The 72,089-nt window shown below is 41.0% G+C and overlaps 1 protein-coding gene and 3 pseudogenes across 3 annotated transcripts; 1 reads left to right on the top strand and 3 right to left on the bottom strand.

Moving 5' to 3' along the window:
- Positions 1-34,509: 34,509 nt before the first annotated feature.
- Positions 34,510-40,695, bottom strand: LOC147435616 (uncharacterized; annotated as a pseudogene).
- Positions 40,696-44,439: 3,744 nt separating this feature from the next.
- On the top strand, positions 44,440-45,515 carry LOC147435615 (uncharacterized; annotated as a pseudogene).
- A 1,556-nt stretch (positions 45,516-47,071) lies between these two features.
- Positions 47,072-49,538, bottom strand: LOC147435614 (protein trichome birefringence-like 26). 3 transcript variants are annotated; one of them, XM_086488007.1, is made up of 4 exons: positions 49,058-49,538; positions 48,640-48,717; positions 48,180-48,460; positions 47,072-48,086 (listed from the first exon to the last, which is right to left on the bottom strand). In XM_086488007.1, the coding sequence occupies exons 1-4, from the start codon at positions 49,284-49,286 to the stop codon at positions 47,331-47,333; spliced, it is 1,344 nt and encodes a 447-aa protein (XP_086344133.1). In that variant the 5' UTR covers positions 49,287-49,538; the 3' UTR covers positions 47,072-47,330. The 3 variants fall into 3 exon arrangements, with proteins under 3 accessions (XP_086344133.1, XP_086344136.1, XP_086344134.1); XM_086488010.1 differs by having other exon boundaries at positions 48,640-48,723; positions 49,058-49,193; XM_086488008.1 differs by lacking the exon at positions 48,640-48,717 and having other exon boundaries at positions 49,058-49,535.
- Positions 49,539-70,459: 20,921 nt separating this feature from the next.
- Positions 70,460-72,089, bottom strand: part of LOC147435613 (uncharacterized) — a 2,261-nt pseudogene continuing 631 nt past the window's right edge.

Here is a 72,089-nt window from a genome sequence, read left to right as displayed (position 1 = left end):
GTTTAGAGTGGTATAGTTGCCAAAAATTGAAAAAAAGCCAAAAACAGGACCCGTTTTTTCACACAGTTTAGGTTCAAAAATGTTGTGCAAGAGTAAGGTTAATGGTGGGATCGATACTCCAAAAAAAATGCTAAGTTTTTTTCAGCTCATAAGGAAACTTTGTGGATATATAACACCTAGAAAATCATTTTCATACTCTTCAAATAATTCAAGCAAAATGGTCACTTAACAGGACACAAAAGTGTCCAAGGACATAAAAGTGTCGTGTTACCATTCTAGTGTTAGCCAAGGTTTTTGGTGGTCAAAACTAATAATGTGGGAGCTCTAACTAAAGATAGGTAATGACAGGTTGATGCAATCTGGAAGCTTGTAGCCCCGGCTCATCAATTACAAGGTTTATCCGAAAAATAGGAGTTACAATATTCTCAATTTTTAAAAAATAATAAGTTTTTTTATAATAAGAGCTCCGTAAAATTGTATCCGTGTTAGCTTGCTACTAACAGGGGAGAGAGAGAGAGAGAGAGAGAGAGAGAGAGAGAGAGAGTGAGACCATGCGAGCTTTTTTCCAAGAATTTTGAAGGCTTGCTATTGTGCAGCCTATAAATTTCCTTTTCTAAGTTTGAAAATGTTTAATTAATGTCTTCATAAAATGAATTATCTCGATTGTGTTGATAGTGGTAATGTTGATTTGGATGCACTAGTTTGAGGGTGCATTTTGTAGATGGGGACGGAGATAGGTCCTTGTTCCCATTTTCTTATTCTCTATTGCAAGGTTGAGGACTCAATTGCCCACATGGCCTTAATGGCTCCATCACCCGCATGAGCTTAATGCCTTTAACGTGCATGATTCTAATGGCTGACACTGGTTTGAGGGTACATTTTGGAGCTCCCTAGAGACCCCTATGCCGGTGCATGGGGATAAATGGAGTCTTCTTTGGACCTCACACTCTAGTTTTTATTGAGAAAACCCTATTTTCGAGCGACTATTTTTGAACGAAGAAAAATGCGAGCGAGTTAAGAAAAAAATAAAGTAAAGAAAACACGATTCATTCTCATAGTAGTACACTCCTCTATAAAATTCCATGTTCACTTTACAACACCTCATAATACATAGAAGGATCCATTGGTTTCTTAAAGGGACTACACATTAAACACCAAACAAAATTCTCATGAACAAATTGGAAAAAAGGATAGTACCAATAGATGCAATAGCTATTTTTGAGAGTCTCACTAGTGCATTGGGATACTACAACTACTTTGTAAATTGGAAAAAAGGATAGTACCAATAGATGCAATAGCTATTTTTGAGAGTCTCACTAGTGCATTGGGATACTACAACTACTTTGTAAATTTTCCAAGGTCACATGATGACTAGAAGCAACATAAAACACACTACAATGGTGGGGACAAAAATCTATTCGATTGTAAATAAGGGGATTAAGACTAGGAGAAATATAAGGAGGCTCAGACTAGGAAAAATTCAATTGTAAATAAGGGGGCTGAGACTAGGAGAAATATAAGAAGGTGAACAAAAAGCTCTATTGCAAAAAGGATTGTTGGAAACTTGTCATTGGTGGCATGTGCAATTATGCAACTACAACGTGTCTCACACCACCGAGAGCCTGAAATAACTCCACTTTTGTCAGAGTTGCTTGGTGTATGAATTCATGTGCATGGATGTCTAGACCCAAAACTTGCAAGAAGATGAAATACATATGTTTGCATGGAGTATAAGCAAGCCGTTTTGCCTCTCTTTTTTGAAAGTCCTCACATGTGCATCTTGGAAAATCTGAAATAGTCACACAATATGTCACGCCTTTCACTTTAAACCCTTTAGTACTAACATTAAAAACATGCATCTCATTACACACCACAACCATTTCTTTAACCAACTGTGCAACCATGTCTCTACCCAATTCTATTTGTTTTGGAAATCTTTTGTCAATGTGCTTCTCCACTTCACAACCTTACCATCTCTATATCTTGGACGGAATGTGCTTGGAGCCTTGAGTGCACTAGAAGGTATATTTTTGCCACCTGGAGCACTTGATTTATATATTAAAAAAATCCATTATCTTGTAGCTTCCTTGATTCATGATCTAGCAAGCCTGTGCCCTCACCCACAACCCATATCCTGAGTGATGGACCTGGTGGAGAAACAATCATGTCATGGATTCTCCATGTGTGCATTATGGTTGAGTTACAAGACCATACAAAACCTTCTGTGTGCCCTCCAGGGTTATTTTTACTTGGAGGGTATTTTCGACGACCCCAGAATCAAGGAGATGGGACCCCAATATGTGACTTGAATGCACCTTCATTGATGTACCTACCACACCTTTGTCCTTCATTTCCAACAAGGCCAAAGCATGTCACTTTTTGGTCTAGACTAGTCCTTCGTATTGCCCACGTAGTTTTTGGAACACTAGACTCTTGCCAAACACTCCCACCCCGTAGAGTTGAAGACAAAGGTGATGCATTTCCAACCGTGGGTGGTGTGACAATTACAAATTCTGGTATTTGGCTATCATCATCGAGCATCGCATCCCCATCAAAAAATATTGGATGCCTTTCTTGTACGCTTTTCTCTCGTACACTAGATGTACAACAGTTGAACGCTTGTTGAGAAATCTCTCTGCTAGGTTCCTTAATCCTGGGCCATGTGAAGTATGTAGACCTTTTAAGTAGGCATTGTATCTCACACTTTGTAGAATTTCCATGGTCATATCTGCACCAACTGCCTCAAACAGACTAATAGGACCTTTATAATTGATAGATGCTCGCATGCTAGCATGCTTAATTTCTGATAGATTTGTGGTTGGAACAAACTTTGAAGCTCATCTTGTGTCACAAACCTTCCTCCCCAATGTGAAACTCGTACATCCCACCATGCCAACCAATTTTCCAAACACATAACCTCTCCTTGTAAAGCATGACCAGCTGTCCAAAAGCGATGAAGCTCTCCTACAAATATTTGCAGCATTCTCTGTTGGTGCATCTCTCCACTTTTGGCATAGGATTTTATGTTCTTCTTGAGATGATGGACGAATACAGTTAGCTGTGTGGCGGACCATTGATTGCTCCCAATGAAAGCCACAAGATCTCTCTTTTTCTGGCATGACCTTCTTAGCTCCCCCAAAGTAAACCGTTTGAACAGCAAGCCAATTGGCATTTGCCTCATTTGCCATGAATCTCTTGAATTTAGGCCTATCAAAACCCATGCCCTCCACCACATCATTCAATAGTTTCCAATATTCAATCTGAGCATGTTTATTATTCACAGTGAACTCACCTATGGCTATTGTCACGAGCTCTCAAAGAAATGGATCATGAACATGAGTGGACATTGTAGGCCATCCCTGCACTCTATGCACATGATCAAAGTAAACCCACATATTCTCTAAGTTCCCACCTGGATGCATTCTATTCACCAAGTCAACCCCACTACCCGGACCCATGGTTGACATTTTGAAGACGTGTGGCTATTGTTACCTTTCAGTTGACCTGGAAACAATATGCTATGAACAAAAGGATACCTTGATTTATTTTTAAGCTCCAATACTGCCTCAAGACCCTTTGATGATATACTCTTTGATTTCTTAGCTTTCTCCAAGCTCCCTTAATCCTTCGTTTGTTGGACAAAGGAGTGATTGATTCTAGAAAATCTGCAAATTCTTTGTCATTTCAATATTGCTTGTTATATTCATAGATCCATCTCTCATTAGATCTTTCATAATAAAAGCTTGGGTTGTAATGTGCTCAAGCTGCTTTGATGTAGTGAATGGATCCCAAGATGCTCTATTTTGCAAAATTGAATCAACTCTTTGCTCTGCATGTCTATTCTTTCCTTGACCGCATGGATGCTTATGCTCATCAAGGTGGATTGCACACCTGGTGTACCTATACTTCTCCCTAGGCAAGTCATAGTAGATAGTAGCTAGACAAGTTGCCAAGCAAAGAGGCATCTTGGAGCAGTGCACACAAGACAGTGTTCCATAATCGGGTCCAATCAATCCTTTGGCATAGCACTTTGAGAAGACCATTCCATTGAGTCTCATTACGAGTTTTAGTTCTCGATGAAAAAAAGAGCAATCAACATTGATGCATTGAAGCTGGCCTGAACATTTATACCCGACAGCACTTGAAAACAATCACTACTACTTGTGACATATTCTATCCACATATGACTGCCATGTCTCTGCTCCATGCCGGTCATTCCACCTGAATGATTTGAAGGTGGCAGTTCAAATGCAACATAACCATCATAGTGCATTGGAATTTCTTCCAGGCAAAGAATCTTAGTTGCTTGCTGAAGAGCAACAAATTGCTTTGTATAGGATAATTTTAATCATGTCAATTACACTAAGTTGTTTCTCTTCTATATTATCGAGAAGCATTGGATCAACTTTGTTTCCTGACTTGTTTAGGGAACAGTCACCTGTGCACTCACGCACCTTGTAAAATTGAAAGATTTCATGATTTAGAGAATAAAAGTCCTCTCCATCTACACCCGGGACAACTTCCATCATAATCCCCTCTGCTGACAGAGAGAGAGGACAAAGAGTGATTGTTGAGAAAGATATATTAAAGTGTGATTTGAGAGTGGAGACTTTTACTGAATGGTCCTGCTCTCAAACATCAAAACGAGTTTGTGGCCCACCCTTGGTCCATAAATAGTGATATGTCTCCCCATAAGAACTCTTGCTTATATGGCAGATATGGTGGAATAATTAGAATAGCAACGATAACGTGTAATAGCAAGAACTCAACATTTTGAGAGATGGAAGCACATTTTTGGGCCAAAAGACCACTCTGAGGGAATGATTAAAACAAGTATAGTCCCAAATATGATGTAGATTACAATGACCGGTGAAAGGGCGGTGGTAATGCGTGTGCTAGTCTCCACCCAACCGTGCTACCTTATAGCGTACACATTGTCCGACCGTGCCGATGGCCTTGCCCGTAGGACCCATGTCCTTACATGACCCCCCCTTAGAGAATTGTTTTCATCCTTGAAAATGAACGTAGAAAAACTTTTCGTAAGTGCGGAGACATTCTCCCATGTAGAACCTTCTTCAGGTCTATCTAGCCATTTTACCAACACCTGTCGTCTGACATGATGTCTGGTGAAAAGCTCATGAGAATCCAAAATCTTTTTGGGCTCATGAGGGATGCTTGGCGGTTTGATAAGGTCAACTAACACACTTGTGTCAATGACATTATCATTCTGTCCTAGCTGTTTTTGTAAATGGTTAACATGAAAAACAAGATGAACTCGTGAGTGCTCTGGAAGAGCTAACATATAGGCCACTTGACCTATACGTTTGAGAATGGTAAATGGTCCACAATAGCGTGGTGAAAATTTAGCAACTTTCCCGGTCTTCAGACTTTTTGAATGCTCCAAAACCTTGAGGAAAACCTTGTCTCCTTCTTCAAAAGTAGCAAGATGATGATGCTCATATGCGTACTTCTTATATCAATATTGAGCTTGCTTAACATTCTGTCTAGCAACTCAAAGCATGTCAAAATGGTATGGGAGAAAATACTTCGCTTGTTGTATCTTCTCCTTAGCCAACCCCACCGTAACGGGTGATCTAGGTTAAAATCCATATAAAAGCATAAATGGACCAAACCCTGTAGTCACATGCTTTGAACTGTTATAAGAAAATTCCAATATAGGTAATTAGTCTTCCCAATTGGTTTCCTTCTTGCTAATGTACACTCGTAGCATATCCTCTAACACTTGATTAACTCTTTCGGTTTGACCATATATTTTTGGATGATGAGCCGTACTTAGATTAATTTTAGTTTCCAACTTTTGAAACACAACTCTCCAGAAGTGATTATCGAACTTTCGATTCTGTCACTAATGATACTAGCTGGAAGACCGTAGAGTCTATATATATGCTCTACAAATAGACGTGCTAATTCTCGTATCTTAACCGTAGTCTTAGTGGGAATGAATAGTCTACAATTACCCATATGGCATCATGGCCACAATTTGTAGTAGGTAGTCCTACTACAAAATCCATAGAGATACTCTCCCACTTACCTTGTGGAATCTCTAAAGGATGTAAAAGGACACCTACCTTGAGGTGCCTTGCCTTATTAACTTGGCACTGTTGGCAGTTTAGTACGTACTCTTGAACATCATGATGTAAGCCTGACCAATAAAATTTCCAATTGAACTAAGGCATACGTCTTATGAATACCCGGATGATGAGCACTTGGACTATTGTGACACTCAAATAAGATTTTGCGCCGAGTGTATGAGTTCTTTGGCACACAAACTCTACCCTTGTGGAGTAAGTAGCCATCATCAATGGAAAATTCTTCCATGGATTAAGCTCTTCTTGAGTAGGGGTGGAGCTCTGTGTGTTGGAGATTTTAGCTGCGCGTGCAGAGACATGTTGATCTGGCTATACAGAGACATATGAGTGTGAGGGATCCCTTTTTAAAATTGCACTCCACACTTTAGCATATGATTGATCTTGTGCACACTTGCCACGTAATGACTCCAAAAATCCACTCTTTATTTTCATGAAAGCAAGTGAATTAATATGAGGCATCTGACTTAGCCCATCCGCTACTACATTATATCATCCCTTGCGATATCGTAGCTTACAATCATAATCTTGAAGGATTTGTGTCCATCTAGCTTTACGGCCCTTCAAGTCTGTTTGATTAGTAAACCATTTGATACTCTCATGGTCAAAAACTACTTCAAAGTTGGCACCATATACATAGTGTTGCCACTTTCGTAAAGCGTGAATTATAGCATAGAGATCTCTCTAATTCCGTTGAGCTCTATTTAACTTTTTAATTTCAAAGTCTATAGGTATGAAGAGTACCGCACCAATTGCTTTATCACTAGCATGAGTCTCTACCACAAACGGCTTAAGTGGGTCGATGATTCCTAGGATGGGAGCAATGGCTATAGCTACCTTGAGCTGTTCAAAACTGCGTTTTTGGGCTTCTTCCTAAGAAAAGGTCTTACCTTTTGCTTTAAGTTGATCTGTCATAGGAACAATTTTTTTTTCATAATCACGGATATACTATCGATAAAATCCAGCCATGCCTAAGAATATTTGAAGCTCCTCAACCGTATTGGGATGTGGCCATTGAAGAATGACAGTGACCTTGTCACTGTCCATCTTGATGCCAGAATAAGAGATGACATGATCAAGGTAAAGTATCTCTGTTTCAAAGAAATCGCACTTGCTTTGCTTAGCATACAGACTGTGAGCTCGTAGTTGTTCGAACACTAATCGTAAGTGTTCTATGTGTTCATCTTCAGTCTTACTGTAAATGAGAATGTCATCAAGGAAAGCCACAACAAATTTTCCAAGATAGGGACATAAGACACTATCCATGAGTTTCATATATGTAGTTGGAGCATTGGTTAAACCAAAAGGCATAATCAAAAATTCAGAATGCTCGAACCGTGCTCTAAAGGCAGTTTTGGAGATATCTTGCAAAAGAATACGTACATAGCGGTATCGTGAATGAAGATCTATCTTTGTATAGTATCTTGCCCCATGGAGTTGATCAAACAACTCATCTACTCGAGGTACAAGATACTTGTTCTTGATGGTTATGGTGTTTAATTCACGATAATCTATGCACATGCACATAGTTCCATCTTTCTTTTTTACCAATAGAATTGGTGATGCCCAAGGCGAAGTGCTAGGTCTAATGAAACCTTGAGAGAGGTAGTCAATCAACTGACTCTCAACCTCCTTGGTTTCTTTAGCACTCAAACAATAAGGTGGTTTACTCACCGGTTTAGTGCCTGGCAAGACATCTATGCCATGTTGCACATCATGTGTAGGGGGTAAACCCGACGGCAAATCACTTGAGAATACATCACTATACTCCATGAGTAAGTGAGTCAGCTTTTGCCGTGCAAAAGAAGAAAGTAAGCTAGAGTTATGCTGGGATGGAGAATTTTGTAATTCTTGTAATGTTTGTTTTACAACAGCTGCACGTTGCTCAATAGAATTAAACTTAAGAGCACTTTGCTCGTTAGATTTGTTAACACTGTGCTTATCATTAGAATTCATTGCACTTTGCATACCATTACTAGAGTTCACGGCACTTTGGTCTTGAGAATTCACAAGACTTGAGAACAAGCAGTAACACAAAAAGACTCCATCTATTAAATCTACTTTCTGTAAAATAGAAAGCTCGACTGCACATATAAGAGGTACAGATGGTATATTTTTCTCACCAAGAAAAAGCACATGTTTACCATTGACCATAAAGGATAAGGAGTCATGTTCATTACTAGTGTGCAATGTGTTTCCTAAACCATGCAGCCACTCCCGTCCTAAAACTACATCAGCACGGTCCATGTTCATAACTTGAAAGTCAAGGGTCTTGAACAATAAGATCAACCCCTTGAACTACCATGTCCCATACTTCTCTATCATTTCCAGACATCTATTCGACCACATACTTGTGAGAGCAGGGAGTCTGTGTAAGCTTCAATTTCTTGACTATCTTATAGTTCAAGAAGTTACGAGTTGCACCATCATCCACTAAAATACAAACATGTTGTTCGTTAATAGTGCCATGCATGCAAATCAACTCATGGGGGCCAAAGGTGGGCTTCCACATAGAAGCAGGCATACAACACTTGTGCTTTTCTTCCATATGAAGAACCTCTACAACAAAATATTTAGGAGATGAATCTAATGTGAGGTGTTGCAACGTGTGCATGGCCTTTTCTTTGCCTTGCAAAAGAGGACAATCCTTCTTGTTATGTTGGTCCGAAAGACATCTCAAACACAAATTGTGTTTCTTTGCACGCTCAAAATCAGTAGTGCTGAGAGACCCACGTGGAGTATCTCGTGATTGCTTAGGCTTCTTAGCCACTTGTGGGCATGGAGAGGTAGATTGTCTCTTATTCCTCTTGGAATGCATGGGAGATCTACCTCGCCATTGTCTCTTAGCCACATTGCTCTTAGCAAAATTATTCTTAGAGTAGGGAACATTTCCCTTCCTCTCTTGGTCATCATCATATCTTTGGGCATGATTGATGGCTTCTTCCAAAGTTTTTGGATGTTGGGTCTTGACATGAAGATGATAGTCTTTGTCAAGACCCCTGTTAAAACCCCGTATCTTTTGGAATTCATCTAGGCATTCTAGTTTTAATATGATTTCCCGGTACTTTGAAAGGTACTGTGTGAGAGAAAGGCCAAACATGCGGCATGCATCCCATGCTAACCAATTCTTATCTTCTCCATTGGAGTCCAAAAAATCTTTGGAGAAAGAAGCTTGAAGCACAGTCCAAGGTGGAGGACGAGTATCTATTGGAAATGTCATCCACCACTTATAGGCCTTGACTTTAAGAGATAAACTTGTTTCCACAACCGTCTTTATATCTTTTCAATAAGATGCAATGTTTGAAGTTTCAAAAGGATGGTTCAATTAGGACTACATGTAGGTTGGAGCTTGTGCATAGTGATGTTTGTGGGCCCATGCAGACTCCGTCCTTGGGAAATTACCTTTATTTCATGATTGTCATTGATGATTACTCCAGGCATGCATTGGTGTATCCTCTTAAGGAAAAGTCCAAAGTGTTTATGTGCTTCAAGACATTTCTAGCTATGGCTGAAAATGTCTCTAAATGTACTATGGACACCCTCCGTTCCGATCAAGGGGGGGAGTATATGTATCATGACTTTAATACTTCTTTGGCTAGTCATGGGTTAAAACACCAATGTACATTGCCATATACACCTCATAAAAATGGTGTTGCTGAAAGGAAGAAAATGTCACTTATGGAGATGGCAAGATGTATGGTCAAGAGTCTAGCTTTGCCACATTCATTTTGTCTTGAGGCCATCATATGTGCCACTTATGTACTCAACATGTGTCCTACAAAAGCTTTGCAGTCTATGACTCTATATGAAGCATGGCATGATAGAAAGCCATCTATTAATCACATGCACATTTTTGGGTGGTTGGCTTATGCTTTGGTGCCACAAATACAACATAGAAAATTGGATGATAAGGCTGTCAAGTGCATCTTTGTTGGTTATAGTGTTGAAATCAAAGGTTACAGGTTGTACTATCCGCAAAAAAAGCGTATCTTGGTTTCACGGGATGTGTTTGTAAAAGATTCTATTCAGCCCTTGCTGTCATGTACTAGAGACAATAATGTAAGCTCACTAGAAATTTATGACAATTTATTACCTCTTTTCGATGATGGAAGAGAGAATATAAATTCCAATGAGGCAAATTTACAGCCTATGGGGGTTTCTAAAAATGTTACAGATCAGCCAATTTTGATGCAGATGTACATAATGTACTTGATGAGGAAAGGGTTGAAAATGAGCAGGCTAGAGGTATGCCAAAATGGCTGGTGCATACTTTGTGTGATTGTAAATTAGATGCACCTTTGTCTAGTCGTACTCATTCAGGTTCTCGCCATGCATATTGTGCATCAGATTGCTATGCTTTGGATGTTTCCAGTTTATGTGATGATGAGGAACCTTTGTCTTTTGATAAAGCACAAAATTTTGAAAATTGGATGGTTGACATGCAATCAAAATATGATGCACTTATGGAAAATGACACATGGACTTTATTTGATTTGCCTCCTGGAAAAAAGGCCATTGGTACGAAGTGGGTTTACAAGTTGCAAAAGACTATGCACAATAAAAAGAGATAGATTATGAAGAGACTTTTTCTCCCACTTGTCGTATGACTACTGTGCATTTTCTATGTCCATTGGCAGCTGATTTTGGTTGGGATGTACATCAATTTGACATTGTTACTGCTTTCCGAATGGTGACATATTTGAGGAAGTTTATGTAACGAAGCATCACAATTTTGTCAAGAAAGGACAAGAGGATAAAGTGTGCAAATGTCAAAAAGCTTTATATGGGTTGAAGCAATTTCCTTGTGCTTGGTGTGAGAAAGCTGACATTCATTTGGTCAAACGAGGCTTTCATAACAATCCAGTAGAGAGCACTTTGTATGTAAAGCTTGAGGGTGATGTACTTCTCATCATTGTTCTATATGTGGATGATTTGCTAATCACTAGTCCAAATGAGGCACATATTTGTTGAATTTAAGGCTGATTGAAATTCTACTTTCAAGATGAAATATTTGGGGTTGCTGCATCATTACTTGGGCATACATTTTAAGCAGTGTGATGGTGGTATTGCCTTGCATTAGACAAGTTACATAGAGACATTGCTATGTAAGTTTAGACTTGAGGATTGCAAACCTATTGCCATTGTTCCCATGGAAATAGGCTTGAAATTGAGTCTTCATGATGCTGTCGATGTCAGTCTTTATGAAACTGCTATTGGATGCCTTATTTATGTATGCAACACAAGGCTAGATATTCATTTTGTAGTCTCACAAGTCATCAGTTTTATGCATAGCCCATGGTCTAAGCATTGGCAGGATGTCAAGTGGATCTTTTGCTACTAGACTAGCACTTTACATTTTGGGTTGTTTTATCCCAAGGGGGGATCATTGCCGCTAGATTTACATGCTTTTTTGGACTCAGATTGGGTTGGTTGTTATGACACGCGTGTGTCCACAAGTGGTTTTTGTTTCATGCTTGACAGCTCATCCATATCATGGGTGAGCAAGAAGCAACCTATTATGGCCACTTCCATTTTTCAGCCTGAGTACATGGCAGTGTTCACAACTAGGGTGAGTGTGTATGGCTCATACCCCTTATGGTTGATTTGGGTGTTTGGAAAGTAATATCTGCTTAGTGGTTGGAACCACATCAAAGCTCATAATTTTGATTTGAGCTTATTTCGGCTCCATTTCCACTACAAGCAGTACTTTGCAAGCAATTTCATCCTTTTGTGCATAATTTCTATCAGTGCAATTTTTTGTAGGAACACATCTCTTACAGTCCTCTTTGGGTTGTGCTACATAGCACGTGCTAGTCGTATTTCATTTTTCCTCTTAGAGTAGTTTTCACATCGAATACAATCACTCACCATGGCTGACAACAACATAGATGTTTTCAAGATGTTTGCTTTTGAGGACAAATTGGTGATAACTACCCAATGTGGTCTTACAAGATGATACATGTTCTTGTATCAAAGGGTTTCTGGAATGTTTTGCATGATATTGATGTACATCTACCTTCTATGGATACAGGCTCTATTGAGGATGTTGCGGGTTCTAGTAGAATTGCTGCTGGAGTTGGTTTGCCTATGGCTGATCAATCTCATTGAGATTTAAGAGATACATAGGCTCATGCATTGATTGCATTATCTGTGAAGTGCACTCTTTCTTCTCACATTCTCTCAATAAAATCATCAGAAAAGGCTTGGGATACTTTAGCTGGTCTTCAAGCAAGTCGCAATGAGGCTAAAATTGTATTTCTACATAAAGAACTAGAGAAAGATTATGCAAGAGGAAGATGACATGGACACTTATCAAGGATATTAATGAGAAATTCATTTTTAAGCAATGTCCTAAATTGAAGGCAAAAGAATCCAAGAAGAAAGAGGTCTACCAGTGCGCCATTGTAGAATCTTTTGGAAAAGGAGATTGTGATGTTGATATAGTGGGAATCCAGTGCAAAAAGTACTTATGGACCTTTTGTCCATGATGCATGTATGCCAATTTCTTCTTTCCATGATGCATGCATGTCAATTAGTGCAGAGTTATATATTTGGTACTTTAAGAGTGGAAGTAGATTACTATGCATCACGATTTGTGTGATAGCCTCTATTGAGCCTATCCCTCGTGGAAATATGGACACTTGTGCCATCAATGCCTCTTATCCAATCAAGGGAGTTGGAAAGATTGTGCTACTTGATGCGAATGGTAGTTCTTTCACACTTGTTGATGCACTTTATGTATCAAGGATTAAGAAGAACCTTTTTTTTATGTATATGCACTTGCAAGACTTGGTATTTTTGTCAAATTTTTGTACAGTCCATTAGCTTAGTTTTGGTGATGAAATTGTTTCATTTAGAGTTTTTTGCTATGGCTTGTATAAGATCACTTTATATGACAAGTGTGGGAAAAAATTTGCAACTGTAATTGTGGATTTTCAAAAGCTATTTTAGCTGCCAAACTTTGGCATGCATGTTATGGTCATCTAAATTTTTCTAGTTTGCTGCATTTGCAAAAAGTTGATATGGTTGCTTTTTTGTCGGATCTTTAAGCACCTTCTAAGCATGTTTGTGAAGGATGTATTTTGGGTAGGGTGTAGGTTGGATGAAAGCATGCATTGGTGGTGCAAAAAAAGGACCTTATTTGTTCCTACCTAGTTGGTACTTCTACATATTTCCAGGTTGTTTTGGAGGGAACCTTTTTTGTCCTCTAAATTTAAGTATTGTAGGAGGCAATGTTCTTTTTTTTGAGAGAGTAGGAATTTGAAAGTACAAATGTATTTAAATTGAAACATCACTCCTTTCAAAGCAAACGTGGGTGAAATTATGGATGGGAGTTGCACATTTGCATTCATGTGACGTGACCGTTTCCACTCTCTGTCCCGCATTAGTCACTACACCTTGCACCTTGCAACAGCTTTGCACCTCTCAGTGGCTCTACACCTCTCTCACAAACCACCTTTGTCAAGCCTTTTCGAGCAAAGGCTTTGCACCTCTCTCACAGACAGCATGATCTTCAATCTGCTGTTGTGCAGCTAACAAGGTCTCCGGTTGTGCACCATCGTGACTATGGGGACGCCTGTAAGGAAATCTACTGCCAAGTCTTCACTAGACAAGGGGAAGAAGCCTAGGACCATGGATGCAAGGTCCCCCCTCACAAGTACAAAATCTCCTCAGAGCATCAATGCCCCAAACACGAGAGCAAGCAAGCGGGACTTCTCTGTGGAGAAATCAACTAATTCTAGAGCGCTTTTTGGCAAGGATGAGACTCGATCATCTACAAAGTCCAGAGGTTGGTGTTCCTCCTTTGCATGTGTATAGTGTTGTTTTGTGTCATTGGTTTTGTTTTTATTTCATGAAAGGTAGCTATTGTCATTTGAAGATTTTGAGGTTTTGAGCCCAATTATTTTTCTTGTTAAATTGCATGCATGCAAGTGTGTGTATGGTATCTTGAGAGCTCTGCAATTTCTTTTGCATTGCATGCATGCAAGTATATGTGCTATGATCCAAACACAAATTTATAGCTCTGTAGGGCAGTGAAGGTTAACATATAAACTGAGGCACTTTACAGTACCAAATTTGGTACTTTACAGTACCAAATTTGGTACTTTACAGTTTTGGTACTGCACAATTTTAACATTGCATTGGTAAGGTCATCCATGTGCTAAAGAGTAGTTCATAAACTCTGTGTTGAGTTTTGCATTACTGAAACGTGTTTCCACATTGCAAGCAAGAACAAAATGGAGGAATACGCTCTTCTAACCAAGTTTTGCTATACATCGGAAGAGCTGCATAAGGAGTATGGTTTGAGCATGGAGGGTGTGATTCTAAAGGATCTTACTAAAGAAGGCCTCCCTGATGATCAATGGATGATTGTTTTCAAGCAACACTACCGAAAGAATGCAAAGATTTACTTGAATCATGTGCATCCAAGACTGGTTGAAGATTGCAAGTTCATGTTCCATAGGCATACCAAGCCCCTACATCTTGTGGGGAGATCACTGCAAAGTTTGCACGCTACTTTGCTTTTGAGAATTTCCATGCGGCAACGGTTGCATGGGTGAGGTTTGGAGAGAGTGTACTCAGTATGTGTGCCAGCTAGCCGCCCGAGAGGGTTGGAGTAGAAGGTCGAAACTTGGCGAAGGGAAACGGTGCCTCCCACGGAGGCCACCCGTCATCTATTAATAAGCCTCGTCTTATGCAAAGTATTAGTAATCTCTGTACAGAGGTAGACCCCCCACAACATCACGTAGAGACACCTGACTATGTTACAAACCTAGAAAGTATTGTTGAGAGAGTGCATCAGATACATGCAGCTGCATCTCATAAGTTCAAAGAGTTGAAATCATCTCTACAACCGAACAAGGAAACTTTGTTGAGAGCGGTTGGAACCTCTCTACAGCAGAACAAGGAAACTTTGTTGAGAGCGGAGGGTTCCAATGCTGTTGCAAAGTGGATAAAAGATGACATAGGGTACTATGAACTACAACTTGCAAAACTAATTGAGGAAAACCCTTGCAATGATGAGGACATCAAAGAGGTGGAGGCTGATTTGGGAGCCAGTCGATGCATGCTTCACGGAATTGGAAACAAGGAGGATATGAAGAAGCCTGAGAAGGAAGTTGATCTGCAACAAGTAATTCTTGACATCCATGCCTTGAGAAAGTGGTTTTGGTATTTTTGGCAGCTTTCTGATAACTTATGTTTGCTTCTGCCTTGGTAGTTCCAATACATTTGGTGGTTTATGACAGTTTCTGGTACTTCAGTTAATTTTTTAGTATTGGTATATTCTGGCAAGTCTGGCAGTTTTGAAATCCTTTGGTAGTTTGTCGTATTCATCATGAAAGCTTTTGGTATTTTTTGGTATGTGTAAATCTTGCTTTGGTAGTTTTGTCATTGTCTGGTCATCTTGCTTCTATATGGTAGTTGCATATTTTAGGTAGATTGGTAGCTTTAGGTAGATTTTTTGAATTTTGTCTATGCTATTTTGGTAGTTTCTGTTCATACTGGTATCTTTTGGGTCTTTCTGGCTCTACTTTCTTGTTTTGGTATCTTCTATCATGTTGTTATTCGATGTTTGGTAGTTTTAAATGTGTTGCTAGTACCACTAAACTTACTGTCTGCTTTTAGTAGTTTTTGGTTATGCTTTGGTAGTTTATGGCGTGGATCTAACAAGGTTCTTTCGGTAGTTTTGGTTATGTTTGAATAGTTTTTTTTTGTCTTGGGTGTATTTATAATGCTTTTGGTACTAATTGGTAGCTCATGGTTTTGAATTGGTTCAATTTTTAGTAGCTCATGGTTGTCTTCTATCATTGATAACTTGGTAGTTTTTGGTACTATTTGGTAGATGCCTTGAGGATTGCCTACTAGCTTTTGGTACTAACTGGAAGATTTTGGTAGTATTACTTTTCCCCCTTTGGTGGTTTATGGTTGCTTTCTATCAATGGTGTTTTGGTGGTATTGGTAGTTTTAGGTAGTTATGGTAGCTTTTGACAACGTTGTTTTGGTGTCTTTTAGGGTTTTGTTTTCCCTGCTTATGTTTCAACTACTAATTGGTAACTCATGGTTCTGATTTGGTTCTACTTTTGGTAGTTCATGGCTATCTTCTATCATTGATGACTTGGTAGTTTTGATATTACTTGTTAGTATGATGCCTTGGGGACTACCTGTTAGCTTTTGGTACTAATTGGTAGCTTTTGGTACTAATCTTGTTCCCCCTTTGGTGCCGTTTGGCAAAAGGTTGAGTATGATATGCTGGAGGCAACATGGAAGGAAGCACAAAGCCACACCCTCTTTGTGAAGCAAATGATTGCTGATGTTAGGCTTGGGAAGAGATTCATGTTATACCCTAGGTCCCAAGTTGTTGATTCGGTGGGTATGATCCACGTGTTTGGCACGTGTGTTGCATGTGGTGAGCTGTTGGAATCCGTAGGGGTTGTTGGAACCTTTATGCTTGAGTGCCGACATGAGTATCACCCCCTTTGCTTCAATCAAAGTAGGGATCATTGTGCCCTGGTTGTACTATGGTGATCCTTGAGGTGGCAAAGTCCTGGGTCACTGGGCATCATGTTGTGAAGAGTAAGTATGTGTGTGTTTTGCAAATCATATGCTTACCTACACTGAATGTGAGGTTGTTTGTAAGTACATGCTGTCTTTTATTGTTTTTGCAGAGGAGGAGGATGCTGCACGGCTGGGCCCAGTGGAAGAAATGGAGAGGTGGTCAAGGATGGAAAGAGTGCCACAAAGTCTGCTGCAAGTCGTATATGGGAGCGGGATGAGGTTACTAAAGATAGGGGATGTTATCCATGATTCTACAACCTTGAACTTGCAGTAGCTATATTCCTTTAATGGATACCTAGGACACTAGCAATTTTAAATTGGTTTATTGAGGTCTTACCTGTACTATTGTTCAAGATCATTGTCAAAGAGGTTCTCTTCACAAAAAGCTCACTTGATGAGTGCGGGACCTTAATTTGAGTCAAAGTGTTGTGCACACCCGATAGAACGGTGTCTTCGACATTGCTAAAATTGTTTTTTGCGCTCAAAAAATATATGGTGGTCCAAGGGTTACTGGAATATTTCCTTCTGTTCGTTCCTTGATAGACCTAGTGTTTGCTTGTGCCAACATCATGCCACCAATGTGCAAATGTTCTTCCTTGTACAGGCTTTTGGTAATCCAAGAGAATAAGAAGGATGTCTTTCTTTGCTTCTCTGCTCATGTTTCTTGCAGCCCAACAATTACAAATAAAATCTTGATTAGTCAAAATGGATTTGCTTTGTGTCTATTCGTCCGTGCTCGGACCACCTTCTAGCTCGTCAAAAAAGAGAAACTGTGGATCACCCAATCAATAATCTCCTATAGTACTGTCCATTGTCAAGGAGCAAGTGCGAGAGAGAGAGAGGGGGGGGGGGGCGGGCGGGGGGGGCGGGAGGGAACAATCCGTGAAACCGGGATTCACTGTGTAGATAGAGGGAAAAGAGAGAGAGAGAGAGAGAGAGAGAGAGAGAGAGAGAGAGAGAGAGAGAGAGAGAGAGAGAGAGAGAGAGAGAGAGAGAGAGAGAGAGAGAGAGAGAGAGAGCAACTTTGATGGCTATGGAGTATGCAAGGTGTAAGCTGCCAAACTCTGTGTGTGTGTGTGTGTGTGTGTGTGTGTGTGTGTGTGTGTGTGAGAGAGAGAGAGAGAGAGAGAGAGAGAGAGAGAGAGAGAGAGAGAGAGAGAGAGAGAGAGAGAGAGAGAGAGAGAGAGCGTCAAAGCACCGAACCCCCCCCCCCCCCCCCCCCCCCCCCCCCCCCCCCCCCGCCGCGTGTCTCACCCTCAACCCCCACCTCTTCTCAAGAGTGTCCATTTTCAGAAGTTAAAAATGTCTTCAAAAACAAAGAAAAAGAAATATATGGCCCCTCCCCAATGCCAATTAGAAGGTCCTCTCTTTTTACGCACATGGACCACCAAACCTATGTTGTGTTAATCTTTGTACCGCCAAACCATGCTTTTAACCGGGTTCAAAGTTTCCAAAGGATGGTTCAACAAGGGCTATATGCAAGTTACAGCTTGTGCATAGTGATTTTTATGTGCAAACTCCATCCTTGGGTAATTACCTATACTTTGTGACCTTCATTGATGATTACTCTAGGCATGCATGGGTGTATTTGCTTAATCTAAGTCCAAAGTGTTCATATGTTTCAAGCAATTTCTAGTTATGATTGAAAATGTCTTTAAATATACTATGGACACCTTCCATTTAGATCAAGGGGGAGAGTATATGTCTCATGAATTTAATGCATTTTTGGCTAGTCGTAGGATAAAACACCAATGCATAATGCCATATACACGTCAACAAAATGGTGTTGTTGAAAGAAAAAACAGGTCGCTTGTAAAGATGGCACAATGTATGGTCAAAAGTCAAGCTTTGCCACATTTGTATTGGCTTGAGGCTACCAAGTGTGCTACTTATGTACTTAACATGATCCTACCAAAGCCTTGCAGTCTATGACTCCTTATGAAGCATAGCATGATAAGAAGACATCTATTGATCACATGCACGTTTTTGGTCGTTTAGCTTATGCTTTGATGCCACAAATGCACTGTAGAAAATTGGATGATAAGGCCGCTAGATGCATTTTTGTTTTTTATAGTCCTGAAAACAAAGGCTATAGGTTATACCATCCACAAACAAAGCGTATCTCTTAGGGTTCATACCAACTGGCCTAACACCCATCATGCTGACCGTACTATCCTTACCTTTTCTTTTGATCATATAGAACAATAAGGAGTAGCGAGAAAATTTCAAATCCTCACACTGAGAGCTCCACCCACATCATGCTCATGTTCTCTCTCTCTCTCTCTCTCTCTCTCTCTCTCTCTCTCCGCACATGCACCACATTTGTGCATTCTTCAAGTGGTATCAGAGCACAATGGCGATCGTGAAAAGCATGGAAGTATCAAGAGATTCAAAATAATAGCTTGCTCGCTCTCGGCAAGATCAAGAAAGCTTGGAAGCTTTGTGAGAACAAAATGGGAGCTTGTGAGCTTAGTTGAGATGTATGCTCTTGTGGAAGCTCATAAAAGAATGTGAAAGATGATGTGTCGATGAAGGTGCTACCCTAGAACTATGTGCACAACAACACTATCTTCAAATTCAATTTTCTCCTTGTAGAAAGCAAGTCTGAAAATTCTATCCGCCCATTTCCTCCATTTTGACGTTGGAGAGGGGGAATGGGGGAACACGCCCGGCACAAACACAAGGGCCTCTCTATAGCTCAAGGTATTCACAACATCCCTATCCTCTCGGAAAACACCTTCAAAAATACACTTTACACTAGCAGACCACCGCCTACTCAATTTCCAATGTTCTCACACTCCACAAACCCACACACCTACTTTACACTAGCAGACCACCGCCTGCTCAATTTCCAAAGTTCTCACACTCCACAAACCCACCACACAACGCACACCTATTGCCACGGTCTATCTCCACCCTTACACACACTCACAGTCACTCAATCTCACTCTCTCACACAAAACACCGTCGGTCCGGGGGGGTACACACATCCACGCTACCGGCACCGAGGGGAAACATGAGAGCAAGAGAAAGAGAAGGGAGGAAGAGAAAACAACACCAATAGGGGCCAATGGTGGCTTGATTGCACTTCAAAAGGCATGTAGATTGGTTTACACTGCCATCACCATGGCCATTTTCAAAAAAAAGTTACAAAGGGGTTAGCTCTTCAGAGAACTCCACTTTGTAGGCATCAAACGGCACCAAAAAAGCCCCTAATTTGACTAAAATTTGATCTTTATAGGGGGGGCCTTTAATTTTGGAATTTACATTTCAATTGGTCCACTTGGCACCTTGATTTGGTATCTTTGGGAAGGGGGCACCGCTTTTCTTCATCGGCTTTCTCCTTCTCTCTCTTTTGCACTTGGGGGGGGGGGGGGGGGGGGGGGGGGGGGGGGGGTGCAATAGTGAGGTCGTTATTGCCCCCAGGCTTTTTTATTAGTATTATTATTATTATTTTTACCCCTTTGGGTCTACCCCTTGCACTGCTCTTTTGTCCTAGCTTTGACCCTTGACTACCCTTCACCAGGCTCTTCCCTCTCTATTTCTCTCTCCCCTCCTTCTTCTTAGTCCGACCTCCACTTTTGCCTTTTGTCCTAGGTTGCCCGGCCTTGAAATGGCCCTTTGCTTTGCACTTGTATTCCTAGCAGGTTTGCCCCCCCCCCCCCCCCCCCCTCTATGGGTATTGCCTCCTTGACACTTGACCTCCCGGCTGGCTTCGGGACTTCTCTCTGGCTTACTCCAATGTTGCGGGAACTCCTCTCTTTTGCACTTGCCCCCGGTTTGGACCCGGCTACTCCGGCCTTTCCTTGATTCCTGCGTGACTACTCCCTATCTCAAGGGAGGGGGGGCATTAGCAAGGTCGCTAATGCCTCCCACCTAATGCTTTCCAAAATGGGGCCCATTAGGCTGCGGGAACGACCCCCTCATTGGGCATCCTGCCATGTCATCATTGTGCGTTGACTGTCGACCAGCAAGAACCAACGGCCACTCTCCCCAGTGGGTGTGTACACCACTTGCACCACCCCGGGCTCAAAAAAACCGCTGACTGCGCCACCTGTCTGCGCCGACGCAGCGCCTCGCGCTCTCCGCCATAGCCAACGGGGTGAGGGGGCTCCCCTCTCTGTCCCCCTCTGTGTTTTAATGGGGGCTCACAGCCCGGCTTATAAAGCGCACCCCATCGAGGCCTTGCTATGCATGTGGCTCTATGAAACCCGCCACGTGGCATCCCTACATGGCTCCCCCTTTTGAACTCCTTTGAATCCCCCTTCAAGCTTTGGAAAACCTCCCCCCTTTTTTTTACCACTTTCAAGAAAGTGTAACTTGCTGCTCCCAGGCTTGATATCTGAGCCGTAAGACCCGGCTAAAAGCTCGTAATGTTGGCTTGGATCTACCTAATTCTCGTTGTCTCTTGACTTTCCTAGGCCCGCTCAGCAAGGCCGCCAAAAAACGAGAAAATCATTTGTAAACCTTTCACTGCCCAAGGCTCCCAACTTCATCTTGTTGTATCTAGCCGACCGAGCATCCAATTGACGTGCCGTTGATTTGCGCTAGTCCCACATGATGCACACTATCTTTGAAAACCTTGGCGAGACCAAAAAGATGCCAGATGGCACATCCCCCGATGCGGGCAAGTGGGCTCATAACCGGCCCCCAGAAAAATTTCAATTGACCCTAACTTGCTAACTTGAGCTCCGATTTGCAATCCAAGAAGACAGGCATGCCCCATAACTTGAGCTCTACACATACGTCCATTGACACCTGCCTGGGTCACCTGTCCCCAACTGCCCTGCCCGTCGGGGATCTGCTACACACTCTACCTTTAAACTTCAATATCTTGCACACCGAGGCTCCGTTTGATGAGCCGTCTAGACCGACTTCTAGAGCACATCAGATACTACATTCTAGGACATTGATAGAGCACTTCAGAAATATTCATCTGCTACCCCAACTGAGCCCTCTTTGAGCCTCCTTGGCCTAAAAAGCCGCATTGAGCATACTTTTTCGCTACCTCTTGGTTGTCCAGGACCTTGGCACCTGCTCTAGCCTTCTGCAAAGCACTTGCCTGCTACCTCTACCTGGCATAGACCATTTCCTAGCTCGGACCAACTTTGGCTGCATCAACGTGATCTACAACTTTGTAGAATAATTTTTTTGCAAATTCCTCATTGTTTTGCTGATATTCAGCTTAGACAAACTGTATATAGAAAATTTTAAAGTTTCTATTTTTGTGTAGTGTGTGAGTTTGATGCACTTTTGAAAGTACGATTGGTGCTCAAAGTTGAGTACATTAATCCTGAGATGAAGATGCAATTTTAGCTTGTGTTGAGGTTTTCTGGTAGATTTGAGCAAAGAAGAAGCGCGTAGATTTGGCCGACGGATACACATTTCTGACCGAGGCAAAGTTGTTGATTTATCCTCATTAGCACTAAGGTGGAGCTTCTTTTATAGGTTTTTATAGGACATTTTGGCAGTGACGGTCATTACATTTACATTGGGAGTTTTGAATGCATATGGTTTATGCACTATTGAGAGCGTTTCACTTGTCGTAATGAGCTGGTTTTGTGCTTTTTCTTTTTCTTGCATACCTAATGGCGCCTACTTGAGCGTGTGTCCTATGGTTTTGCAGTGATAGTTTCATGTTCTAGATGTACATTGTGTTGCGGATACTGCCATTGTGTATCATTGTGGAGCCGATTTTGGCTTATTTTGGTAGTCTCGATTGTTTTTGAGACTCGGTCCGGAAGAGTCCATTCTGAGATTGTGGCTAGTCGTGTATGCATAGCCTTTTGTGAGGGTCGTTGCATGAGGTTTTTTGAAGCCGAGCACTGGGGGCTGTGTTACCCAAAGTGACGTGGATTAGGTTGCTGGAGATTCCCATTTGTGGCCTCACCATAGGATATGTATAGGTGGGTATAGGTGCTTTGACGCAAAGTTGGCAGTCACTCGATAATTTCTTTGAGCAATATATGCCTAGTCAGCACTCTTTGTTGGTTTATGCATCATTTTTGGCTCAGTTTTGGTTGATATTTTGATCTCCGTATAGAGGAGACTCTGTCAAATTTCTCTCGCGAGTCCTCTAGTTTGGACATTGTACTGATTTTGCTGAGTTTTGTGTTGAGATTTTTATCTCTGTGCAAAGGAGTCTGTCAAAATTTTTGTAGAAAAATTCCTAGTCTCACTCGCATTTGCTCTTGTCAGTCATGGCTAGATTTTTTTTTAAAATGAGAATATTATATCAAGAAGTTTGATGGCACAAACTTCACGATATGGAAGTAGTGTATGCTTGATGTGTTGGTTAATAAGGGCCTTGCAATGCCATTGAAAGAGCGTAAAGATGGTGTTTACAATAATGATGAGTGGGAGGAGCTTGATGCTTGTGCTATGGCGACCATTCATCTACACCTTGGTGAGTCTATTTTCTTCACTGCTACAAAGGAATTATGGGAGTCATTATGCTTAGCTTGGGATGGTAAGAGTGCATCAACAAAGTGTTTTTGATGAAGAAGCTTATGTGCTTGATTATGAAAGAGGGTAGTAGTGTCAGTTCTCACTTGAATGAGTTCAATAGCTTGTTATAAATTTCAAAGATGAAATAAAAGCCATTTAATTGGCTATGGTCTTTATCTGCATCATAAGATATGTTTAACACTACCATTAGTAATTCTGCCCCTTAGGGAAAGCTTGTTTTTAATGATGTTACTAGTGCTTTGCTCATGAAAAAGATTCAACATCAATCCCTTGACACTACTGGGCATGGTGATGCATATATGGCTAGTGAAAGTAGCCAAAAAAACCATCAATGGAAAAGAGGTTGTAGACCCAGTATCGATCTTTCTCAAGATTGCAAGAATGCCCATAGCAAGAGTCGTGGATGTGCAATGAGGAGCATTGAATGCTACCATTGTCACAAGAAATGACACATGAAGAAAGATTTTTGTTTGTTGCAAAAAGAAAAGGTTAAGCCATTGTTGTGAGCCTTGAACCTCCTAAAGTAGAGTGAAGATAGAGGAGCTCAATGTCGTGGAGTCTCCACATATTGATATTGTTCCTGACCTGCCGCAACCATTAGAAGTACTAGTTTTCACTTTTGATTTGAGTCCAAAGCTCTTGATGAATGCTATGCGCAAAATTGGATCATCGACTCAGTGCCAATTTTCATGTTACTCCTCACAAGAAGTGGTTCTTTAGTTATGGCTCTACACATGGGTTAGTTAAGCTGGGTGACTCTCATCAACTTGAAATATGTGACATTGGAGATGTGAAATTGTGTATGCGCAATGGTATTGAGTTCATGCTTCTAGGTGCTAGACACGTGTGGCTTCAACAAGACAACTTGATGAATTCTATCTATGGAGCCAAGCTACCTTCTAGTGAGTTGTGGCATAGCCGGCTTGGTCACATGAGTCACAAGGGAATGAAGTAGTTAGATTGGATATATTACTATGCTAAACTGTTCTAATTTTAGTTTATGTGAGCATTGCACATATGGGAAGTATACTAAGTTTACCGCTTTGCCATTTGATAAAAAGTAAGAAAATTCTCTAGATTTGGTTCATAGCAATCTATGTGGACCTATGCCACATAAGTCTCTATGGGGGGCATTATATTTCTTGACATTCATAGACAACTCTACTTGAAAGGTGTGGGTCTACCTCTTGAAGAGGAAAGATGAAGTCTTTGGTGTCTTCTAGAAGTTCTTAGCTACGGTTGAGAACCAGTCAGGCAAGAAGTTGAAGCTTTGCGCAATGACAATGGGAAAGAATACATCTCCATAGAGTTTAAGCACCTTTGTAGCAAACAAGGCATTAGGAGACAATTTACTACACTGTATACACCTGCTCAAAATGGAGTTGCTGAGTGCATGAATAGAACAATTTAGGAGAGGGTCACTTCCATGCTATCTATGAAAAATTTCCCTCAAGAGTTTTGGGGAGAGGCTGTTATAACAACAATGCATATAATCAATAGGTTGTTGAGTACACTATTTAACTACAAGATTCCGTAGGAGATGTGGACAAACAAGAAGACTAATTTTGATAGATTATGTGTGTTTGGGTGTGAGGCATTCTCACATGTGCCTAAAGAGATTAGAAAGAAGTTGTATCCCAAGTCATGCAAATACATATTCACTGGCTATGGTGCAGATGGAGAGATGTGTTATCATCTCTGGCACCGGGAATGTTGAAGAGTTATTTGTGGCTCACAAGTAATTTTTAATGAATCAAGCTGCACAGAGAGCCTGTGAAAGAGGTTGAATATTGCAAAGTGAGATTTGAGGACATAGCCTCAAGTTCAATTATGCAAACAAATCAGTAGCGATGTACCTATGACTAGTAGTGATCTAGAGAGACTAGTGATTCTCCTAAGAGAGAAGAGCCCAGTAGTCAGGTAGTGAGGATATCTACACGTGTATCTTGTCCCCCTAAGTGTTTTCGGCCATGGTTAGACTTTTGACTGCGGAGAGCCTACATGCTACCAAGAGGATATCAAAATGGAAGATACTGTGAAGTGAGAGCAAGCAATGCAATTTGAGTATAGCTCAATTATGGCTAATGAGATTGTGAATTGGCAGAGTTTCTAGAGGGAAAACATACCTTGCCTTGTATATGGGTGTATAAGAAGAAGTACACGACAGAAGATCCTGAGCCTAAGTATAAGGCTAGATTGGTTGCTAAAGGTTTTAAGCAAAAGAAAGGCGTGGATTTTGATGAGATTTTCTCTCCAGTAGTCAAAATGACTACATTGCATCTTGTGCTTGGACTGGTAGCAATTGAGGACATGGAACTTGTCCAGATGGATGTGAAGACGACTTTCCTTCACGAGGATCTTGATGAGGATATCTACATGCAACAACCAAAGGGTTTTGAAGTCAAAATTGAAAAGCCTACAAGGGCATAATTGGTATGTAAATTGTGTAATGCATTGTATGGACAAAAGCAAGGCTCAAGGGAGTGCTACATGAAGTTTGACAAGTACATGCAATCCCAAGGTTATGTAAGGAGCTGGGAAGATTGTTGCTTGTACACTAGGAAGTTGAATGATGGTTCGCTTATCATCTTGATACTCTATGTTGATGACATGCTCATTGCTAGGAAGTCTAAAATGAGATTGTCATCTTGAAGAGAGTAGCACACAAATATCTATGAAGGACCTCGGAGATGCAAGTCACTTTCTTGGTATGCGTATCAAGAGGGATATAAAACGTGGAACACTGGAGTCACGAGAAACGTATATCCACAAAGTCTTGCAATGTTTTGATATGTGGGGGGGAAGACATTGAGTACCCCAATGTATGCATCTAAAAAATTTAGCAGCAATGATGCTCTTAAGTCTGATGTTGAGAAAGTAGAGATGGCCAAGGTGCCATCAACATTCTTGTGTATGCCATGGTACACATGAGACGAGACATTGCTTTTGCAATGGGAGTGGTTAGCAGATTTATGGAAAATGTTGGATGGAAGCATTGGGAAGCAGTGAAGCACATCTTGAGATATTTGAAAGGTATGAAAGACAAGTGCTTACACTTTGGGAACAATGATGCATTGATTGTTGGTTACATAGATGCAGAGTATGCGGGCTGTGTGGATAGTCAAAAATCCACATCTAGCTATGTATTCGTATTTTCTAGAGCAACTGTGTCATGGAGATCATGTGTCAAAATTGTATGTCATCTTCCACCACAGAGGCAAAGTATGTGGCAAATTTTTGATGCTAGCAAGGAAGTTGTATGGTTAGCTTGCCTAGTGGGAGATCTTGGAATTACTCCAACTCCAATGTTGGACTGCGATAGTCAGAGTGTGATTGCGTTAGCGAAGAACACTATGTTTCATTCCAAGTCAAAACACATAGAAGTTTGTTATCATGTGATACAAGACATATTGGCTAGCGAGTTCTTTAAGCTAATTAAGGTTCATATGGATGAAAACCCCGCAGATGCTCTCACAAAGAGCCTTCCTTTGAGCTGTTTTCACATTGCATGGCGATGATGGGTGTAGAGTGAATCCATAGGATGTACATACATAGGCCACTTGAGCCACATTGGCCTTGAAGTGGGAGATTGTTAGGGTTCAGGCCAATTGGCCAGACACCCATTATACTGAACATACTAACCTTACCGATTCTTTTGATGATATAGTACAATAAGGAGTAGTGAGGCATTTTAGAATCCTCACTGAGAGCTCCACCCATATCGTGCTCATGTTCTCTCTCTCTCTCTCTCTCTCTCTCTCTCTCTCTCTCTCTCTCTCTCTCTCTCTCTCTCTCTCGCACACGCACCACATTTGCACACTCTTCAGTATCTTGGTTTCATGAGATGTTATACTTGTGGAATATTGTGTTCAGTCCCAAAGACAATAATGTAAGTTCATAGGACATCTAGGATACTTTGTTGCCTCTTTTTAAGGGTGGAAACTTGAATGTAAGTTCCAATGAGGCAAATGTATATCCTATGAGGGGTTTGAAAAATGTTATAAATCAGCCTATTACTAATGCACATGTATATGATGTAGAAAGGCCTGACTCGAATCAATAGGCTAGAGATATGCCAAAATGACTAGTGCGTACTTTGCATGATAGTAAATTGGATGCACCTATGCCTAGTTGTATTCATTCTAGTTCTTGCCATACATCATATGCATCAAATTTTTATGCTTTGGCTCTTTCTAGTTTATGTGATGAAAAGGAACCTCTTTCTTTTGATGAAGCATATAATTAAAAAAATTGCATGGCTACAATGGAATCATAATTTGATTGAATTAGAGAGAATGACTACAATGGAATCATAATCTGATGGAATTAGAGAGAATGAAGAATGAAGTATGGAATTTATGTGATTTTCCTCCTAGCAAAAAGGCCATTGGTACGACATGGGTTTACAACTTGCAATTTAAGTTGGATGGTGTGATTGATCACTATAAGGCTGCAAGTTCAATCGTATTATGGTTGCAAGTGCAATCATAATATGATGCACTTATAGAGAATGAAACATGGAATTCATGTGATTTGCCTCCTAGAAAAAAGTCCATTGGTACAATGTGGGTTTAGAAGTTGAAACATAAGCCATTTATTAGGAAAGAAATAGACTCATTTTTGGGCCGTTTAGCTCTAGTGAGAGAATGCTCCTCAACCAATAGGAAGAAGGCTAACGTTATGTAGAAAAAGCATTCTCCTCATTTTTGAAAATGTCCATGAAAACCATTTTGGTGAAATTGTCACTATCACCAAAATGGTAAAGCGCTTGATAGTGACACCTTGCATAAGCACCAAACACCTGTTTATGACCCGCTGTGCCACCCTATAAAGTGAGGTACTTGTACATGTACATCTCGCACAAGCATCAATCACCTTTTTATGAGCTACTTGCAATTCAAATTTGAACGGATCGTACTTGATAGCGATTGATACGTACTATTTAAGACTATGAAGAGGTCAGAACTGAGCAAATAGAGGCTCATGAGGGGTCTCTTGGACCTCTATTCGCTTGGTTCTGACCTCTTGAAGCCCCAAGATTAGAAAGGCTATATCTTGAGATAGAGACGTCAGATTTAAGCATTTTAAAGTGCTACCCTAAGGTTTTTGGATGTTCTGGATACATTTGTTGTATTTTTTTTTGTATTTTGAAAACATATGTTATGTGTTTTCTCTCAACGTACATCACATCACTCATTAAGATTCATGGACATGGATTTTTGTGCACACTTAAGTTGGGCTCTCGAAAAGAATTTTGTACGAGCATGCATTAAAGTGATCGAGCAAACTTTTACGTATGTACTATGAGAAATAAAATTCCAATATTTGTTACCATATACATGTGGCAGTGATGTGTGTGAACACACTAGGACCGCCGGGGCATTTTTTCCCTCTTTAGGAGGTTTTTTCCCCCGAGCATTGTATATACGCCCATCACTCTAGGGCTATCTATCTTTCCATTGCACACTAAGTAACACACTCTCTATTGTGTGCCTTGAGTTTCCTTCGTCTTCTCCAAGCTGTGTGCGTTTCTCTGCAACCCTAATTCCAATAATTGGTATCAGAGCAGGTTGCGTCCTCTCGGGCTTAGTCGCCAGCTGCTCTAGCACACGCCTGCTCACTTTCTCCAATTTTAGTGAGATTTGGCAAGCGTTCGCAGGTCAACAAATATTTCGGGTTAGCTCAAAGAGCTTAGTCTGCTCAGATTTTTGATTCGGACTCATTTTGGCCTCTCTTTCCACTACAGACAATGTTGCATAGGCTATTTCGTCATTTTGTGGAGAGTTTCTGTCAGTGCCATTTTTTGCATAACAAGTGCTTTACAGTATTCTACGGTTTGTGCTATATAGCACGTGTTGTTCCCGCTCCATTTCTCCTATTTTCAAGCAGTTTTCACATCAAGTGCAACATTTAGCATGGTTGACGACAACACAGATGTCTTCAAGATGTTTGCTGCTGAGGACAAGTTGGATGGGGACAATTACCCTATGTGGGCTTACATGATGCAACATTTTCTTGTGTCAAAGGGCGTCTAGAATATTGTGCAGGGCATTGATGTACGTCCTGTTAAGGATGTTGCAGGTCTTGCTGCAAGGATTGCTGCTATTAGATTTGTTTTGCTTATGGCAGAACAAGCTCGTTGGGATGTAAAGAATGCACAGGCTCATGCATTGATTGCATTTTCAGTGAAGCATACCATCTGCAAAACAGGCTTGGGATAACTTGGCTGGTCTTTATGCAAGTCACAATGAGGCTAAAATTGCTTTGCTGCGTAAAGAGTTGGAGTCGAAGATTAAGAATGAGGAAGACGATATGGACACTTTCCTTGCTAGTGTCAAGGATATCAATGAGAAACTTATTTTTGCAGGTGAAGTCATTTGAGACAATTCCCTTGTGCAGATTGTTCTTGATGCCTTACCAGATTCTTACAAGACTTTTGCTAGTACTTGGAGACTTATGACCCAAGGAAATCCAGAAGTTGTCAAGTTTGATGCATTATGCACATTGCTGTTGCAAGAGTCACTTTCCAAAAAAACAAGACTAGATAGCGTGCATTTGAACAAGATTTTATTGCTTCTCAAAGAAAGGGTGGTAACAACAATGCAGCCACCTCTTATGGTTCTGCTGCGAGTGGCAAAACTTATGCTCCCAATGCTTCTGCTGGCAGCACTTCGTCTGGAAATTCTAGTGATAAGGGCAAAAAGAAGATGCGTTGCCATTATTGTAAAGCTAATGATCACTTGATCAAACCGTGTCCTAAGTTGAAGGCCAAAGAGGCTAAGAAGAAAGAGGGTGGTTCCACTGCAAATGCTGGTTCCACTACAAATGCAGCCATTGTTGAGTATCCTGTAAAAGGAGACTGTAATGCTGATATTGATGAGAATGGGATTTTAGTGCAGAGTGTACTTACAATCCTGCTGTCCATGATGCATGCTTGTCAGTTGCTGCAGATTCACATGTGTGGTATTTCGACAGTGGTGCTACAAAGCACATTACCTCACATCGTGAATTGTTCACCTCTGTCGAGTATGTCCCTCATGGGAGTTCAGTCACTTGTGCCAACAATGCCTCTTATCCGGTTCAGGGAGTTGGAAAGATTGTGCTTACTGCTGCTAATAGCAATTCTTTCACACTTGTTGATGCACTTTATGTACCTGGGATCAAGAAGAATCCTTTGTATGTATCTGCACTTGCTAGACTTGGACTTGTAGTCAAATTTATGGGTGACAGATGTGCAATTCATGATCTCAGTTTTGGTGATGAAATCGTTGTGTCTGGGCTTTTGTGCCATGGGCTGTATAAGCTCACTTTGTATGACAAGTGTGGACAAAATTTTGCAAATGCAGTTGCAGATTCAAGGGCTGTTTCAGATGCAAAACTTTGGCATGCACGTTTTGGTCATCTGAATTTTGCTAGTTTGCTATGTTTGCAAAAATCTGATATGGTTGCTTCTTTGCCGCCTCTTGAAGCACCTGTCAAACATGTTTGTGAAGGCTATATTCTAGGTAAAATGCAGCGTTCTAAGTTTCCAAAGGATGGTTCAGTTAGGGCCACATGCAGGTTGCAGCTTGTGCATAGTGATGTTTGTGGGCCCATGCAAACTCCGTCCTTGGGCAATTACGTGTACTTCGTGACTTTCATTGATGATTACTCCAGGCATGCATGGGTATTTTTGCTTAAAGAGAAGTCCGAAGTTTTTATGTGCTTCAAACAATTTCTGGCTGAAAATGTCTCGGGCACCCTCCGTTCCGATCGAGGGGGGGAGTATATGTCTCATGAATTCAATGCATTTCTGGCTAGTCATGGGATAAAACACCAATGTACAGTGCCTTATACACCTCAACAAAATGGTGTTGCTGAGAGGAAGAACATGTCATTTACGGAAATGGCACGATGTATGGTCAAAAGTCAAGCTTTGCAGCATTCTTTTTGGCTTGAGGCCATCATGTTTGCCACTTATGTACTAAATAGGTGTCCTACAAAAGCTTTGCAGTCTATTACTCCATATGAATCATGGCATGATAGAAAGCCTTCTATTGAGCACATGCATGTTTTTGGATGTTTGGCATATGCTTTGGTGCCACAAACACAGCACAGAAAATTGGATAATAAGGCTGTCAAATGTATTTTTGTTGGTTATAGTGCTGAAAGAAAAGGTTAAAGGTTGTATCACCCGCAAACAAACCGTATTCTGGTTTCACAGGATATAGTGTTTGTGGAAGATTCTGTTCAGCCCTTGCTGTCATGTACTAGAGATAGTAATGTAAGCCCACAGGACATATATGACACTTTATTGCCTCTTTTTAGTGGTGGAAATACGAATGTAAGTTCCAATGAGGCAAATGTACAACCTATGGGGGTTTTTGAAAATGTTACAGATCAGCCTATTACTGATGCAAATGTACATGATGTACTTGATGAGAAAAGGGCTGAAAATGAGCAGGCTAGAGGTATGCCAAAATGGCTGCTGGTGCACACTTTGTGTGACAGTAAATTGAATGCACCTTTGTCTAGTCGTACTCGTTCAGGCTCTCGCCATGCATCTTATGCATCAGATTGTTATGCTTTGGCTGTGTCTAGCTTACATGATGTTGAGGAGCCTCTGTCTTTTGATGAAGCACAAAATTCAGAAAATTGGATTGCTGCCATGAAATCAGAATATGATGCACTTATAGAGAATGACACATGGACTTTATGTGATTTGCCTCCTGGCAAAAAGGCCATTGGTACGAAGTGGGTTTACAAGTTGAAACGCAAGCCGGATGGTGAGATCGATCGCCATAAGGCTCGACTTGTTGCAAAGGGTTATGCACAACAAAAAGGCATAGATTATGAAGAGACTTTTGCTCCCACTTGTCGTATGACTACTGTGCGTTTTCTATGTGCATTGGCAGCTCATTTTGGTTGGGATGTACATCAATCAAACATTGTTACTGCTTTCTTGAATGGTGACATATTTGAGGAAGTTTATGTAACGTAGCCTCGCGGTTTTGTCATAAAAGGACAAGAGGACAAAGTGTGCAAATGTAAGAAGGCTTTGTATGGGTTGAAGCAATCTCCTCGTGCTTGGTATGAGAAAGCTGAAACTCATTTGGTTAAACGAGGCTTTCGTAACAGTCCAACAGAAAGCACATTGTATGTAAAGTGTGAGGGTGATGTACTTCTCATTGTGGTTCTTTATGTCGATGATTTGTTGATCACTGGACCAAATGAGAGACATATTGATGAATTTAAGGCTGATTTGAATGCTACTTTCAAGATGAAATATTTGGGGCTGTTGCATCATTACTTGGGTATACAGTTTAAGCAGTGTGATGGTGGTATTGCCTTGTGTCAGAAAAGTTACATAGAGACATTGCTATGTAAGTTTGGACTTGAGGATTGCAAACCTATTGCCACTCACATGGAAACAGGTTTAAAGTTGAGTCTACATGATGTTTGCGATCCTGCTGATGTCACTCTTTATCAAACTGCTGTTGGCTGCCTCCATTATGTATGCAACATGAGGCCGGATATTCATTGCAGTCTCACAGGTAAGAAGATCTATGCATAGCCCAGGGTCTAAGCATTGGCAAGCTGTCAAGAGGATTTTCTGCTACCTTAGTGGCACTTTACATCTTGGCTTGTTTTATTCCAAGGGGGGATCATTGCCGCCAGACTTACATGCTTTTTCGGACTCAGATTGGGCTGGTTGTTTTGACACGGGAGTGTCCACAAGTGGTTTTTGTTTCATGCTTGGCAGTTCATGTATATCATGGTTGAGCAAGAAGCAACCTACTGTGGCCACTTCGAGTTATGAGGCTGAGTACAGGGCAGTCTTCATAGCTATGGTTGAGTGTGTATGGCTCAGACGCCTTATGGCTGATTTGGGTGTTGGACAGGACACTACCAACACTATCCACTGACAGTCAGAGCACATTGGCAGTTGCGAGCAACCCAGTTTTTCATGCTCGCACAAAGCACATTGAGGTGCATTATCATTATGTCAGGGAGAGGCTCTTAGTAGGAGAGATCAGCTTGGCTTATGTAGCAACACAGGACAACCTTGCAGATCTTTTCACAAAGGCATTGTCTCGTGAGAAGCTTGAAGCTTTCCGCAAAGCTTTGGGCTTACTCCCCTTTGCGGACTGATCATGTCCTCAAGGCATGGCACTTCCCTTTACTCATGTGCCAGCTCTCGTTCACCGCATCACTCCAGGGGGGATTTGTTACCATATACATGTGGTAGTGATGTGTGTGAACACACTAGGACCGCCGTGCATTTTTTCCCTCTTTAGGAGGTTTTTTCCCCCGAGCATTGTATATACGCCATCACTCTAGGGCTATCCATCTTTCCCTTGCACACTAAGTAACACATTCTCTATTGTGTGCCTTGAGCTTCCTTCATCTTCTCCAAGCTGTGTGTGTTTCTCTGCAACCCTAAGTCCAACAAAAAAGACTTTTGTATTTTCCAAAATTACCTCTCTCTATACTGAGTTGACGTTTCTTACAGGGCCCAATATTGAGTCGAAATTTCTCCTAATGGGTGAGATTGATGGCTACAAGACTAGAGTTGTTGCAAAAGGTTATGCATAGTAGAAAGGCATTGACTATGGAGAGACTTTTTCTGCCGCTTATTATATGACTACTGCTCATTTTCTACGTGCATTGGCAACTTATTTTGGTTGGAATGTACATCAATACGACATTGTTATTGATTTTTTATTTGATAAAGTATATGTAACACAGCCTCATGGTTTTGTCAAGAAAGGACAAGAAAAGAAAGTAACAGCGAGTCATAAAAAAGTAGCACAAGTCGTGAGTTGTCATTTGCAAGGGTGCATCCAAAATTTCACAAGAACATAAAAAAGAGCACTTTTTAAGTAGAAAAATGCATTACAGAAAAGAGTTTATTTCTTTCAATAGAAAAGCTAGTTTGTCATATTACTATATTATAGCACTACTTGATGGATTCTTGATCTTAAAAATAGCTAATTATTTTAATAAAAAGACAACATAGGCACAACCTAAAATTCTTTAGTTTCTAAAATTGGCCATAAAAACAACTTTTATGATCTTAATGTAGTCTTTAACCAACATTGTCACTCTACATATCAAATTTCATAGACATGGTGCTTTAGTAACTACATAAGCAATAGATATATGAAGAACATCCAAGATAAATGTGAAGATATTGGGCTTGCATGCATGGATTTTCTCCAAGCAAGCTCAAAAAAGCTTTATTCTTACAATGAAACTCCATCACATGCCATATAAACTTGAAAACATTGAGAATTTAAGCAAATAATAAAAAACACAAATCAAAATAAGTATCTTCACATCAAAATGTCAAGTTTTTGAACATAAACATAATTCGACGAGTTTAAAGTCATAAAAACTATGCTTGAATGGAAAGATCTTCTTCCTCCTCATTCCTTGTCTCCTCTCCCATTGAAGTTATTTGAAGAGGAGTGTCACTAGCTTGCTCCTCAACCTCTACATTATCTGGTTTAAAATCCACAAGATCAACTATCTCCCCAACTTTCTCAATACCAATTGGAGGTTGTGGCTCTCCAGATGCATCAAAGAAGCGAGGATCAGATTCCATGCTTTTCATTCCCACCTCTTGTTTGGCTTTATCCTGTAGGAAAATAGCTTAGATGTAAGAAGAAAGAAACAAATAACACCTTACTACTAGTATAAAACTTCAAAGGTTTCACTTACCATGTTAGCATTTGACATGTCATGTTTGAGTCAGTGAAAGCTTTTTCTGCTACAGTAATTTGATCATGGGCATGAAAAAATACTAGTGACCAGGAGTCACAAGTAGTTATTTTTCCAAAAGCCTCTATAACTTTTTTATAGGCAAATACTCCATACTTTACATCATCATTGATAGAGTTTGGGGCACTGAAACCATAAGGAGCATCTGCAATGGCTAGTGTGTAAGAGAGTGGGGTAACAAATGTGCTCATTTCTTCAACCTTGCCTTCATGAACACACCAATGAGAGGAGACTCATCTACATTATCCGGAATATAAAGTGAGAGGCCAGGAGTGATTTCAAAGCTTTGAGGTTGTTATCTCCTTCGTCTCTCAAGATGACACCGTGACAAGAACTGTTCAAAGTGAGAGGGATCTGCTTGATGGTGAGGCGGTCCGGGGCGGGCAACAAGAAGAGAAACCTCTAGACACCCTTCAAGGCTCCCGTGCTGCTCAATGGGGCTAGGGCACAACACAACACAAACCAAAACAACGAACCCACAACCAAATCCCAACTACACAAGGGGCACCACCTAGTTTAAGAGCGAACTAGGACGCAAAAGAGGAGAATCGTTAGAGCAACCCACAAACAAGCAAGGAATTTACACTAACCCTAACACCAATGGAACACTCTCACACACTAAAAACACGAGAGAGAGAGAGAGAGAGAGAGAGAGAGAGAGAGAGAGAGAGAGAGAGAGAGAGAGAGAGAGAGAGAGAGAGAGAGAGAGAGAGAGATAGTGCTCGGGCTGCTTTGAAACGTATCGGCAATGATCAAGCAAACACAACTATAAATTTAAGAAAGAGAGAGAAAGGGGGAGGGGGTGCTTGTTGCATTAATACCTTCTTACAAATCTGTCATGACAAATCAAAGTGAGATTAGTACTTGTTCAACATAGCTTGCGTAAATTTCACCACAACACATCACAAGAAAAGCCACCCCAATCACTGTCTTAAGGCCAGGGGAGTCCTCTCCACCCTGTCGCCCTCTTACAGTATGTGGGATTTATGGCTAGATTGATAACAACACCAGAGACAAGCTATCAAGAACTTAACAAAAAAACACCAAGACACTTACGCATCATTGTTGTCCATTACTTCACGTTGGAAGGGAGACAAAGTATCCAAGCTTAGTCCAAATCCACCCTCCTTGATTCAACGAATGTTGGGCTTACACTAGTAGGAGAAATGATAGATTTCCTACTCTCAATTGAATGATCACTCTCTCTCTTACAATGGCATAGAGTTCCCTTGCTAATCCCCTATTACAACACATGCACATGCATAAGACAATGAGCTTCCACTCAAGAGCTCCTTCTAGAGAGGTTGAGCTTGGCTTCTCAAGCTATAGCATAGTGCTCTTGCTTATGGCTCCCCCTTGTTGTGCTAGCTACACCCTCCTTTTATAGCAATTTTGAAGGCTAGGGTTACTCCTCTAACCATGGTTGGGTTAGATTTTCAGCAATTTATCTAATTTCTTTTGCTTGGAATTTTCAAGAAGTTGGTGGGGAAAGAGAGAGGAGAGAAATGGAGGAGATAGGACTTTTCATAGTGGGTTAGTGTTAGTAGAGTTAGTATTAATTTACAAATGGAGTTGGATATTTACAATGGGAGTATCCATGTAGGATACAAATAAGGAAGAAAAACTCTTAAGAGGTAAGAAAAGGTGGATTTCTTACAAGGTTGATGCTCCAAGTGTCTTGAGTAGGGCCAATTTTGACGCTTGTTGACGGTCCACTAGCTTTGACGGTACATTTTTTCTCCACTCTTGACCTTCCTTGAGAGACAAGGTAATTGAAGCTGAGTAATCAACCACCATGATGCTGTCTTTTAAGAGAAGAGGCTGAATTTTGTGGTTTTTTTATAGATATGGGTAATTTGGAGGAGGAAAAATGAGACTAGGTGGTCAATTTTGGAATGGAATTGTGTGTGGGAGGTATGAGTTCACCATGGTTTCTCTTATTCTTCAAGGTTGAGGAGAAGGTGAGTAGGGTGCAGAGAGGAGTGGTGAGAGAGGTGGGGATGATGAGTGGAGAAGTGTGTGTGAAAGAGGAAAATGATAAAGTGGAAGAGAGAGTGTGGCTGCATAGCATGGGAAAACTGAGGTCCACTAAAAAAATCATAGCTCACAGCTCGTAGCTCAAAAAAATATGAAAAAATTTGAAGCAAAAGTTCAGCCCACGAGCTACAACTTTTGTTTGTATCACCTTTTCAAATTCGGAGAGCAAGTGAACTTTAAAAATTCAGCAAAACCGACCGTTTTTTTCCACTGCAAGGTCCTTGTGGGGTCCTTCTTTGGATGATTCTTTTGAATACCTCCAAGAGTGAGCCCTCCATAGTGCATGTATGCATGCCACCTACCCTTGACCTTATTTGGTAGGTCTATAATTGAAGATATTGTTGAGATTAGGATATAAGTAAATAGTACAACTAAGAAAATCAAATATTGAGGGGTCTAAAAAATATGTACATGTCAAATATAAATAATATAAGTGGAAAAAATATAAAGGGGTCAAAAGAAATCTCTCTCATTATGAGGCTACCATAAAAAGATAAATATTTTTGGTGTTCTAAGTTTTTAGAAAAAAACAAAATAGATGTAGGAAGGGAAAAATCAAAATAGTGAAAAAATATACACATAAATAAAACTAGTTTTTTGGATTTTTGTTGGGGTGGAGTTACACCAAATATAAGAGAAGCTTACATGAAAATATTTCTATATGGAATAAAGAGTATGAAAAATGGTAAGAAAAAATTGTGGTAATGGTGAGGCAATGTACAGAGCATAAATAACACACACCTAGGTAGAAATATTTAAATAAATACCAAAATAATTATGAAAAAATCTTTTATTTAGGCCCTATATATTTACATACGCATGGGCCATAATATACTTATATATATATATATATATATATATATATATATATATATATATATATATATATATATATATATATATATATATATATATATATATATATATTTTGGCTCAACTAGCCCAATGACTAGCTAATTGAGGGTTTTTTAAGAAGATATGGGAAAAGTCCCGTGACTCACGCACGCCTATGTACAGTGAAATGGTAGGGATAGCCACAGTGTTTGGGTGATTTTGGTAGGGTGAGGTAACTCACTGTGGTAATTACAAAGAGCCGAAAAAACGGCTATCAATGGCAACCCGTGGATCTTTGTTCTAGAATACACAACAAAGATATAAGAGAAAAGGAAAAGATAAATTTGAAGTCTAACTAGAGTTGATTTTATAATTTGTAAGTGGATTCTAGAATCCTCAAAAAATAAGCTTTAAAACCCATGAAATAAATCACAAGTTAAATAATCCATGGGATTCTAGAATCCAGCCACATGCAAAATAAAAGACTTGAACTTTGGATTATCGAATCCAAGTGGTTTTCTTGGGATTCTAGAATCCAAACCCAAAATCTGCAAATGGGACATTGATTTAAGATTTTAAAAACTAAAGGGTCACCTTAGGATTCTAGAATCCAAAGCCACATAAATGTAATGTAAGAAGGCTATCACAATAGTCCAAAATAATCAAAAGCAATACTAGAAGATATTCAAAGTCATTTTTGGCCAAATAACAAGAAATTATAACCAAGGGGAACAACTCACCGTGTTAACATGTACTTCTCCAACACATGGGTTTTTCTTGAGTCTGGATGGTACTACACCACCTCGTCCCAATTAGAGCAATTTAATTTTTCAATCATTATTCTTTGCATGTGCAACGTGGTCTTTTGCCTGATGATAGACAAAGAGAAATATTATTCATGATAGAAAGAAAAACATCAATGAATATTTCAAATCATTATAATTACAAACCTTTCAAATTCTTCTCCCATTTGCTCTAGAGAGATGCTTCCGCCCTTCACACATGAGAGCACATCAATAATCAATGATTTTTCACGTATTCCTTGCAATTGTGTCCATGGTGTTATTTTCATATCTTTGGGGATGGGCTTTGGTGAATCCTCTTTTGAGACATCTTTTCCTTTGAAAGATGCATGGGACTTGCTTAGCTTTTGACCCTTTAGCTTTCCTTGCTCATGTAGCTTGAAGATCTCCTCTTGTAAGTCCCAAACTTATCCATCTCGAAAGGCAAGTTGAAAAAAGCTGTCAAACTGTTTAGTATTAGGCTTTTGACTTGCTCCACGACCACCTTTCTTTTTCACTTCAAGGCCACACTTTTCACAAAGTGCTACTCGAAAATTGTCATCGACTTTTCACCACGCTTTATGGTATCAACCCACTCATTATGAAAGAATCTTATCTTTTGAATGAAAGACATCTCCAAACGAAAGTCCGAGTCAATGTTATGGTCAAGGGAAAGAACCTTTGCCTCCTCATCTGTTAAGCCAGCATACACCCAACACATGGCCATTTTGTATGTGTCCACATGCTCATACTCTGCAGCAAGCTCTTGCTTCACAATCAATGAGTGAGTGCTCCCAAGAACCCAATATCTATAGGAGTCAGCATTGGCCTTTACCCAAGAATTTTTTGTAGGACACTATTGTCTATCCACCAAAACAAGCAAAGGTAACACAATGGCATTTGGCTTGTTTTTCATTTTGAACTTTAGATTATGAACATGCTGCTCAATAACTACATGAATCTCTAAGGGTCGTTTTCCTGTGTAAGGATCCACAGGTGGACGTTCAATTACACTTATGGGCAAAAAATATGGGCAAAGGATCTACCATGTTATTTTGTTTAACCCTTTCTCTCATAACATTTAAAGAGCTTGAATCTCTTGTATCAGGTAAAGAGGCACCACGACCAGATGGAACAATCTCTGATTCAGGAAGAAACTTAGACTCTTTTGGTTTACCTAACTTTTTGCTTTGTTTCTTGCTTGTAGCAGGGGTTTGGATCACTTTTGAGGGGGGCATGTCCCTTTGAATCTCTTCATCACTCGAAGAACTTGAATTTTCTTTCTCCTCTCCTTCTTCTTCCATGTAGTCGCTTGAAGATGTCTTCTCTGAGCCAAAAAAGCTCTCCATTACTTCAGTATAGGCTCTCCCAAATGTCTACAACCATCAACAATGAAGCTCCTTGAATATTTCAAGCTAAAACACAAAATATAAAAAAGGAACAATAAAATTTGAAATCTTACCAAGCCTCGTGTTTGCATGGCATTAATCATCAAGTCTCTTGTGCTTACAGGATTCACTTCACTGATCTCAAAGTCTTTCAATAGAACAAGAACAACAAGGAGACTTGAGTCATTACGCTGAACAAGAAATATCCTGTTTTTTTCTTTGTGCTCTTGTACTTTATCAATGCGCCCAGCAAGAGTAAACTTATTGACATCACTTGAAGGTCCTTTCTGTTTTGTAACAATTAGAAAAGGAATTGTTGAATCAATCAATTGCTTGTGATCCCCAGGACGCCCAATGCAAAACGCCCAAGCATGCCCATATTTGGGTTTTGCAGGAACATTACCCCAAATATTTGTTTCTTTTGAGCTTTGAAGGGTTATTGCCTTTCCTGTAGGTGTGGGTTCTATACTCTTGTCCTTTGGCTCCTTCTGGTGATGCTCTCTAGTGAGCTCAGTTTGACGGCTCACGAGGAAATTGTTCTGCAGCAAGAATCTCCCGATGAGAAGAACGAGGAGGACTTCTAAAAAGTCGTGTTGCTTGAACGCATGGGCTTCGTGGTGCAGGAAATTGCTGAGAAGACATTAGTGTACCTGAGTGCCCCCCTGAGCTTGAACCTAGTTGAGGTTGACTGGAAGTTTGTCGCTTTGAAGTCACTTTAAGCCTTTTACTTGCTTGGAATTGTTGCGAGTGAGATGCCATGACCTTCAAAAAAGACACAATCATGACAAAGAAAGATTAGCATATAGACAAAATAAAGTATAAGAATGCGTTATGATGCCAAACAATGAAATAAAAGGTGTAGAATCTGGGTCTATAAAGAGCCTCTTGTAGTCATATCAAGAGTGAAATGTAATTTAGAATCCATGAGATGCAACAAGATAAGAGTTTAGGATTGTGGAATCTCGCTATACAGGAAAGTATTGTGTGCTATCTAGAACTTAGTAGAAAGTTAAAAAAAACGATGGTTGATGCGTGCTTATATAGATGGTAGAGCTCAAGTTTGTATCATGACTGAAGCTGCTATGAGAGATGTTGGAGTTAAGGTGGTGGTCAAGTCAAATGGGCACATGAGGATGGTCTACCATGCTAAAGCTAGGTGTTTGGGCATGGCTCATGACGTGAGAGTAAAGGTGATGGGAATAGAGTGCCTCATCGAATTTATTGCAAGGAAAGTTGGTGACAAAGCTTCCGTATTATCTTGGGGAGACCGTGGCTTCTTGCAATAGGGGCCAAGTAGGATTGAGAGAGTAGAGTCTTCACCTTGCTTGAAAAACAGAAGTCCAGACTAATAGTACTAGATTTGAATATGTATGGTAAGGATAAAGAAACAAATATTTTTACAAACACGTCTAGACTCAAGTGGATTCTAGAATCCATTTGGAATACCAAAGAAACACGAAGGGACATAACAATGGAGCATATTGGTCAATGTTAGAAGAGCAAAAACGACAACAAGACAACGGCGAGTGCATGCTGTCTCATTTTTTTTTCAGAACGAACATACACATGTCAGATCCATCATGCCATCAAAACACTGTCGGCCTCGCCACACGCCGGCTGTCTGTGTTTTGATGGCATGATGGATTTGACAAGTGCATGTTCGTTCTGAAAAAAAATTTGAGACAGCATGCACTCGTCGCCGTCGTCCTGTTGTTGTTTTTTCCATCTGTGCACCACCAAAGCGCTCTCTTTTTCATCATCTGTGCATGGCTTTTAATGAAAAGAACCAATTGCGTACCTTTTTCCCTGTTTGTGGCTCTAGACGCTACTGCTTCTCTTGTCTTGTCACGTTTGCTAGAGGGGTGTGTGTGTACATTCTTTGCCTTAAACGTTGTAGTTTTTGGATTCCAGAATCCATTTTTTTGAAATCGGATTCTGGAATCCACAATCTCTGTAAAAACGGATTCTGAAATCCAGAATTTTTGTAAAAACGGATTCTGGAGACCAGAGTCTAGGTAAAAATGGATTCTGGAATCCACAGTCTTCCTAAAAACGGATTTTGGAATCCACAATCTACATAAAAACGGTTTCTAGAATCCACAATCTTGGTCAAAACGGATTCTGGAATCCAGTTTTACAAAAAATTGGATTCTGGAATTCACTTCATTCATAAAACCAGATTCTAGAATCCACTTTGCAAAAATTTTGATTCGAGAATCCACTTTTTTGTGGACTTGAATTCTAGAATCCTCTTAGTTGGATTCCTAAAACTCAAAATTGGATTCTAAAATCCATGTTTCTAAAAATTTGCAATGATAACACCAAAGATTGCACAAAGTTGGATTCCAGAATCCACTTTGATTGACAAGGTGCATTTCACATGCAATATTGGCCTTAAAAGTTGGATTCTAGAATCCAACTTTATCATAGGCTTCAATTCTAGAAGAAGTTATACTACTCTTCTCTTTCTTGAAAAAATTGAACCAATAAGACATGTTTTTGTACAATTTAGTTTTTTTAAATGAAAATATTCTAAAAGTTTGTTATTTTATGAAAATAAACTATAGGATTCTGGAATCCAAATTTTTGTTCCACTTTAGATTTTAGTCATTATATTGTGCTTCACTTTTTGAAAAAATTACTTATTAAAACAACACAGTTTGTTTTAGCACTAAATATTTTTAAGTGATCTAGTTGTTTTTCAAATTTTCTACAATTTAACCTAAAAACATCAATACATAAAATTCAAGAATTTAAAAAACTTAAACATACTAAAACCTTTGAATTAATGCTCCAAATATTGAATAATCCAAAAATTCTTGCTTACCTTGAAAAAGGGATTGAAAAGAAGCACAATTGCAAGCAAGTGCAAGAGTGCTCTAGAGCTTGGAATACAGCTTTTGTATGTGAAAATGAGACCTTCGTCCCCTTTTAAAGCCTCTATTTTTTAATATAATATATTTTTATTATTTTAAAAAATAAATTTTATTAAAAACCCCCTATTAAGTCTCCCTTTAGAGCTATTATCATGCAAGTTGCTTCATTTTGTTTGTTACACTCTACCAAATGGAGCTTCTAAGTAGTCCTAGTAATGTAGAACCTTTTTGTCCTTCTATGTCACTAACACCTTCTATAAACACAACTTTTCTTTCTAGTGAGGGAACTCCAATTTCTAAACGGTGCTCAAGAAGAGTTTCATTTGATGTGGTCGAAGAAGAAGTACATCATCTTCATGGGAATGAAGCAGTTAACAACACATACCATGAGCAACGACGGACTCAAGGGGTAAGAGGTCAAAGAAAACAATGACTTCTTTCAAGGCGAGAAGTTCGAGCAACATCTAGAGAGTTTTGTTGTGCCAAAACTTGTTTGAGAAGCTTAGGGTTTCAGAAAATCCAACAAGAGTGTAACAATTTTTTCAACTTAAAGAGGGGTCCATAGAATGTATTCTTGAGGTCATGTATACGTTGCTCCAATTCCTCAACAAAATATGCTGTATCGGATGTTGCTGTTTGTAGAGCGAGTTTCCTAAAGGTATTTGGCATAAGCAATTTAAGAATTCAAAAAATCATATCGAATGTGAGCCAAGAAAGTGTTTCTTTAGCATTTAGCACACACGAAACCCCCCAATATTGTTTCCTCAAACAATGGTTGGGAAATTTCATCACCTTTAATGGAGAAGTGCTACCTAACTCAAACTTCACACATCTACCCGACAACTTTACTAAGCGAGAGGTATACAATTTATATGTGGAGTCACAAAAAGATAGTCTAAACTCCACTCTTTCGCTACCATCTTTCTTGCGAATTTGGAGACAAGAATTTCATCATGTTAAAATTCCCAAGAAGAGCAAGATGGGTGTTTGCCGGATATGTGGAGAGTTAAAAGCAAAGCGAGACACAACAAGACTACGGAGGAGAAATGTAAGTTATTTTAGTTTGGTTAGTTAAATTAAATTACTTCTCTCAAAAATTTCAAAAATCTAGCACTCTTTAAACTCTTTTACAATGCCCATTCTACAAGCATTCGAAATTCATAGGGAGCAACAAAGTATAGAGCGCCAAAAGCTAGCAAAGCACTGGAGAAAGTGTTTAGAGAAGAAAGACAAATATCTAGGCCTAGTCATCGATGGCATGGATCAGAAGAAAACAATGTTGCCACATTTTATGCGTCCTCCAAAGAATCTCAAAGAGGAAACTTCATCCAGCTCCATGTTGTTGGAGCCTTAGTTTTCAATCGTGTCATGTCATCCAGGATCTTTATTAATTTTCCAAATATTCATAATGATCCTAATTTGACAATCACCATCATTCAGAACATCATTGAAGAATGGCAAGGTGAACTACCACCTGTCCTCTACTTACAGGTTGATAACACTAGTAGAGAAAATAAAAACAATGTTCTCCTTGCATACTTGAATATGCTAGTGCAAAGGAAGATATTCAAAAAAGTGAAGCTTAGGTTTTTTACTAGTGGGACACACACATGACCAAATGGACCAAATGTTTAGCAGGTTCTCGGTCAAGTTGGCAAAGAAAAGCACATTTGACCTTCCACAAATCTGTGTCTTGCTGGAAGATGCCTATGTTCCCAAGCCCTCCATTAAAATTGTGGAAGAAACATATGATTTTAGGTCTCTTTTGATGGTGCCGCCACTAACATGCCATCATTTGCACATCTCACTGATCATAGTTTTCAACATCAATTTAGAATCAAGCAAGTAGAGGAACAGACTCTCATGTGGTGTAAAAAATACTCAAACTCTGAAGATTGGTTGCTAGCGGAGGGCTTGAAGTTCTTATTGTTTGTTCCTGATTGTGGAATTCAACGAGCAAAGTACATGTTGCTCTTTACGACAAGTGAGACACTCTGAGAGAAAAACGCCCTATTGATCCTCTACAATGCCTAAATGAGATCAAGGAGACAATATATGGTGCACATGTGTATTTCCCAGCAAGCTCTCTAGAATGGTGGGAGAGTTTTTTTATAAAGCAGGTGAATCTGGTTGAAGAGCTCAAGGATGACATGTTTCAGCTTGAACATGCATTTGCGTGGCACCATGGTGGTCTTTGCCAAAGGTAATGTTGTGGCCAGTTGTGTAAACAATGTGCAGATTTCAGTAGGTTTGTTATTTCTTATTCATGGAGAAACAAGGGAGATGTATGTTGGCCCAAGGAAGAGCACAAAATGTCGACAACAGGAGAGAGAAATGTGGGAAGGAGATGTAAATGAGATAATAGAGGGCACAATGATTGCAGTTCTTGCCACAAACAATGAAAATGATCATCCCTTTTGGCTTGCAAAAGTCACAAAAGTTTTTAGAGAGCACGATGTATTGAATGGCATGGAAGTGCATTGGTACCGAACAACTGCAGAAGATCCATTGAAAGGAAAATATGATCTTGAGATGGTGAAACCAAGCAAAAAGGGAAAAAAATCAGGAAGTTCTTGTCGTGTGGACACACTTAATCTAGAGGATGTGGAAATCCTTGTGTATGGATTTGACTTAAAGAAATATGGTCACTTACGCAGAACAACCATTGAGATGTTGAAGCAAAAGGTCAAAGATCTCTCCTAGACATTACAAGGGGAATTTTTCTCCTTTTCAGATATTGTAATTTATTTTGTCTTGGAATCATTAATGAAGTGTGAAGGTTTTGGAATCCCTTAAATGTAGTGATCTTTTAAAAGTTTTTTTAATTTCAATGCTTAAGTGAATTTTATAATGTCTAAAAGTGGGTATTTTTTAAAAAATATTTGAAGTAAGTCATAAATATATGGTATTTTTTCAAATAATCTTCAAAATGTGGCCCTTTTATCATGTTTTTTGGAAAATTGGACTTGAGTTGTTATTTGCATAATTTTGTTGTCAATTTTCATAACTTGCTGTTAAGTGTGAAAATGTAAGAAAGATTTATATGAGTTGAAGCAATCTTCTCGTGCTTGGTATGAGAAAGCTGATACTCATTTGTTTGAACAATCTTTCATAACATTCCAGCTGAAAGCACTTTCTATGTTAAATGTGAGGGTGATGTATTTCTAATCATCATGTGGTATGCTGATTACTGGTTCTAATGATGTTCCTCCTAAAGATTTTTGCCTACGGGGCTGAGTAGTCTCGTTGGAGCTATGCAAAAGAATTGGCATATAATCATATTCGATTATCCATCCTATCATTTTTTGAAACGTGTTCGCCATGTAGACTCGTGGATTGTGTGGGTGCTGACTACAATGTTTAAACATCGCCATTTTGATAGAATATCTTTTTTTGATAGCTTGGCTTTTGTTACTTTTTAGAGTTTCAATTTTTATGGAAGGAAGTGTTAGGTTGTAACGATAGAGACTATTCATAATGACAAAAATGGTTTGTTGTTTTCCTTATCCCTCCTCTTGCTGTGAAGTTAAAAGTCATCATCTTCTCCTCTCTCTCTCTCTCTCTCTCTCTCTCTCTCTCTCTCTCTCTCTCACTCTCACTCTCTCTCTCGGATAGATCTTTGAGGTCTCTTGCGATAGTTTCCTACGACGTTGAAATCCTCTTCTTCTTCCTCTCTCTCTCTCTCTCTCTCTCTCTCTCTTGCGCACGCTAATAAAATGAAGAAAATGGTATAACCTTTCTATCATCCAAGTGTGGTAGATTGGTTCTATCATTTCCCTCTTGAAGAACAGGTCTTGAGTTCAACTCTCTTCATCGGTCAGATCTTTAAGGTCTCTTGGCATGGTTTCCTATGACGTTAAAATACTCTTCTTCTTCTTCTCTCTCTGTGTGTATCAGTTTCTTTTTTTTTGTTGATGCATGATACACTATAGAGATGGACATCATTGTATATCATTTGACTCATAGGCTAACAATATAAGATCTCTCTCTCTCTCTCTCTCTTCCCCCCCATCCGTAGGTCGGGTATTACACATTGCTTATTAGATGCTCACACTTCTCTCTAAAATATAGACACATTCATTGCACGATGTTGCCTTCCTTTTAAAAGTACCTCCTTTTTATTCTAATTGGTTAATCCTCCTAAGAGTGAGCTAGAGCTGAGTGTTTGAGGGAGAGAGAAAAAGAGAGAGAGGCCACCAAAGGCGGTCGGCCGTATTAGTACGAGTAATGTCGCGAGTACTTAGAGGGACGGGTCTAAATGTATAGAACTTGCCATGGGCACCCTTGCAAAAGCAAATATAAGTACAGAAATAATGACCTAATGTAGGCCATGAAAATTGACGTTCAATGAAAGTATAACCAAGGAATGGAGATTTACACCACTCACATGCAAGGAGTCAAGACCACAAAAGCTGGTGAGGAATAAACAAGACGACGTAATGACAAGCACGAGTCCAATGAAAGCGCCCATCAAGAGCGGCCAAGAACACGGCCCATTCACATGGACATGAACTTGGACTATCTGCCAAAAACATTGGATGTCAGGCTGTGCAGCACAAATTGATTCCACAGGTCAATCGGCCCCGGCAAGCACCAATGCAAGCAATCATTCGGCATGTCATTCGGGTACCTTATCATCCTATACGGACCTGGATGCCCGTCCGGCCGCAAGAACGCACTGTATGTGACATTCAACAGTTTGAGCTTTGAAATGTCCTTTGCATATGCCATAGCTTTCTGATACTCCTCTATTTGCACCTTGCAAATTTCCCTGCTCATCCATGGAACTCGAGGTATACCCCCATCTTGATGGGAAAACGGCTTCGACCTTTTGCACGACCCTCCGTTCATCCAATTGCCGCTGTCGAAATGATCAACTGTCACCGTCCTCAGCATTATGATCCCTTTGTACCCCTGTATCATGTGCTTCAACACATTTGCCAATGCAATCCTAATTGCCGCAGGTGCCTCCATTGTCGTCACGTTAAGCCCCGCCTCCGGATTCGCACCCAATACTGTGTCGTCTACATGAAATAAGATTTTCCTAAAGTACCAATATCCTGTTGAAACAACTGCAATGTCGTATTCCGCTAGTTGCTCCGCCCATGCCACATCTGGTATGTTGAGGAAGAGCTTGAAGAGGTCATTCTCTTTGGTGTAGTTTACCAGAAATGGCGACCAGAAATTCCTGAACGTGAAATTGTGGGAGGGGAAATGCCACATGAAGTCGTTAAAACGGTCGAAATCCAAGCTAACACTGATAGGGTCCTCAACCTGCGCACACAAGATAATGCTCGAGTGAGTACTTGCAAGTGCAAAATTTGGCTCACACAATCAAATATTGCAAAGAAAAACCAGATGTCACACTTGAGCGAGCGTGCAGAGAAGCGATTCCAAATGATTGCGAGCAAGGGAATCACCAATGAGAGCTAATTTCTTTCCACGCATGAGGTCGAGGAAGAAGGTGGGGTTGAATGGCGGCAGTTCACATTCAAAAGGCTTCCATCTCCAGTGAAGATAGCCGCTATCTGGTCTGCCATTCTGGACGCAGTTCTGACGCGACTGATTAATGAATCGGCAGGTATTGCTGGTGTAAAGTAGAGGGCCTGTGTCAGCTACCCACTCTCCTTGTGAGAGGTCACAATTTCCTGCATGAATGTTACAAGTAAGCATTAATGGAGTCTCCTTCTCCCCTTGCAATTACTACAAAGAGATTTGAGAGAGGGACTCAATAGGAATGCCAAACAGCCTTTTATACAATGCCTTTCGTGACATACCAAAGTATGCCTTTACTGATCACATTTCTTTCTAAATGTTGTGTTTGTACCTAGTATCGATAGATACATCGTCAGCGAGTCGTGCAAGGTCGCCTTGTCGATCGAGTCCCGACATTGGTGCTCCTCTTCTTAACCTCCAATATGTGCAGCATACATGAGAGTACAAGAATCGGAAATCGACTAATGCTTTCACTTGACAAAGTATGTCATTGCAAGCACATCGTTGCAAGCGACAACAATCAGAGACATATTGGCTTGCTTAGCAAAATATGAAGAACCTGACAGACATAGTAACACACCCAAACTTTCGCATAGGTGAACAGAAGGCAAATAAATGCGCCTTCCAACATGCAGTGCAGACAAGAAACTTGTACATGTGCCTCATGCCGCAGCAGCGTGATGCACACAACACGCTAAGCCAAATGGAAGCAAGACAAACTAACAGGAAAAAAGTGAGGAGGTAAATACCAATCGATGAGGGGTGAACGTCATCCGTCGGCGCATTGGGGTCGACATGGTCGACAGCACGGGAGGTTGTAGCAGCCAAACTGAGTAGGTCAGGTTGGTGGGGAGGAGAGGTACTGAGGAGCCAGGAGCAATTGAGGAAGAGGATGATGCAGGAAGTAGCAAAGGCGAATGCACCGCTTGCCTTGCAATGATACAACGGGCACCCCGACCTTCTCTCTTCGAGCTCCATGGAAGGATGCCACAGCTACCGTCGATTCATCGTGTTTAAAACCGAGCTGATACAAGCGGGCATAATATACAGCTGGGTGTGTGAATTTGTGGGTGCCCAATGCCCATGTCGCGTGTGAGAGTGTGTGTGTGTGTGAGAGAGAGAGAGAGAGAGAGAGAGAGAGAGAGAGAATGCGCGCCCTCCCTCACAGGCATGAGAGAGAGAGAGAGAGAGAGAGAGAGAGAGAGAGAGAGAATGCGCGCCCTCCCTCACAGACATTCAATGGCATTACTTACTCCATCAATTTTAGCATCCCAACTTGCCAAAAGATGGCCACTGCGGATATTTCACTAATAAACAGATTAGAGGGGGACCACGGGTTCAAGCCTCACGATTATTATGAGACCAATGCTCATTGAAAGGGTACGCACATGAGGTTGCCTAAGGGTGAAGTCAGTGCACCTTCCACAAGTGAAAAGCAAGGTGCAGGACGTTGTTTGGCTCTCGCGCACATGCAAACAACTTTTAAAGAGTAATTTAGACCCAGCAAGTGAAAATCACGATCTCTGCAGCTAACTATGTAGATGATCCTACTTTCAAGCGTTTTGCTGTTGTGGATGCCACATCAGCTGCGATTGCCGTTGCAGGTAGTTTCCTTGTCCATTTACGCACGCTTTGAGTATGGTGAGGTCAGGTTAGACCACGACGGCGGCAACTATTCTACTTTTTTTTTTTGAAAGTAGTGGAATTTAAATTAGAGGAAAACCAGTGACAAAGAGTACATGGGGCCCACAAGTAAGGGGTGGGTCAACCCTGTCATAAAGAAATTACATCAACTCATGAAGAGCATCTCTCATCAACCTATTGGCACTATAGAACAAAGGGACCTTAGTTCTCCAGTGAGTTGGCAACTGTTCTACTTGTTCACAATAGGCGACATCAATGGTAGAGTAGAAAGAATTGTAAGCAAGTCACCGAATCAAAAGCATCTGGCTTGAAAGCCCATGAGATGGTGAGTGGGTGCTGGGCTCTTTGTTCCACATTTTGTGCCCTAAAACAAGTGGAAGGCGCAAGCTTTTGAGGGGCGGCGGCGGAGGGTGGGGGGGCAATCGTCTAATGGGTCCGGACATTCCTTCTTCCTTCTAATAGGATATCTGCTCGTTTTTCTTGAGATTTCATCATGATCTAGATGGATCTCTAGGGAAGGTAGTTCAGAAATTTGTGCTCCATTAGGGGTTTGTAACTTCTGTGTGTTGATAACACTTTCTTTCACCTAATCTACTTCAAACTTACAGGGTGTTTCGTTGGGTGGAGTTGGAACATCTACAATAGGCTCTACCTTGTATCTGTCTCCACTTGTGTTTTACTAGAGAAACTTTTGTTCTCTTTTATGAGTGGCAATGTTTGGTATTCTTAACCATGGTTGTCTTTGTACGCTACATCTCTTTGGAATACTGTATCTCTAGAAGTGAGCTAATGGCATTCTTAAAACCATGTCACCCTGTATATCCTTTACTTTCATCACATGAAATTGTGCTTCTAGGATCTGAGAATCTACCTGAATGGTGATAGAAATTTTCCCCAGCATTCTTCTTGTTTGTTTTGAGATATGATATTGAATTCTAGATCATCATCTAGTTGTGGTTGGCCGCACTTAGCCATGTGCAAAAGGACATGAGATTCTGTCTAGTTGAAAATCTAGATTTTCTTTCGTTGTAACTTATCTACGCTTTGACAAATGTTATCACACACTTTTTGTGACCTTTGGCATAAATTTACTTCCTTCTGGTTCCAGTTTTAATCCTTCAAGTGCTCATGAATTTTCATGCAGATATTGAACTTGCAGTGCTCTTAGTGGTGTTTCTAAAGGTAATACATGAGTATTTGACTGTGCCAAAGATTGAGAGTTAGGTGTACTTACATCGATAAATGCATTACTAGTTTGTACTTCGCTTTGCTGATGTGTTCTCGGTGTCCGGATTATGGAGATAATCCTCTAACAAGTGTCATCCTTTCCTTCCCCACTCTAAACAATATACCATAATGGGTGTCACTTTGATCTTCGCATCCTTAGCAAGCTCTTATTGAGAATTTCCTACTTTGTGCTAGCCAGATTGTCGGTATCCTCTTTAAAGATGCTCAACATTAGGCTATAAATTTCTTTGTCTTGTATTGCCTTTGACTTGGTTGTCCAATAACGGTTGGTTTGCTTGATTGATCCATAAGATTTTCCATTTGTGGCTCTAGGCTGTAGACTTGACCACTGTAGTCTATGTACAATGAGCCTGATTGCATCCATAGCAAGCATATGGTTTGCTAAACTATGCATATTCTTGGGCAATAGCTTATATCAATTTATTGGACATCTACCTGCACTTTTTCCTTTAGATTTTTCCATACCTAGCTTTGCTAAAATTTGAAAGCATATGGGGATGATTTGGATGAGGCTTTATTCTTTCTTACCCAGTAGGATTTTGGCTCCTACGTTGTAGTTTTTACTGCAACATTAAAAACCTTGTGTCCATTGTAGCGATAGAGATGTAAAATTTGCTCCACTCATAGACTATTGTACTCTGTCCCATGATTTTGCTATCACTAGGCATGACTTGCCTTGTTGCACTCTCCCACTCTCTCCCTCTCTCGTGATCTTACACTCCTTGTCTCTTCTCTCTATCTCATGCTCTGACTCTCTCACTCTCTTTCTCTCTCTTGCATTTCCCCCTTTTTTTTAAATAGAAAAAATGTCAATCCTCACACAAAAATAAATCCAAAGAAGTTGATCGTCGTTAAGATGAAATTTCAATCAACATGACTCAAGAGAGTGGTTTGTTGCAAGCAATGACATCTATGCTTATTGCATCCATTGTGACAGTTGCGCACGTAGCTCCATCAACAAGTGCAACAAATTTGAGAACCATAGAGCTGCAAAATGTCAAAAATGAACCTGTTAATGAACTTTTTGATTCTATTATTGATAGTCACATTTTGGCGAGGTGGATTGATGCATATATTGTGCCATATAATCACGTGCCGTCAAGGATTCCTCTTTGTTGTCTTTTGGCCAATCCGACCATTAATGACTGTTGTGCATACCTCACCACTTCTATAGCTAAAAAAGGCTATCAACCTACGATGGCCCATTTTATCCTGTCTGAAGTCTTCTCTGGGCAAGATTTTATATCTTTCGGTAGGCACGATGTTCGTTGGGAAGAGTTTATCATGTCCTCCACCTTTGACAATTTAGTAAGATCATTTCATAGCTTAGCCATATGGAGGAAATAATATTCGTGGTGTGGGATGGAAACCGCCATCTTCACACGTGGAAAGATTGAGCATTGGGTGAGTGACTGTATGACTTCACAACCCCAAAGGTTGAGTATACCCTTGTGAAGTTTGCAACTTAGGAGATGGTGGAGTTTTCATTGATTCTTGGTATGATCAACAAGTAAGGTTCTCTAAATTTGCTTCTTTGCACTCTAGTTTTAAATGGTAGCTTAATGATATTTGTTATGATAATAATTAGGGTTACACGAGTCCACATTCATCAACTACTATCCACAACATTTTTATGATGCAAAGTTGGCACTTGCAGACCCACAGTCCCTATTGGACAAATTCAACAACAAAGACAAGGTAAAAGTTAAAAGGCCTCTTTGTGGCACTGCCATGAACCAATCAAGGTGGCTTAGACTTGCAAACTCTTTGCTAGCCCAACTCTTGTGGAAGGTGAGTGTAATTTACAGTATACATGCATGGGATGACTTGTATACATTGTGTTTGGAATTTAATCCACTTATATGCTGTATAATGTAGGAGGAGTTTGATGCATTGCACCACCAAAAAATGGAGAACTTGCCTGCAAGAGAGACAAGGAAGTACCTTTCACAAGAGAAGAACAATACAAAGCAAGCTATGCAATGGCTTTAAATTCTATGGAGAACATCTTTGTTCGAAAGGAGTTGGCAATTTCTGTCATCACGAATCCAGAGAAAAGAACTTTTTTTTTTTCAAAAGTGCATTTCCTTTGTGGGTTGGGGAGAGAAGGGGTGCAAAATGACCCCCTTAAGAGTATCTAAGGTTGCACGTACACATATCAGCCCTGCGATGTGAGAATACTTTACTTTTGAATGTAATGTTTTTGACAAATTAACTGGACATTGTGTCATTTCCATATTTCTAGGAAATATTGTTTAGTGGATATATTGGCCAAGGGAAATGTTGCAACAATGATTGAAGCATCTATTCTGACACAAGAGAAGCCATTCTTACAGTTTTTGGGAATGCATGTCTACTTGTGTGGAAATTGGAAAGGTGAGTACAATAACACTTTAGAACGGTGATGCTAAACACATATATGAGTGCGGTGTTACTAATGCTTCTTGTGCAAGGGTGTATTGAGCTTGGAAAAGAAGATGGAGTTTGAAAATTCAGTGGTGAATAATCTCCATGCATGTGATGCACGTGATTACAACTTGTCTCTTGAAGCAAAAAATAAATCTTATTGTGAAGATCAATTTGGTAAAGCATTGGTGTGGTGGAAGTCAACCATACGGGCCACCCACAATGGAGAGGAGAAGTCACATTGTGCATGCACTGTGAAATGCTTACTATACATGTATTTAACTATTATGTTTTATGGTTATTCATGATCAATGTTGTATATTTTGATCAATGTAGTCAATATTGTATATTGTAGATAGTGAGTGGGGCACTTCAAGAAAGCCCCATTGTTCCCATACCTCGAGCATCCCGGTGATGCATGGGTGGAGTCAGAGAGAAGGTGAGAATAGGATCTATCTGGATGAGTGGATAAACAATCTACATGGTAAAGATGTTTGGAGAGACTGTCCATGGTTCTTAGACTATGTCAATGGAGAGTTCGCTGTCGCTGTGCTTTTCTCAATGAGAAGCTAAAGATCAAGAAGAAAACGACACTCATAGAGCTGAGCTTGTTGTGAGAGAGAGAGATGACAAAGTCAAAGACAAATTCCAAAACTCAAAGCTATGCTTTGCAGGTTCCCTGTCCAGAGAGCAATGGAAAGTTCACAAACCAGGTTCTCCGATCCTCTGCCATCCCACACCTTGGCTTCCCTCCTCAACCTCACCCACCTAGACCTCACTAGCGTAATCCACATCTCTGACAACCTCCCTCATTTTCCCTTCCTGCCCAAGCTCAATGATGATCTCTCATGGTTTGTGGCACATATGATGGTTGTGCAATGGATTCTAAACTCCACCTTGAAGGATAGGTATCTCTAGCATAAGAGCTACTCTCTGGCATCATTCATGTAGGTATTGCTAGGCTTGTCGTAATACAAAGAAGACATCCTCAATGCTTGGCTCTCATGTGGTTCAGTTGTGGTTGAGTGTAGTTGACTTCTACTCTACCATCATTCAAAAGAGGTGGTTGTTGCCCTAGAATATGTTGCAGTCTCAGTTGATTGTTACACCCTGGGTTGCGATGATCCCCTCCACAAGTGTCACATCTCCTCACTTGTTGATGTCGTACATTTGGATTCTATCTATAGACTTGGTTCATTCTCCTTATAACTTCTTTGCCCAGCTCATCAATGTTTGGCATGGTTTTTAGCTTGGATGTTTTTCTTCATTGTGGATTCACCCATCATAGAAGAGGTGCTACTAGTCACATTCTTTTCATCTTTCATCACCTCTTTGTAGGCCTTCCAATCGTCACCTAGATATAGAGCTTCTCTAGTGACTTGCTCAAACGTTGTGCATGCTTTCAAGTGCAGTTCTTTTGTGAGAGACTCGGTCCTCAAGCCCTCTATAAAGAGAACTAATAACCTCTCATCTTGTCATAACTCTCATGAAGGATCTCTCAAGGTATTGTTTGAAGCAAAACAAAGCTTCCTTCATTTTCTTGTTCTCTTTTTGTTTGAAAGCATAGATCTATGACACCATATTGTGCTTGATCCATCTTTCAGAGAACTCCTATCCAAATTCTTACAAAAGCTGTTCAACATTTGGAAAATTATCTTTGTTCAGTGGTTGAAACCATGTCAAGGCCGATCCTTCCAATGTCAGCCCAAACCCTTCATATTGGGTGTGGAAGTCTGCAATCTTTTTTATCTCTCAAAACTTATTTGAAGAGGGACACATGAACATATGGATTACTTGATCCATTGTACTTTGTCTTGAGGGGTGAAAGCATGGGTTGGTGGTGCAAAAAGTAGTGTCCTTGACACCTCTTGTGAGGCACTATTGGATGGTGTTTTGTTGGCAGTTTTCAAAAACCAAAAGATAAATATTTAATATTTCTAAAGGCGTTGTGAGCGGGATGAAAACACACACAGCGCCTCTATAACAACCCGACACACACTCTTGGGAAGATACACACACACACACACACTATGGGGCACCACTCGGCTTACACAACACACCTGGCCGAGACAGGGAACACACTCTTGAGTGAGAGGAGAGAGACTATCCACTTGCCCACTCCACACAGACACACACACACATACACACACCCAAAAAACTCAGCTCAAAAGAGGAGAATTTCTGATGTTTAGATACAAATGAGCTTGGACCTACACCAATGGGGCAAACAACTCACACAATATGGGTAAAAGATACTAGATACAATCACAAACTAGAGCAGAAACTTCGCTCATAGGAGAAACTTACACAGAAAAAAAGCAGGAAAAGAGTGAGGAATTTGGCAAAACGGACAACGCCATCGCGTCCGGAACGGCCCAAAACCCCAGTCTACAATGTCAAAGTGCTCAAATCTGAGCAGTTTACGGCCAAAACAGGCTCCAAAAACCCCAAAAACACACCTGCGGCTGTTCCTCCTCTCTTCTCCACGTTTTTTCTGGTCTTCTCTCAGTTTTTTCAGTTCCCACACTTTTCTTTATCACATGGGCACCCTTGGCCTTTTAGATGACCTCAAACGGACCCCGAACAGGCCAAAAACTGACCTCGCAGTGCATAGTTGTCACCTTTTTGCATCCATACGCACACCTGTCACTTAGCTTTTTCCAATAATGCGTCTCGCCACCACGTGAAGTGGCCCCAAAAAGTGGTCCTAATGATGACCTTTCTGCATAATTATCACAAGGAAACACCCACGTTGTGTTCGTACTTCTCCACCAGCAAGTATTGACCCCGTTCGACCTCCTGACGCCACTAGATGCCATCTGACGCACCTGCTGACCTCACGTCGTCGGCCCTCGGATAGCTTCCTCGAGAAGTTTTACGCGCTACCAAATCCTCCTTATTGTAGAAAAAACACAGTGGTACTGGTAATAGTGAAAATCGATGCACTATGTACACCCTGTCCTACCTGTACACATGTGGGCCCCACATAACCACCTGGCTAAGGAAAATGGGAAATCCTTTATTTGATGCACCATGCATGTATATGTACATATGCACAATCCCTTGCTCCAAAAAACTCCTGACATAATTTGCCCATCCCCTAGCCTGCTAGATCATTCATGATCAGCAGCAGCAAAGAGAGATATGAGACTCGCCGCATCACAGGTCTCCTCATCCTTCACAGACATCAAAGAAAACTCATCTTGCTCCACCATCATCAACCTGGCATGATACAACTTAAGAAGCAATCCATTTACCCTTGACGTATGTAAAATCCCATCCAGGTTAGCCAACTGATATGTACCATTCGGGAAACACTCCACTACCTTGAAAGGGCCTTCCCACTTAATTTGAAACTTCTTTTGGAAGGTGTTGTCCAGTTTGCTGTTGTAGTGCAAAACCAAGTCATGCTTCTTGATACCCTTACTTTTGACCTTTTCATTTATCTTTGCCAAAGCCTTATCCTGCATCTGCCCATAATGCTCCAATGCGCTCATCCTATCCAACTGGACCTCTTGTAACTGCAAGAGCCTCTCTTTGAATGCATCACTAGGCGACCCAAGCAACTTCTCTAACATCTTGACCGCAGGCAACTCTACCTCCACAGGCAATAGTGCTTCCTTTCCATACACCAAATGAAATGGAGTAAACCCTGTGCTTGTCTTCACCGAAGTACGGTAAGCCCATAATGCACTAGGCAATTCCAAATCCCAATTCTTTCCTTGGTGCTCTGTCACTTTAGAAAGAATTTGTACCAACTCACCATTGAATCTTTCATTTAAGCCATTACACTGCGGGTAATAAGGAGTGGTATGCTGGTGCCTAATCTTCGTCTTTGTGCATAAGAAGTCTAGCAGTTTAGCTCTAAATCCTGGCCCCTTATCTGAAAGTAGCTCTAATGGCACCCCAAACTTGCAACATATTTCATCATACACAAATTTTGCCACATCCTTTGCAGTGATCTGTTTTACTGCTATAGCCTCTGCCCATCTAGAAAGATAGTCCACTGCCGTCAAAATATAGCTTTTGCCCTTGCTTGTGATAGGTAACGGGCCTATTGCATCAATCCCCCACTTTTCAAACACATCAAACGCCATAATGGTTTTTCGTAGCTCTGGCTTCAACACTCTCTTCCCAAATGGTTGACACCTATTGCAAGACCTACACCAATGGTGAACATCCTTGTGCAAACTAGGCCATACATACCCCTCTTGCAAAATCTTATGCAAGGTGATCTTTAGAGCAAAATGGCCACCACATGCGCCTTCATGATTCTCTTCCAACACTCTGTAAAGCTCCTCCCGCCAAGGTACACGTCTCAACACGAGATCAGCCCCTTTCATGTATAAGACATCACCAATCAATTTGTACCTGTATGCTCTACGCACAAATCCATACTTCTTAGACTTCTGAATCTCCTTTGGAATGATTCCTGTTAGCAAAAACTCCTCTTCTTGAGCCAAACTTTCCCGGCCATGATAAAGAGCTAAATTGGTCCTCAACACGAATAGCTCCCCAATCATGCCTTGAGCTGCTTCATGTGCCTCTCCATTTAGAGCACGTTCAATGTGTCTAATGCTCCATACTTCAAACTTTTTTAACAGGCCTTTAATTCTAAAGCACATTTCCTTCAATGAGGTGTTCTTGCTCTTCCACACACCCAACACTTGCTTCACCACTAACAAGGCATCACCTTTTATGCTCAACCTTCGAACCCCATGCTTCAAACAAATGTGTAATCCGGATTCCAATGTAGCATATTCAGCCTCATTGTTACTATGCGCATCCAATTTGAACCCTCTCTTGCATACTAGCTTCCCCTCTGGATCATAAAGTGCTATACCCCCTGAAGCTGCATCGTGGCTCTTTCTGTATGAACCATCAAAGAACAACACATGTGCATTGTTGATTTGTGGAACTTCCTCAACTACCTTTCTCACCACCTCTTCCTTTACAATAAGGGGATTCTCCTTGTAGGTCAACAAATCAGCTAGGGTAGCCCTTGTACTATCTTCCACTAGAAAAGAGAACTCAAACTCTTGCAGCTCAATTACCCACTTCTTCACCACATTTGACATGTTAATACCATTAATTAACTGTGGCAAAAAGGCATAACTCGTCAAGAAAACAAAAGGCCGTGGTAGCAAGTAATGACGAAATCGTCGACAAGCAAATATTACACTGGCCATCACTAGCTCTACTTCCGATAACTTTCTCTCCGCTACCAACTTCACTCGGCTTGCACAATACACTGGCCTCATATAATGGGTGCCCTTCCCCTTTTGCAATAGCATGGCTCCAATGGCATCATCCCCTACTGATGGATTTACATAAAAAACTTTCTCCCAATCAGGAGCCTGCATGGCTGACAACCCCCCTAACACCTCTTTCACCTCTTGAAACAGTTCTTCACACTTGTCATCCCATTGCAATGGATCATGCTTTGCCACTTGCTGTAATGGATAAAGAAGCTGCGAAGACAATGGAATAAACCGTGCCATGTACTTCACTTTGTGTATAAAGGTTGCCAATTGCTTCGTACTCGTAGGTGATGGAAGAAGAATAATAGACTTAACCTTATCTGGATCAGCCTCAATGCCATTTTCTGACACCATATGGCCCAATAACTTCACCCTTGGCTGTGCTAGATGACATTTCTTTGGATTTAGTTGTCCTCCACATTCATCATATCGAGCCAATACCATCTGTAGCTTCTCATGGTGATCAGCCCTACTGCTATAGACACAGAAGTCATCCATAAAAGCTTTAACACAACTACCAATGAATGGTTCCAACACCCAATTTTCTCTCTCTTGATAGAAGGAAGGTCCATTTGACAACCCAAATGGCAATACTGTGTAGCAATAGCAGCCCCATGGCGTAATAAAAGTTGTCTTTGTGCGGTCTTTAAGAGCAATCTTCAATTGAAAATAGCCTGAAAAACCATCACACACACTGTACCTCTCATAACCTGCCACTGAATCCAAGATCTAATCGATAAATGGAAGAGGATATGGGTTCTTCTTAGCGGCTGCATTTAAGGGTTTAAAATCTACACAAATCCTCCACTTCCCATCCTTCTTTGGACTGACTACTACTGGACTCACCCATTCTGTGGTCTCCACAGGGACTATGAACCCTGCCTTCAATAACATGTCCACCTCTTCTCGCAAGGCTTCCATTTGCTCTTGACCCATCCTTCTTAGCCTTTGCCGCACTGGCTTAGCACCTTCTTTCAGCTCTATATGCATCTCTCCACCCTTGAACCCTCTGATCTCTTCATATGAAGTAATGAACAAATCAGGAAAACTAGCCAGCATATGCAAAAATATATCCTTCTCCATAGCTGAGAGGTCTCCACTAATCATTTGCGTCATTAATTCCTGCTTCTTTGACAACTCAACCTTGGTTTGCATCAGCCCTTCAATCACTTCATAAGGCCCTTCACTTTCATCTTCAACCTCATTCGCAAATGCGACTAAACCAATCTCCTGGATTTCTTTGTCCATCAAAAGAAATGCAACATCAGCATCCTCATCACTGCTGGTAGTGCTATCACTGTCCTCATCTGTCACCGTGGAAGAGTCTTCATCACTAGACTCATCCTCATCTTCATAAAGATCCTCTAATCGTTTCCTTGTGTCCATATTGTAAAGCTTCTTGGTACCTGTCTTTCCATAGAGGCTAATCGTACCATGTCGCCAATCTTGAACAACTCCCACTGCACGTAACCATGGTCTGCCCAGTATAATAGGATATGCTCCCAACCCTGCTGGCATCACATGAAAATCAACCACTGCCTTTGCATCATATGCCTCCACTTCTAAGCTCTTTACAACACCCAAGCATTTTACTTTTTGATGGTTTGCCAATCTGATCCGAAAACCTGACACCCCAGCCACTGTGAGACCCATCTTCTCAACGCATGAGTGTGTTATGACACATATTTGGGCTCTGCCATCCACATAACCTTGTCCCAAATTTTTCCTTTTATGCCACACATCTACTATTGGACAAATGTCTGGTAGCTCATCCATTGCCAACACCTTTACTGAACCTCTCTCTGGCTCTTTCTCCATTGGGTTAACCATCCTCTTCCACTGTCACTTTAGCTTAGGCACCATCTCTATAAGCTGCCCAAAAGTAACATCTGCCTTCCTGCTCATCAGATCCTCCTTCAAGTCATAGCTTAATTGCCCATCCCCTAGTGGAAAATCTGAAACATGAAACTTTCGACGAGCTCTCCTTTTCCTCTTGGCCTTGACATCCTCGCCTTCATGGCTCTTTCCTTTCTTCTTACTAGGACCTGGGGCACTTCTTCCTTCCTTATCCTCTGTGGTCCTCTTCCCAATAGGCATCACTAATGTATCCTCTAGCTTTGATGCCTTCTCCAAGGTGACTACACTTAGCACTTTTGTCTTTCCCTTTTCCTCCTGGGTCAGTCCACTGGTTCCTTCGTCTCCCTTAATTTCGATGCCATAATCATTTGACCTAGTTAGCACCTGTCTTGGCAATGGATACATGTCTCCCCCAATCCTTGGTGGCTTATCACATTGCGGGCTGATGTGACCCAACTCTCCACAATTATAACATGTGGGCGTCTGCCTCCAAAACCTACCATTGCTTTGTCCAACACCATTCCTAGGCCTTTCTTCACCTCCTTGCTGATTTGCAAACCTCCCTCGACCTCGATTATTTCCCACTTGACCTAGCATGTTTAGGCTGAGATTCTTCATCAAATCTACCATTTGCCTCATGTCTTGCCTTAGCCCATCATCTTGCACTGCTGTAGTGACCACTGTTGGCATAACCTGAGTAGTAACAGGAACTACTGGTTCATGATGAACCCCTGACATGCGCCCTTGTAAAGACTCTATAGGTTGAAATTCAGACCTCATTGGCAAAGAATCCACCCCTAACTGGCTCATTTTCCTCAGCTTCCACTCTTTGTTCCTTGCTACCTCTAGTGCATCTTCATATGTCCTAGGCTTCTTTAGCTCCACTCTCCAACGTATATTCTCCCAAAGACCAGCTAAGAACCTGTCCTTCTTCATCATGTCAGGCGGGGGTACCTGTGGTGCTAAAGCCTTGCACATTCGCTCCCATGCCAATGAAAACTTACGTATGTACGCATCTACTGGCTCACCTTCCTTTTGCACCAAAGCCTGTACTTCTTGCCACACTTTGTCAGGATCTTCTATCTTCACAAACTCCACTTCCAACCCATGTCGTAGATTGTCCCAACTCAACCTTACAGGTGGATCAGCCACACGCAACTCCTCTTCAAATGCTTTAAACCAAACTCGTGCATCACTCTTCAAACAAATTTGGAGAAGGCGTAACATTTGCGTAGGGTCATGAATCTGGTTGCTAATGCAGGCAACCTCCATCTTTTCCAAAAATTCTTCCACATCTTCATCACTTCTTCCATGAAACTCGGGATAAGAGAAAGCCATGGCTACCCAAATTATGATGCTTTGAGAACCCCTTCGAACACACGTGCAAGAACCCAAAACTTTTCACTACCCAATCCCTAGAAACTTCAATGGAGCTCAGCTTTAGATAAGGACAAACATATGCACATCAAATGAGTTTTCATAGTTGATCATTGGAATTACAACAGGCAAAGGACATTCCAGGATCTCTCTCAATCTTCTTGGCCCAAACATAAAGACTATGCGCTGCTAGAAAAAGATCTTCCTGGACACATGAACATTAATCTGAATTCTTTGAGTTAAATGAAAAGGAGTGAACTGAGGGCCATTTTGATCATCCATTAAAGCCAACCATGAAGCTCCCAAGAAGGCACACCTGACTCAACCTCTGATTTTGCCAAAATTTCAGCAGCATAACAGCATAAATGGCTCAAAATACCAAAAAACCAGCCATCATAACTTGGGAAAATTTCGACAGAGTTTCCCCAGAAGTAGAGCAGTAGGAACCCAAAATATAGACTGTCTATGTATGCATAAACTGTCAACAATAGAACCCGAGCATCAAGTAGGACTCACTAGTACATAGCCTATGGCGAGGTCACAAAAAGGGTGCTCCAGCTACCTGTATCACCGAAAGGATCTCTACATTTGAGAATCCCCCAGCTCAATAAAAACCTCACGCTATCGACCCTCACACGAAGGCTAATGCAAATCGCATATAGTCAAGTCTCAGAAATGACTATCTTCCAGACCAAGTCTCAGAAATGGCTGGGACTGCCAAATACAACCAAGTATGGCTCCACAAATGCGTACAATGGCAGTTTCCACAAGTAACGTACAATCCAGCAGACAATGAGCTCAAATAGGCGCCAAGTGATGCATACCCACAACAACTGCAAGTGACATCACTGCTACTATATCATTGTCCTCCAGCTACCTGTACCTGTGTGAATCACCTGTACCTGTACCTGTCCCTGTAACCTGTAATCTGCAACCTGCAATCCCGAATCTCGAAGCTCGAAGCTCGAAGCAGAAGGTACTCGAAGAAGATCCTCCGTGGGGGTGCCAAAAGAATGTGAGCGGGATGAAAACACACACAGCGCCTCTATAACAACCCGACACACACTCTTGGGAAGATACACACACACACTATGGGGCACCAATCGGCTTACACAACACACCTGGCCGAGACAGGGAACACACTCTGGAGTGAGAGGAGAGAGACTATCCACTTGCCCACTCCACACAGACACACACACACATACACACACCCAAAAACCTCAGCTCAAAAGAGGAGAATTTCTGATGTTTAGATACAAATGAGCTTGGACCTACACCAATGGGGCAAACAACTCACACAATATGGGTAAAAGATACTAGATACAATCACAAACTAGAGCAGAAACTTCGCTCATAGGAGAAACTTACACAGAAAAACAGCAGGAAAAGAGTGAGGAATTTGGCAAAACGGACAACGCCATCGCGTCCGGAACGGCCCAAAACCCCAGTCTACAATGTCAAAGTGCTCAAATCCGACCTCGGATGAGCAGTTTACGGCTAAAACAAGCTCCAAAAACCCCAAAAACACACCTGCGGCTGTTCCTCCTCTCTTCTCCACGTTGTTTCTGGTCTTCTCTCAGTTTTTTCAGTTCCCACACTTTTCTTTATCACATGGGCACCCTTGGCCTTTTAGATGACCTCAAACGGACCCCGAACAGGCCAAAAACTGACCTCGCAGTGCATAGTTGTCACCTTTTTGCATCCATACGCACACCTGTCACTTAGCTTTTTCCAATAATGCGTCTCGCCACCACGTGAAGTGGCCCCAAAAAGTGGTCCTAATGATGACCTTTCTGCATAATTATCACAAGGAAACACCCACGTTGTGTTCGTACTTCTCCACCAGCAAGTATTGACCCCGTTCGACCTCCTGACGCCACTAGATGCCATCTGACGCACCTGCTGACCTCACGTCGTCGGCCCTCGGATAGCTTCCTCGAGAAGTTTTACGCGCTACCAAATCCTCCTTATTGTAGAAAAAACACAGTGGTACTGGTAATAGTGAAAATCGATGCACTATGTACACCCTGTCCTACCTGTACACATGTGGGCCCCACATAACCACCTGGCTAAGGAAAATGGGAAATCCTTTATTTGATGCACCATGCATGTATATGTACATATGCGCAATCCCTTGCTCCAGAAAACTCCTGACAGCGTTGTGCCAACGACTTTAACGATTCTTGATTTAGTCGAATGCAAGACTCTCTACCTACCCTTTCAGTAGTCTACGAGCTCTGTGTGTGTGTGTGTGTGTGTGTGTGTATGTGTCTGCAGCCTACGTGCTCTCTCTCTCTCTCTCTCTCTCTCTCTCTCTCTCTCTCTCTCTCTGTCTCTCTTGCAAGAAGAAGGAAAATTGCAGCAGGAACTTGTGGAGAATTGTCATAAGGTGTGGAGACTAAAGGTCCAGGAGATCGGGATGGAGATGTTGCAGCAGGAGATTGGCCAACAGGATGTGTCTGAGCAGCAGCCTCCAATCGATTGTCACCTTTTGTGGAATGTCGATTTCAGCAGCTTGGGAGAGCACGTTCCGCACCAGCAACAACCTCCACACAATTTCCATGTTGGATGGCCGGCCATTGCTTGTGGTGTCAGATGTTTTGAAGAGAGGATTGTGCAAAACGAGCCACCTCCAAGTACACTGCAGGGCTCTGAGTACTTTCAGCAGCATGCGCAACACAATCCACTTCATGATGACATGACTCACAATTACCACAGAGATGAATCAGTCACAATTCGCCATGAAGGTAACCATCGGATGCGAGAATATTGGTCTATGATGAAAAGAGAGAGCCGTAGGAGACAATGAGAAAGTGATGCATCAGGTTCAAGGTCAACAGAAGATGTGAATCAGGTTTGCATGAAAGTCTCAAAATGCTGGCAGGAAGCAACAAAAGGCATGACTTGCGATGCTAAGAAAACCTCCTTTCAATGTCTTCTAGGACTGCCATCTTTTAGACGTTTGCATCATGCATATGAGAAGTCAATACTATCCAATATTCGAGGCACAATTACTAAAGTCAAAGCATCCATGTCTGAAGAGCTGAAGATTAAAAGAGCTGTTTGCATGATGTTGGTGAATAGTGAAGGAGATCCATCAAGGTCTATTAGCAACTCCAAGTTGGCCAGATTTACTGGATTGCATCGGCGAAACTTTGCAGCAGCCAATTCAAGGTTAAAACAGGTTGAGGTTGGCGCATTTCCTTTGCAATTATGTAGTTGTCAAGTACCTCAAAGTTCCACCATCACACAAGCGACAAAAGACCTTGTTTTTTCCTTTTGGCAGATAGAGACAAGAGTGTCGCCAAACAAAAAAGATGTGTGTCAAAAACGATTGGGCAGAAAATCTTACATAAAGCATCCAATACATTTGCTTGATGATTCACAGGTATGCTCCTAAAGTTTCATAGGTATGAACTTTGGATGTAGAGAAAAGTCATAGAGTTCCTTTCAAAGGTAGTCATGGAAGTACCATGATAGTATAAAAGGCTCTTTAGGTACTCTGGATCTTTGAAAGAGTCTAGAATACCTCGCAAAGGTAGTCTTGAAAGTACCATGCGAGTCTAAATGGGTCCTCTAGGTACGTTGGAGGTAGAAAAAGTTCATAGAGTTCCTTTCAAAGGTAGTCATGGAAGTACCATGACAGTAAAGAGGCTCTTTAGGTACTCTGGACCTTTCAAAGGTAGTTGTTTACCATGAGAGTGAAGAGGTTCTCTAGGAACTTTGGAGGCAGAGAAAAGTCACATAGTTCCTTTCAACGGTAGTCATGGAAGCACCATGATAGTATAAAGGCTCTTTAGGTACTCTAGATCTTTGAAAGAGTCTAGAATACCTTGCAAAGGTAGTCTTGAAAGTACCATGTGAGTTTAAATGGGTTCTCTAGGTACTTTGGAGGTAGAAAAAGTTCATAGAGTTCCTTTCAAAGGTAGCCATGGAAGTACCATGACAGTAAAGAGGATCTTTAGGTACTCTGGATCTCTAAAAGAGTCTAAAATACCTCACAACGGTAGTCTTGAAAGTACTATAGAGTTCATTTCAAAGGTAGTCATGGAAGTACCATGATAGTAAAGAGGTGCTCTAGGTACTTTGGAGGTAGAAAAAATCATTGAATACCTCACAGAGCTTTTACTTTGAAAAAAGTCTGAGCCTCTGATGGGTTTTATTTTTTCTTTCACAGGGTGAGCTTTACATGAGGTTCCAAATGCAATATCCACACATCAAGATCTCACTCATATGTTTTGAGGGATTGAAACCTTGGTTTGTTCGTAAGTTGAAGGACCGTTACACGTGCTGCTGTATTGCTCATATTAAGATGATATATCTCAAGGAAGCATTCAACCACACGAGACACAGTAAGACAGGCATCCACGGCGATGGGTGTGGTTGCATGTGTGCTATATGCTTGCCAAAAGAGGCTCTGAGTAAGTGTGAAGCTGCCACATACACATACACTAGTGTAAGCACATTGACTGAAAGTGTGTTATGTGAAAAACCAATGGACTCCGCATTTCATAAGTTGACTTGCTTGAAGGGAGAATGTCCTCAATGAGGGTCGAAGATATTATTGCTTTGTCCAAACGAAACACTTGAAAGTGCAGCCCAAATTTCTGTTAAGGTGTTTGAAGACGTTGCCTCAACCCATTCTCAAGGCAAGAAGCGCAAGGATCTTCTGGTGAAGGAAATGGGATGCAAGGATTTCACAACTTTTCTTAAAAAGCATCTGACCACTTACATCCGACACAATTTTATTGCCCGGTGGCAATCTCAGCAGTTCAAAGATTGCATTCATAGGTTTCCTAGAGATGTAGTGGTCTCTGTTATTGACTTTGCGAAAAATTAATCATTTAAGGAGCAGAATGAAATCCAGTCAATGCATTGGTACTCTTCACAAGTCACCATCTTGGTGCACGTTACATACATTCGAGACGAGAAAGACCAAGTGTTAAAATATACACATTTTTACATTTCTGATGACAAAGATCATGACACGCTTTTTGTGCAACATTGCTTGCAACTGCATAGTGTTTGGCTTCAAAATCAGGGATTCAACTTCTTGAAGCGGCACTGGGTGTGGTCAGATGGATGTGCTGCTCAATTCAAGTCATCTAGACCGTTCTTCTTCGTGTCAAGGTACGCCAGGTTTTATTCCACCTCTGATGAAAAGTTTCCAGAAATTTGTTTCTGCCCAGCATTGAAGGTGGGTCATTGTTTTAGGTACTATGGTTTGACTAGCATTGAAATGCTGTGGAGTTTCTTTGCCTCGGGCCACGGAAATGGGGAGCATGATGGGGCAGGGGCAGTTGTTAAGAGGTCTTTAACACATGAGTAGTTAAAGGCTGATGCATGGCACATGAAGTGTGCCAAGGATGTTGTTGGCTTCTTGAAGCATAAATTTAATGATGAAAGTGGTCACACAGGGGTGAATAGGATTTTTTGGGAGGTCCAAGCAACTGAGGTGCCAAGGGAGAAGAAGTGGAATTGCAAGCGAGTTGAAGGCTCACGATCAATACACTGTGTCAATGGATACTCCAAGAGCGACAAGTGTGCACTCTGTTCCAGACTTCTCGCTTGTTTTTGTGAATTTTGTATGTCCCAGCGTTGGAGACGATGCTTGAACAACACACATGTTGAGTACTGGGAGTATCTAACCCTTGAGGCATTGGATGGTGACAATGCAGAAAGTGAATATTTTAGCGATGACGAAGGATCAGATCTGCCGATGTATGGTGGGCACCATGACACAATTAGTGATGCTCTATGCATCGATGATGCCTTTGCCACCAATGCCAATGAAGATGGAGCTGACTTCTACCTTTTGAGGTGCTCACAGGAGAAATACAAAACAGCAAGAGCCTTGAGTGATTCCTAGGGAAACATACTTTCTGGAGGGAGCTATTTGGTTGAGGGGTACTATTACGAGCTAGTGGAAGGTGCCGAGCATATCTATTACATGCCTGCTAGTCAACCAAAAGTGCTTCTTGCATCACACTTGGTTAGATCGATTAAGATACCCTTGGAACCCTTAGAAGGAGAGCCACATAAGTTCAAACTCGCTGCAGAAGTATATGAAAATGTGTACAATAGTATGCCAATAGTGATATAGGTTGTTGCCCAAGTAACTTGTAGAAGTACTAGTAATTAGCTTCAAAGTACCATGCAACTATTCCACATGTGGTTTTTGTAGGAGCCTATCGTAGGAGTCAAAACCTCTTGCAGGCCAGTCCAAACAAGTACTTGTAAACTCTTTTGTCTACTTGAGTAACAAAAATAGCATTTCAATTCTGGAACACAAAGTACCTCTCTGTCAGCCTAAAGTACCTTACATGTAGTTCACAAGCACTTCTAAAAGTTTATCTACCGGCCCAAAGTACCTTTAAGGTAGTCCTCAAGTGGTTTCTGTATGTTAAGATATGTAAGTAACAAGCACTTGTAAAACCTTTTGTATGCCATCCCAAAGTACATTATAGGTTCTTTACAGGTCTGACAACCAAAAGTACCTTACAGGTAGTTCACAGGTGGAAACTGTATTAAACTATGTAGGAAACAAGGACTTGTAAAAGTTGTTGTATGCCAGCCCAAAGTACCTTATAGGTTCTTTACATGTCTGACAACAAAAAGTACCTTACAGGTTGTTCACAGGTGGAAACTATCTTAAACTATGTAGGAAACAAGGACTTATAAAAGTTGTATGCTAGCCCAAAGTACCTTATAGGTTCTTTACATGTCTGACAACCAAAAGTACCTTACAGGTAGTTCACACGTGGAAACTATCTTAAACTATGTAGGAAACAAGGACTTGTAAAAGTTGTATGCCAGCCCAAAGTACCTTATAGGTTCTTTACAGGTATGACAACCAAAAGTACCTTACAAGTAGTTCACAGGTGGAAATTGTATTAAACTATGTAGGAAACAAGGACTTGTAAAAGTTGTTGTATGCCAGTCCAAAGTACCTTATAGGTAGTCCCTGTGTGGTTTCTGTACACAACAAGTTTTGGTATGCCAACCCAAAGTACCTTACATTGTAACTCTTTTAAATTGGGAAACAATAACGGAATCAGAAAAATAACACTTCAATGCTTGGACACTTAAACAGTCTTAAACTACTTGAATAAGAAAAATAACACTTCAATGCTGGGACACAAAGACAACGCATCCAACCAGTTGGAATATATTACATCTTCAACAATTTGACATCAAGTCATTACTTCCGTTATAATGGAAATCAAAATGAAGCCAAAAAATTGGTTTCCACATGGAAAGTAGCATATAAATATACAAGGTTCTGGCACGGGTTTATTTTAGTTACAAAAGGTACATAGAGGATCTGTCATCCTAAAAAAATCAAGGGACGTCATCGTCGCTTGCACTCTATGGGCATGAGCTGTGGCCCACATAAGTACGCATCATACGATGTCTTTTGAAACCCTTTTGCAATTGCTGTGAATACATACTTGTCGTCATCAGTAGGTTTTGGTTTGCTGAATGTGTCCGCCAAGGCACGACGATCTGTAGCATGTTGCCATCCCTCTAGCCAGGCCTTTAGATCTTTTGACAAGTATTGGCTGGAGCGGTGCTCAATACCAGACACTATGATGTAAGTACCACAGGGATTATAATGACATTTATAGGAACTGTTGTCAATTAAAAGGACATTGCTGGTATCATACCGCTGCAGCTTCGCCAAAAAATTCTGCAATACCTTGAAAAATGCTGGCCTTCCACCACCAAAATAGTAACTACCCACATCACATAACTGTTGTCCAGCCCATCCACTAATATAACTGTGAACCTGGGGAAAACATCTTCAAATTCTTGAGCCCACTCTGCTGAGCATTGCACTGCTCCATATGTAGACATTTGCCCATGTCACAGCCCATGCAATAAAATCCTGTGCATCTTTTAGAACAAACAGGTACCTGCCATCTGCCTCCTCATGCTTGACAAATGATGTAGCTTCAATATCGGGGACAGACGATGGGTCATGCTTATTAGGTGTACATGTAAGACAAAGTACACCATTAAGATCTAATATGAGGGCTGATCGGGTTGGATCATCATATGGCAAGGAGGAGATAACTTGGGGAATGTACTTTGGGGGATCTCTGATGATGATGATTTCCTCTACGGGCAGCTTGAGGGTCCCCTTTTCCTTTGGACACTCTGAAAAGACAGCATTCAACATTGTAAAATAAACACGAGGCAATATTTGACATAAAAGCGACAAAAACATAGAGGCCGACAAAAACATAGACATTGTGCTTATGAAACATAAAAGCGACAAAAACTTAGAGGCCGATAAAAAAGTTTCTTTTGCATTCAAAATCAAGAATCACAGATTCTTGTATTACAATTGAAGAGTCACAATTTCTTGCAAACTCGAGGCTTGGGGGGGTGGGAAACACTAGAAGGATTGCGGAGGGGAGTACTCTTTCTGGGAGTCTTCTTCACGACAGGAGGTGATCTGGGTGCTTCCCTCTCTCCCATATCTCCATCTGCATGATGAGCATGGTACTTTGAACGTGTGGACTCCGAAGGTCTATTCTTTTTGGAAGATCCACCTATGTCATAAAACAACACATCAGCCCCATGCAGACATTGTATAGAAGTTGACAAGTCCAATACCATTACCACTTACCATCACTATTTTTCTTGCGCTTCTTTGACACCTTCACCATGTCACTCAGAAAGATGGGAGAATCTGGATTCTCATCACCAGCTACCATGCACTGCACTACATCCACTCCCTCTTGCGCTATTGCCTCCGCATCGTCAACCGTTGCATCTTCCTTTGGACTGCTTTCGCTTGGTTGTGGCTCAACTGTTGTTGTGCTTGCAGGGGGGTCTACCTTCACAACTAGAGTGCCCTCACTGGAGTACACACTATGGGCTTCAGGAGTAGCTTGTAGCACAACCTTTGGCACGTCATCCTGTTTCGGCGCCACACAAGGAATATGGCCAGAACATGCAAGCACATCAGTGAAGTTCAAGCTTGTGCAATCAGAAGATACTTCAAGGCAACCTGAACTTTTCTTGGATTTATATGATATTGGAAGCAACGGTAACCAACTTGTATGCAGGAGCATTGATTTAAGTGAATCTGGAATACTACTCTTGCAAGAGGCGTACGCACATACCGTCTCTGATCCAACCCAGGCAGCAAAACACAGAGCATGGTATGCATGACCACATGCTAGCGTGTATACACAAACCACATGGGAAGCTATGAATGCAAGACCAAATGCAGCACATAGTCCTGGAACAGAGAATGTAGCCTGCAAGTGGCTCAAGTGCTGGCCAGCTGTCGGAAGCAGTAACATTGTGTCACCAGCCTTCACCTACTCCAACATGCTCTCACAAAAGTTGATCTGTTGCACACACGTACTCGCTGATGCTTCCAAGTCAGTCACTTCTTTCTGCATGACAAATGAAGAACAAAAGGCCCACAAGGATTAGATATGAGAACCATCATTACAACACAAAGTACCATGACAAGTACCTTTGACATAAAAAACTACCATAAAAAAGTACTTTGGACACTCCAAAAAACCGCCAAGGCAATTAAAAATACCATGGCAAGTAGAAAAGTACCTTGGACACTACCACCATGTAACAGAAAACTGCCATTCCATTAAAAACATCAAGGCAAAAGCTACTACCATAACAGGAAAGACTATCATGATAAAAAAGCCACCATGACCAAAAACAAATTACAATGACAAGTTTCTTGGACACTACACACTAATAAGCAATGACCGTACAACCACCTTAATAGGAAAAACTACCTTTACAAGTACCTTGGGCACAACCACAATAGCAACAAACTTCCTTAAAGAAACAATCAACCATAGTAAAAAAAAACCATGAAAAAATACCTTGGGCACTGCCACCATAATAGAGATGGATTTCCAAAAAACCACTAAGGTAATGACATATACCATGGATAGTAGAAAAGTACCTTGAGCACTACAACAATAGCAAAAGAAAAGTA

This window comes from Adiantum capillus-veneris, chromosome 18, assembly GCF_014529385.1.
Source record: "Adiantum capillus-veneris isolate H3 chromosome 18, ASM1452938v2, whole genome shotgun sequence".
Taxonomy (NCBI): Eukaryota; Viridiplantae; Streptophyta; class Polypodiopsida; order Polypodiales; family Pteridaceae; genus Adiantum; species Adiantum capillus-veneris.
Note: the sequence above shows the minus strand (reverse complement) of the source record. Positions and strands in the feature narration are given on the sequence as shown.

Bases quoted from the DNA above. Each gene is read 5' to 3' on its own strand.
- LOC147435614 (XM_086488007.1), bottom strand. From the start codon at position 49,286: ATGGAGCTCGAAGAGAGAAGGTCGGGGTGCCCGTTGTATCATTGCAAG. The intron at 48,718-49,057 runs GTATTTACCTCC...TTGGAGGTTAAG, and splicing joins CGTTCACCCCTCATCGATTG to AAGAGGAGCACCAATGTCGG. The intron at 48,087-48,179 runs GTGTGACATCTG...TTGTGTGCGCAG, and splicing joins TTCTCTGCACGCTCGCTCAA to GTTGAGGACCCTATCAGTGT.